This window comes from Rhipicephalus microplus, chromosome 3 (genome assembly GCF_043290135.1).
Source record: "Rhipicephalus microplus isolate Deutch F79 chromosome 3, USDA_Rmic, whole genome shotgun sequence".
NCBI lineage: Eukaryota > Metazoa > Arthropoda > Arachnida > Ixodida > Ixodidae > Rhipicephalus > Rhipicephalus microplus.
In genome coordinates, this window is record NC_134702.1 from 107,658,077 (window position 1) to 107,730,165 (window position 72,089).

At 46.0% G+C, this 72,089-nt stretch overlaps 2 protein-coding genes across 2 annotated transcripts; one reads left to right on the top strand and one right to left on the bottom strand.

Moving 5' to 3' along the window:
* The first annotated feature begins 23,820 nt into the window (after positions 1–23,820).
* LOC142803283 (uncharacterized) lies at positions 23,821–26,675 on the top strand. The gene is made up of 2 exons (XM_075888411.1): positions 23,821–24,264; positions 26,236–26,675. The coding sequence occupies exons 1-2, from the start codon at positions 23,857–23,859 to the stop codon at positions 26,629–26,631; spliced, it is 804 nt and encodes a 267-aa protein (XP_075744526.1). The 5' UTR covers positions 23,821–23,856; the 3' UTR covers positions 26,632–26,675.
* A 12,958-nt stretch (positions 26,676–39,633) lies between these two features.
* On the bottom strand, positions 39,634–50,928 carry LOC142803868 (uncharacterized). Its single transcript, XM_075890128.1, has 2 exons — positions 50,510–50,928; positions 39,634–41,404 (listed from the first exon to the last, which is right to left on the bottom strand). Exons 1-2 carry the CDS (start codon positions 50,807–50,809, stop codon positions 41,132–41,134), a joined length of 573 nt encoding a protein of 190 aa, XP_075746243.1. The 5' UTR covers positions 50,810–50,928; the 3' UTR covers positions 39,634–41,131.
* Positions 50,929–72,089: the final 21,161 nt, after the last annotated feature.

Below are 72,089 nucleotides of genomic sequence, written 5' to 3' on the forward strand. Positions count from 1 at the left end.
AATATAGTAAATAAAATGTCACTCTCCGAGACTTGCAAAGCTGTGACTTTCTTGAGGTTTCGTAGGACCCTGAGGTGGCGGTTTTTCAGAGCATTACGGGTACTGTTTCAAACTCGTGTTCCTTGAAGATAGCCGAAAACACTTCAGGCCCACAGCTTCAACAATATCCAATGTCATATCCACGAAATTTCGCACAGATAGTAGTACTAGAACTCAGGGGCGTAGCCATGGGGTGGCACTCCGGGCACGTGCTTTAGACCCCCCCCCTCGACATTTTAATTCGTCATGGTGTAGAGAGCGAAAATTGACTGTTTCAATGGGGGTGCCCCTCCCGAAATCTAGCTGGTGCCCCCCCCCCCCCCCCCCCCAAAAAAAAATTCTGACTACGCACCTGCCAGGAGTTACTGTTGACTAACAAGAAGTTTTACAGAAATTTTACAATACATCTTATTCATGATCTTCATTCTCGTACGTGCAGATGCCCGCCGTTGCTTTACCTAGACGACAAGACACCCTCCGGAACCACCGAGGCAGAAAAAGTGCAGCGGAAGGTCCCGCTTCATGCGACGAAAATTCAGCTACAACGGGATCCGTTGAGACTAACCTGCAATTTTCAGAACACCACAACTGATCTGTCAGGCGACCAGGATGGATCGTGATAACTAGCCAGTGGAGAACTTTCCGGTGTCAGGGGCAACGGCGACAGATATGCCACACTATAGCCAGTTTACGTATTAAAACTGAATGGAAATGATCTGTACAGTGCCTCTCGCTTTTTGGTTGGATGAGAAAAGTTTTTTTTATGTTGACGATGCCCTTGCTGGGATCCTATAAAACAAATATTCTTCTGTGGTGTATGCATGTCAAGCCTCTTTTCTTAACGTGATTCGTGGGGCTGCTGGCATGAAGAATAGAGAGCAGTGCCAAGGGCATACAGGCATCTATCTATCTATCTATCTATCTATCTATCTATCTATCTATCTATCTATCTATCTATCTATCTATCTATCTATCTATCTATCTATCTATCTATCTATCTATCTATCTATCTATCTATCTATCTATCTATCTATCTATCTATCTATCTATCTATCTATCTATCTATCTATCTATCTATCTATCTATCTATCTATCTATCTATCTATCTATCTATCTATCTATCTATCTATCTATCTATCTATCTATCTGTCTGTCTATCTATCTATCTATCTATCTATCTATCTATCTATCTATCTATCTATCTATCTATCTATCTATCTATCTATCTATCTATCTATCTATCTATCTATCTATCTATCTATCTATACATCTATCTATCTATCTATCTATACATCTATCTATCTATCTATCTATCTATCTATCTATCTATCTATCTATCTATCTATCTATCTATCTATCTATCTATCTATCTATCTATCTATCTATCTATCTATCTATCTATCTATCTATCTATCTCAGAAAAGAAGACCTGAATGTTTCACTCACACACTCGCATTTAGAGCAAGCGTGTAATAAACGCCCGCTAATGCGACGCTTGTTAATTTGGAAAACCAGTCTATTCCAATGTGATCGCTTGTCCAGACCTGTTTGAAATATCAGGTATGTTTTAAATAGCCCCGTAAAGTAGCCGTGGGTACTGTGGTGATTTTGGGAATCACCCCAATATTTTTATGAAATATGGGACATGATTAATGGCCTATACAACAGAAAAGCACACCTGCTGGTGTGTCCCCCGGACTGCTTTTCTTAACGTGGCCATACCCCGCATCACTCTTGAGAAAGATTATTAACATGTTCAGTGTTGTGGACCCAAAGATTACGTGCAAGGAGAGCTTAGGTTAGACAGCGGAATCAAAGACATTACACATGCCAGATAAATATTTCCATTAACCTTATAAGGATAACAAAATCCAGATAAAATGCAAAGAATAGATTGTGTAAAACAGAAAATAGACGAACGAATTTCTCTGAACCGGCATTCACCCTTCGGAAAAGCTTCACAGAATAAGGTTTAGCAAAGGCTTTGCTCTGACCCAATCTTACAAAAAAAGTGCTGATTTTCTTCCTAATTTTCAAAAAAAGATCGCTTTTTATTCGAGCGCTCGCTTTCAGTACATCCAATGAAAACATCCAGCCACCCTCATCGGCGACAAGGGACTCAAGAACCAGTGCCTCCATTTTTTAGTGCCCGGGAGAAAGAACATTGAAAAAAAAAACTGCAAATGTGTTTTAGCAACGCCAGAAGCTGATCTGAAGCGCTGATGCTCGCGAAGATGCTGGCCCTTGACACTGCTACCTAAATAAATTTCAGCACATGGCACCTCACTACAATTGACGTTAACCTGACGTGATGGCTGTGTGAAAGGAGTACATATGTAATGTCATATGTACTGTCATATGTAATGTCATATGTACTGTCATATGCCAGTACTGTCATATGCCATATGTAATGTACCTATGTACATATGTAACCACTATTGACGTTTCACGAAGATTAGCGTCTGTTTAAAAAGTAGTTCCGAGATTTGGCGTAGCTTAAATGTCATGTTTATCTTAACATTGACATTTATTCAATGCCTTCGTTGGGTAGACGCTATCGATGTCGGGTATCGCCTAACACTTCCGCATTAAAATTGCCCATGTGTGTTATCGTCGTTCCTGAGCAGATACTAAGTGTCAATCACCTGTGGCACATACCTGCTTACCAGCGGCACATACCCTCCCGTGAGTATGTGCCACTATCGGACGGGAAGTGTTTGGCGACATACGCCACAGGATTTTGACGTTATTCATGTGTTGACCAGCGCGTCATACTCGTCAAACCACCTTACCCTCCCATGCTAATTGTGGTTCACGCCAAGTTAAGGCGAAAACCACGAGAGCACCCAAACGTTAGATAGATCGATATATAGATAGATAGACAGACAGATAGATAGATAGATAGATAGATAGATAGATAGATAGATAGATAGATAGATAGATAGATAGATAGATAGATAGATAGATAGATAGATAGATAGATACGCTCAAAGTCGCTGAAGTTCGCTAAGAAATGCTTCGTATTGAAAAAGCAAGTGTCACAAAATGAGGAACTACGGTGGGTGATTTCACCCTTTGAGAGCTTAAACAATGAAATCATCATGAAATAAGCAAGAACAGCTTCATATGTGGCGCGATTTCTGCAATCATGGCCTATGTTTTGAACAGGCGCTGTTAAAGTCTGAGGTCTAATAGCGACTCTTCAACTTGACACAAGGTGACATACATGAAAAATGCGGCCTGTGGTCATTTGTTTGAGCTTGTCTGTGTATTCGTGGGCGGATTGTTGTATCCTTAATACCCGGCTGCTCATCTCTGTTTCTTTTTTCTTTCCTCTAGCCTCTTAATCCAGCAGCGAGCAAATTAGAGGTCGAATGGCTGTGTGGTGCCCACGGGTTCCCAGTCAGCTCTGGGGTGTAATGTTAGCGTTGCACACAGCAGTGATCGCGAGGCAGCGTTGCTACTGATACTCATTCGTTGACCGTTCAGATGCGGTGCACTCCCGTTTAGTAATAGCTATTGCGACGCCACTAAACGTGAAGGGTAATGTTCAGCCACCACTTATTATATTCTATAAAATACTCACGTAGTAAATGACGGCAAGATATTCGAGTGCAGTAGGAGACCAATTGTCCTGTCTGATTAGTTCAAACGCCCTCCTTCGAACAGTAGTGGCAGCTGCAATTTCACGGAACTGCATCCGTACGGTGCGTTAAGGCGATATGTCCTTAAATGCCTCATCACAAGCGAAAACTGATCGCCGGTGGCGTCCGGCGTCTTCTCGCGTCGGCGGCGTCAACACGAGTGATGCAAGAAATACTGATTACTTGAAGACGTCATCATATGACGTCACAGATCATAAATTTTGTTCTGTATTGGAACGTCACATAAAACTTGACGGCATCATATTACATTTTCGCGTAATTGAAACGGACCGGTCACGAGGGCAGGGCTTAACAAGCTAAGGGGCAGAAAACTAGCTTTGTCTCTCATCCTTGATGCTATAAGAAAACCACATTGGGCGCAGAAATATCCCGGAGGGAAGTAGGAAACATTCAGTGCATTAAATAAGAAAAAAAAAGAGGATAGTTATCACCTTTCAGTCGTCTCGCCTTAGTTCACGAAGGGAATGGTGAGGTTTTGGAGGGGGGGGGGGGTTAGAAAAAGGGTGTAACGATTTAGAGCACAGGGTACTCTACTATGGGAGAGCTTAAAGCCGTCCCGAGGGGCGAAGCTCCATATAGTGACACCCGTTCGTCCCTCGTATCCGTTGTAGTGTGTAACAAGTATAACATTTTGACCTCCAAGGTGGTGCCGATGAGAGATTTCTTCTGTGCGTTGTTGAACAATAAAAAATAGTGCTCAATGTACATGACAATGGCTGCTAACGGGGAATGAGAGAGAGGAGCATTGGGCTTTTAGTTAACGCGCACGCTGCAATCCTCATTAGCAGCCATTGGCATGTACAATGAGCACTATCTGACAAGAAAGGGTCCTACGTTATACTCGCTGGGCGTAGCCTCCTTAGTTTTAGAAAGGTTTAGCGAGCACTGGGCCGCAGTGCCATGAATACAATGAACCAATATATACCATGAACTCGAGGTGGTTAAAGGTGGGAAGTAGACCCAAAGCGCAAGCCATAAGAAAATGTGCGTGTGCCACCTATTGTCTAGTCCTTGGAATGTCCGTGGGATAGCGGTGCTTCTATATGCAGAATATATGATGAAAAGATGCGAGATGGTGGTACTTGGAGTGTTGAATAGATGGACAAACGGGCACACAGATTGATTGATTGATTTGTGGGGTTTAACGTCCCAAAACCACCATATGATTATGAGAGACGCCGTAGTGGAGGGCTCCGGAAATTTTGACCACCGGAGGTTCTTTAACGTGCACCCAAATCTGAGCACACGGGCCCCGACATTTCCGCCTCCATCGGAAATGCAGCCGCCGCAGCCGGGATTTGAACCCGCGACCTGCGGGTCAGCAGCCGAGTACCTTAGCCACTAGACCACCGCGGCGGGGCGGACACACAGAGAGATGCATGGATGGACGCATGAACGGACGCAGGGACGGATGCATGGACGAACGCAGGGACGGACGCACGAACAGACGCACGCACGGACGGGCGGATGGACGCATGCACGGTCACACAGACGGACGCATGAACGGACGGAAGCAAGAACGAATGCACGGACGATTGCTTCACCCCACTCTCCATCATTCACTCCATGGGCATTCTGCCAATTTTTTTTTCTTTGTAACTAATGAGAAAAGAAAAAAACAACAACCTGATTTCTTTCCGTTAGATATGCAGAGTGGTAAACAGCTATATTATATACTCAGCCATGCAATAGCCTGAAAGAGAAAAATAAAACGCGAATGCTATATAACTGGAACGCATATATCGAACCGGTTGCACGGCTTGACAGAGCGCGGTTAGAGTAACTGTATGATTTAAACTGCGCGCCCCTATGTTCGTGTCAGCGAGGAGCACGAACGCAAACTCACTTGAAAACGCGCATTCGCGAGCTTCCTAATACGAGTGACCGTTAAGCGCCAGCATCTCATTGGAATAACACGTTGCGTTAATCGAAGGTCGTAGGTTCGATTCCTGCTCACGGCAAGTTATTTTTTCACGCACTTTTCTTTCTTCCTGTTTACATTAAATTGATTCTAATAACTTCCCCGATACATTCCTTGGCATTATTGTCTGTTAGATCATATATGTATATATATATATATATATATATATATATATATATATATATATATATATATATATATATATATATATATATATATATATATATATATATATATATATATATATATATATATATATATATATATATATATATATATATATATATATACACTGAAAAAAAATCAACCAGCACCTTTCTGCAGGTGGTCTAAATTTCCGGAGCCCTCCACTACGGCGTCTCTCATAATCATATAGTGGTTTTGGGACGTTAAACCCCACATATCAATCAACCTTTCTGTCACCCTAAAAATGAAAATTTTGTTTTTTCTGGATAAGGGCTAAAAGTCTTGCACTGTTTTTTCTTTCTCTGGAGTCAGGATTTAAACGTTAGACGTTCATTAAGCAATATTTATTACAGTCATTGGCGGATAAAAAATATTCTGACACACTATCTACAGTTAAAAACAATACCACGCTATTTGGAGACGCATAACACTTATTTTTTATTGCTTGTTCTTTTCAATTGAAACATCCTAGGACTACTGTCTACAGACGGTGCATGCGCTAGCAAGTTCCTTGCACACAGATAGCTTCGATCAAATCCCGGCTGTGGCGGCTGCATTTCCGATGGAGGCGGAAATGTTGTAGGCCCGTGTACTCAGATTTGGGTGCACGTTAAAGAACCCCAGGTGGTCGAAATTTCCGGAGCCCTCCACTACGGCGTCTCTCATAATCATATAGTGGTTTTGGGACGTTAAACCCCACATATCAATCAACCTTTCTGTCACCCTAAAAATGAAAATTTTGTTTTTTCTGGATAAGGGCTAAAAGTCTTGCACTGTTTTTTCTTTCTCTGGAGTCAGGATTTAAACGTTAGACGTTCATTAAGCAATATTTATTACAGTCATTGGCGGATAAAAAATATTCTGACACACTATCTACAGTTAAAAACAATACCACGCTATTTGGAGACGCATAACACTTATTTTTTATTGCTTGTTCTTTTCAATTGAAACATCCTAGGACTACTGTCTACAGACGGTGCATGCGCTAGCAAGTTCCTTGCACACAGATAGCTTCGATCAAATCCCGGCTGTGGCGGCTGCATTTCCGATGGAGGCGGAAATGTTGTAGGCCCGTGTACTCAGATTTGGGTGCACGTTAAAGAACCCCAGGTGGTCGAAATTTCCGGAGCCCTCCACTACGGCGTCTCTCATAATCATACGGTGGTTTTGAGACGTCAACCCCACATATCAATCAATCAATTAGCGTCCCAACCAATCAATCAATCCCAATAAATCAGCGTCCCAACCAGACAAGCTGGTACCCGAGGATGGCCACTACGGTGCACGTGAATGCACACTACGTATGGAAATATTTACGGGGCACTTCAGTGAAGAAGACGGCTGAGCTATGGTCGAGTGAATATAGCAGTACCGACATTTTGCTTACTCAGGTATAGGTTTTGCATGGGTTTCATTGTAACAACGTGCTACACAATCAAACGATAGTAAAGTTCATTTTATTGTTCCTCCCGGAACAGCTCCTCCTTTCACAAAGCAAGTGGTTCTCTTAGAGAACTTCACCCTTTTTTACCTTTCACTGCCACCCACGCTCCAGGGCCAATGTGGCTGACGTACAATGGAAGCGTGGATAATCAGAAATTTTCAAAAGAAGGGGGCGTTTCTCCGCTCACAAAATATTTTGTTCACGGAACACACAGCCTTGGAATCGTAGACGAGGCACTTTGTCAAAAAATGGTAGCTGATAACCTGCAAGGCGCTAACAGGAAACCGGTTCCGTACTCAGGTGTTCGAAGGAATGTCTCTACCAAAGGAAGGCGGCAGATGGGGGCGCATGAATGGGAAGAATAGCTGCTTCTGCTTGTCCTCATGAGAGGTTAGAATTCGTGCGAAGACATGGCCACGTGCACATACACCGTGACAGTACTGGAATCGGCCAATGGGGAGACGCCTCAGTCGATCAGAGCTTATTGGAACACGGAGAAAGCAGTCGCGACTTGCTTCGATCAGTTGAGTCCGCTAGCACATCAAGTACACAGCAGCAGCTGTCTGCGGTGTCCGAGAAAGAGCATTAGCTCCTGTCATCGCCAGCACTCATTCGTTGCGCGTTTTTTTAACGAACTTGCCCGAACCGACGAGCGGCTAGACACGTTCATCACTGGACTACCGTCGTCACCTCTTTGCCACATCGTACAACATCTTGGAGAGGTAAGTGATAGTTTATACGTGGTACCTATCGCACCGTTCTTAAAATAACATATAATTGGAGATTTCCGCGGGTGCATTTTTTCGACAGGGTTCGAGAATGCAATAAAACCCTTCAGAAGGAATGCTGCATGCACAGATTGCCCCTTTCATGATTGTTATATGTCACGGTTGTTTCAGTTAAAATAGAAACCTTATCTTCACTCTCTTATGAGCTACACATGTAAGATTTGTGGTGTGTATTTTGGTGAGCTGACTGTCCAGTAAAATTTTCATGTTGTTGGTAAGAGTATTCTGTCGCTATTGGCTCGTATCTCACGCGTGTGTAAATTTATAACTTGCCAAGCGGCAGCTTTCCGGTTTAAAGGGGTACGGACACAAAATTTCGGGGCCGAGATAACCTGCGGGATGAATTCTCGTGAAGATTCGTATATCATATGCTAGATATCAACAAAGAATATAGCTTGGAAGGTATTCTAAATTAGTTTCTAAGTTTGCGTTAGCGACCGACTCCATAGCGCTATCACGGCCGCTGGATGAAAGAGCGCTCTTTCACCCAGCGGCCGTGATAGCGCTACGGAGGCGGTCGGAGTGCACGAATAAAATAAAATGACAAATAGAAAACGAGCCACAGAACGATGCTTGAAACTATTATCTGCTGTTAATACAGTGTAGGAATAAATGCTATATGAAAGCATCGCTCTCTGCTTTCAAGATGTCCCTATACCAGCTAAGTGTGTACTCCTCCGTGTACCATCAGGCTCTGCATTGTCCTCGAACTTATCTACAGTTTCTTGGTTATCTCGCATGTTTCAATCCTGCAGTTAAAGTTCGGACTTTATTCAATTATTGCGAGCTTCTCCTTTTCGGGACAGCATTGTCTCTCAATATTTAATAATCCCCTCGCCCTACGCTCCACACATGTTCGTTGGTGAAGTAACCGTATATGCCTTGTTAACGCAGCAAGAGCGAGGTATTTGGCTAATTCTAGTGCATGATCATGTCGAAAGGATATTGTCTTGTGTGTGCAAAGCCCTATAGCATCGCAATGGGAAAGGGGGGTGGAAGCGCCGAAGGAGTACATTTCGCGGCAAGACTTTTACGCGCTTCTGTTTCCTAACTCGCCCACGCATCTCCTTGAATCCTAAAGAGGTCGTGCACTGCTTTTCCCGTTATTTGTTGAATGTCCTCAGTACGTGAGCTTTGGCCTCACGAATCGATTACTCGAATCTGCCAAATTTGCCTAATCTCTCAAGAAGAAGTGAAAATACATAGATCTGTTGGACGCTTTGAACGCTTTCTCTCCTTTTCCTCAACTATGGGTGCACTAAAAAAAAAAAAAAAACTAAGGGAGGGATTACACGTGACAAGGAAGTTACGTCAGTACCCGTCACTACCTTGATCGCGCTTGTTGAAACTCGTCTTACGGACTCTTAAGGACGCATATGTGCTGGCGGACTATAAAGCCCAAAACCTCTTGCACGCGATTTCCAGAGACAAGCAGCAGAGGCAAACTTGCTCCGTCGCGTCGCGACGGCTGCAACCGCATGTCGGCGACAAAGTGTCATTGTTGCTAGATTGAAAAGTATTGCGTGCTTACTCATGATTGGCGAAAGGAAATTTTAAAAGCAGCTCGATGACAATATGGCAAATTTATTGCGGTTTTGTGTGGCATAAGGAAGCCCCAAAAGCATTTGACGATTTTCTTTTTTTTTCGCAATGATTGCTTTCACCGTGACAGGGTGCCCAGAAGCGTACGCTACGACGGCTATGACGCCCTTCGCACGACAATTTCGCTTTGTAGCAAGCGACCAAACTGCCACTTGCTACACTCAACCCACTCATCATCATACACTCCGTGGTTATGCCGTTATTTGTTTTCACCAAGTAGCTCTAAGTACGCTTGATAGCCCATTCAAATACGGTTTAGTTTTTCAGCTTTTTGTTTCCATGACTAGGTAAGTCGTCCTCAATTTATGTTGAGCACTTGTTGCAGATCCCAAGATTTCTGCCCCATAGCGTATAGTAAAGAAAGGATGAAGCTTTTATACTGCTTTCCATCTAGGGATAAAGGAAACTACGATTCACGGTTTTAGAGGGCATGCGAAATACGCTGAACTCGATAGTTACCATTCAGTTTACCTCGAACAAATGACTCGGATCTGCGATCACTAACTGCCACAACTATACTACATTTGTTTATCACTTCCAGTGCGCCGTTACCCATCGCAAAGTGCCACTATCGTCCCAGACTGTTGAATATGGACCCATTTTCAGACATACTAATTACAATGCTTTCCTTCTAGCTTTCTATCGCTGATTCGTGCGCACCTTGTGATAACTCCTCTTTGTTACTCATCTAGCAGTGACTTTAGTGGATTTCAGCTAGTCACAATACTATCAGAGCCCTGACTCTGGTACTATTTGTGTTTGCTATTAATACATGGCTTTTTTAGGGCTGGAGCTCCTTAAGGCGTAGATCTGTACATCGTCCGATGTATGTATACATGTAAGCGCTTCGTTTTTTAAAGGTAATGTAGCACCGACTCTGCATTTATGGGATTTTCAGTTTTTTTACATTTGCATGAGCACTACGCTCCCGATGCTAAAATTTCTGATGTTGCGATATGTCTCTCTTTATGGCAATGAGCTCCTCTGAAAAGTTATGGAAATACAATTTCAACTAAAGCGCCTCTCATTGATGGAGCTGTCAAAACCCCAGCACCCCCAAACTTCACCTACAAAGGGGTGGTACAGGAAAAACAAACTGAATTATTCGCAAGCGAGGTACAATTAACAGCTGAAAAAGAAAGGTGACACACCTTTGCAGTTACAATGGGGCCTTTTGAAATAATTAGGCTTCTCGGAATTTCATTGATCAGATAATGGAGCAGAACATAATCTCAGATGAAGGATTAGAAGTTTTCGAAGCATCGTTTTCTTCCAGGAGTTCTGCAAGCGAGTGCGCGAAAAGGCGAATACTCCTTCCCCCTAATAAAAATAGGTTTCACGCACGCTGCACTGTTCTTCGCCAAGGGCTTATGGCTGTGTGTGAGTGAAACTGGCTCTCCTCACTGATTGCTTCTACTGTGAGGCAAATGAGTAAACATTTGTGCGAATTGATTGGTCTAAGTACCTTTTTTTTTTTCACAGCGAAATCTGTTATAAGATCAGAACACGGGTCACGTGCATCACCGCAGTTGTCTGCCGCCGCCCGTAACCAGTATCGAACGAAAAAAAAAATCGGAAAATAAAAACAGCAACGGCACAAAGGGATTCTAACCTGGGTCTGCTGCGTGCCTGGCCAGTATTCTACCACTGAGCTAAGCTAGTGCTACAAACTCAGTAAATAAAAAAAAAACACCAGTGACATAACAGGATTCGAACCCGGCTCTGCTGCGTCCCAGCCCAGTATTCTATTACAGAGCCACACCCCCTTTTTTTTCTTTATGAATGACATTATGAGGAGTAAAGTAGACAGAACATGCTTCATCAGACGTCAGGCAAACACACACAAGCGTCAAGAACGGGAAGCCACTCCGGAACGGGGTCAAAAGTCTCGACAACACTGCGCATTTGAGCAGCTGCTTCTCGGAAGACAGATCTCGTCGACCATAGTGGCTCAGCGTGTCTATCGATCATGCGACTTTTCCATAATGAATAAAGTCCCAACAACATTAACAAGTCGTAAGGAGTACTATCACTCAGACTCTTTTTGAACGGAAGGAACCTAATACCATGGGCTGTAATTGGAAGTTCTTTTCTTAACGTTCTTTTTAGAATGTCCCAAAAATATAAAGCATCACAACAATGAATAAAACAATGCTCTATAGTCTCAGGTTGGTTGCAGAGTCTACAATTCACTGTCCAGGGTACGTATATTGATTTTTCATTCAGCCACGTTTTCACTGGCAGCGTGGAAGTGTGCAGTTTAAAGAAAAATGTTTTCGCTGAAGGAGATATACACATTCTACGTACACGAAATAATACATCGTGACCAGACAGAAGCGAATATGGCTTTCGATAAACAGGTTCGGGGAAAAGGTTATTCACAAGTGCAGCGGTTAAATTTGTTCTGTCAATAGTATACAAATACTCTAAGGTAAACCTGGCTTTCAAAAAACTGACAGTATCAACAATTTCTTTTAGTAATCCCCGCAACGTCAATTCCTTAGCAACGCTTGTTGTGACATGAATAAAAGGAAGGTGGTAACATAGACGGTTACGAAGAACCGCTAATAGAAATGGGTGGCACACATCCTTGAGGTAGAAAAATCGCAACACCAACTGTCGCACGAACAAATGCACAAGGCCGAGGCCACCCTTTTCGAGTGGAAGAAAAAGATTGTCTCTTCTCATGGGTTCCCAGGAAGAGCTCCAAATAAAGCAGGCAAATATCCTATGAAAGGCTTGAATGTGTACCCGAGAGCAATGCAACACCTGCAGAGCCACGCCAGTGCTTGGAACTCGTTTCTAAACTTACTTTAGGCAGGTTCTATGTCGGGGATGGAATCACGTTAATACAAGTAATAAATTGCTGCAGAACATCAAAGGAACAGCCAGGCGTCACACAATGCAAATCGCATAGCGAGTCGGTCTTCCAATGCTCCAACCCATTAGAAAACTTGTTCTTGATCACTTAATAACTGTGGCAGTTACCCGCTTATTTCGCGCATATTTCTTCATCGTCGTCAGCCACTGCATAAAAAAAATTGCACAAAACTTCCAAGAAGTGTGTAGCGGATACCACGCTTCTTCAAAGAATGACGAAGGATAGCATAGTGAATGCTGGCCTTCTACACAAAATTTATGATTATTTATGGCGCTGTGGGTACCCGCGGTGTGCTGGTAGTATCCCAATGAGTGTTTATACAGCCTTTTTACAGAGAAAGCTGTTATGAGATCACAATTCGGGTCACGCGCAGTTGCCCGCTACTGCCACCGCCGGTGACCGTGACCACATGGCGCGAAATTGGGCGCATAAACCTAGCACCAATAACACAGTGGGGCTCGAATCCGTGTGCCAGCACAGTATTCTACAATTGAGCTACACCGGTGCTTGCGACTAATTGTCAAACTTGCCTCAGGCAGGCTGGATGTCGGGAAAGCAATCGCGTTAATACGACTTTTAAAGCGTTTTAGAACAGCTAAAGAACAACCAGTCGCCGCACAATGCGAATAGTGTAACGAGTGGTCCGTCCAATGCTCCAAATCATCGCATAAGCTTGTTCTTGTTTCTGTATTAACTGTGCCGCATACCGACTTCAGCCATGACTCCTCATCGTCGTCAGGCACTGCATGGACAATCGGCACAAAATAACTTGCAGGCGTTTAGCAGATACCACGCTTCTCAGAAGAATGACGCAAAATAGCATAGCGAATGCTGGCCTGCTACCCAAAAAATTATTAATAATGACCTAGGGGGTATCGAGCAAGTGTGCTTGCAGTATTTACCCAATGAGTGTTTCAAAAAAGGTTCTGAAAGGCTGCTCTTCTAGGTTTCGCTGTGACTGTGATGTGCCTTCCGCGCTAGTCTGGCGTTTTTTTTTTTTTTTTGGAGCATTTGCGGAACGCGGTATGTTCGAATTAACCGTCGCAAGTGCTTGCACGTTCGTATTACAGGGCGTTTTCACCCATTGGAATATACATAGCTACGACGGGACCTCAGCGTGAGTTAGAATTAACCGCAAGCTTGAATTAAGCGTGTTCAAATTGTTGAGATTTGACTGTATCAACACATCAACGATATAAAAGGTTAAAAGAAAAAGGAAGTTCCCGTTTCACTATGCAGTTGTTCGTCCTATTGTGGGCATGGTAGAGGAGCTGAAACGTCATTATTTTTCATCTTTTATTTTGCCGGTGCACTTCGTTTCTATCATCGAGGATTGTATTCCCTTCTGTTGATGCTGACACGAACTAATTCTAGAATTTTTTTTAGAACATGCTGCAGTCGCTAAAGACCAGGCAGGTAGAAAACACAACAATAAACATTTATTCAAACATTGAAAAAAATGAAGGCAATAATAAAATTTTACAATAATTCACGATGAATGATGCATAAAAATAGAACAAAATACAACAAAAATACGCAGTGATACAGATGAAGCAATGTCTTGAAGCTCAAATAAAATCAATATACATGTGCAGTTATTATATTTGTACACACTGAAATGCCTCAAGCTATCGGTAAATATTCAGCAATGTCAGTTCGAACAACTCGATATACAAAAATAAAAACAAGAAAAAGCTTTACAAGACTGTAGAAGTATTACGAGACCGGCATAATATTACCGTAGTATGACGGCCTGTGGGTCTCGGCCTGTTGTCTGGTAGCTTCGTGTGCCAGCTGCAGCAGCTCTGGGCACCTGAAGGCTTCGTTTGCACTGAGCAGTGTCAGCGGGTCGCCCGTGTCCTGGTAGGCGTTCACCAGGATCGGCCCGACGTTGGTCTGTGAACGAGTGTCAGAATTGTGCGTTATATAGAGAAGCATGAAGAAAACGAAAGAGCCATTTGGACTAGAGCACTTCTGAAGGGACACTAAAGAGAAAAACGATTGTTTTAGCGTATTTGTAGAGTACAGCTTCAGAGTCAAATAAACACTACTCTTACCGCGAGACGACACTGGGACGCTTGGTAAGTAAGAAAACGCGTGACGACAATGCCACCTTGCGATTCCCGCACCAAACACCGCGACGTCATAAATTTTGACGGTGTCTACCGGGTCTTGCGCAGCTTCTGTTCAATAAAAAAGTACATTGTCATCTCATGGTATGCATATATCTAACATACGTAGTTTCAGAAAAATTCACCAAGTCCATGTCATGAAAATACAAAAAAAAAAATACGTTGGAAAATTACTTACTTCAGGCGCAGAAATCTAGGCACGACATTTAAAAATAAAACGTCAACTGTCATTTTCTCCGCTAATAATGAGCTTATGATGGTGAACAGAAAAGTTCTGAACAAAGTTTTTGTTTCACTTTAGTGTCTTGCGCGCAAGCCTGTACTAGTAGTATGTGCCACAGTGGATGGGAGATGGCGGTGCTTGGAGTGTTCCCTAGATGGACGTACGCACGGATGGACAGACAGACCAGAAGACGAACAAACGCATGAACGGACGGACGTACGGACAAACGGACGGACGCATGAATTGACGCACGGATCGTCGCGCGGACGGGCGGAAGCAAGAACGAACGGACGGACGCTTCGCCCCACTCATCATCATTCACTCCCTGGTTATGCTGTGATTTTTTTTTTCCTGGATTACGTCATGCTTTGTTGGAATTGCATTGCTTTTTTAGTCGACGACTATGGTGGCTGTAGAGCCGCTGTAGAGTTCTTGGAACGTTTTACATCTGGTTTGTATAAACCTTGGTTTTGTGATGCTTGCAGGACTGCACACATTTTGTTCCAAATTGAATGTTCCTGCAGTAGTCGGTGGAGGCCATTTACAGTGAAAGCTGTTATAGCATCACAACATGGTTCACGTGCTTCCGTAGTTGTCCGCCGCCGCCGGTGTCCGTAACCACTGTCACACTAAATAACAAAAAAATTTAAAGCCCAGTAAATAAAAAAAATAAACGCTAAGGACGCTGTGACATTCTACCACTGAGCCAAGGCGGCGCTTGGAACTTATTTACAAACTGTCCTTAAGCATGCTTGATGTCAGGAAGGAATTGCGTTAATATGAGCAGAGTAATATGAGTAATAAAGCATTTTAGAACACCAAATGAACAACCAGGTGTTACATAAAGCGAATTGGGCCACGAGTGGGTAGTCGAATGCTCCAACCCTTTACAAAAGCTTGTTTTTTTTTTCACTCATTTACATTGACGCATACCTATTGTGGGGTATTGTGGGGATTCCAAAATCTTTTGGCATAATTCTTTATTAAAGTCAGCCACAGCACAAAAAAATAGTAGAGTTCGTTTCGAGGGGGCTGCGGGTATACGACACTGCTCCGAAGGATGACGAAGGGTGGCGTAGTCAATGCCTGCACAATGATTTATGCAAGTGTGCATGCAGCCGTAACCCAGAGAGTGTTGAAAACTCATGAAGTTTCTCACAATCGTAAATCTGGCGCCAGTGAGCTGCTGAATGCAAGGGAATGACGGGATACGTAAGCTTCGAACTTGACTTGGCTTTGCATACCTCAAAGATGCGTCTGGCTTCACGTTAAAATGATTGATATCGTACTAAGAAATGATGTAATAAGCTATTTATTTTTGTCATTGCACAAAAACGTGTTCTATTTAACATTAAGACCTTGTGCGTGGATGTACAATTTTACGAAGCGTGAGAAGTAACCAACGGCCGCTAAACTTGGCCGGCAGACGACAAAGCGGGCGTTCCCTCCGCCACCTTTGAGTCGTCTGTTTGTTTCCTTCGCCGTTTGGTCGTGCCGCCAAAGTAAGTGGACTTTCATTCTAGAATATAACACGCGTCAATGAGATCCGCTTATAAACGTTTCGTTTTAGATAAGCTTTATTCAAGCCGTCGTATTCGCTTTTAAGCCGAAGCCTCGCTCAACACCAGCCAACACAAGCCTCGCAGACACATATACCATTCTTCCCAGCGCTCTAACACCGCCCCTTAAGAAATCCGCATAGACGGTGGCGCCACACTTCCCTCTAGGTATTTGTGAGAAACTCAATGTTGAAAACTAGCATATTCACGGAGTGAATGATGACGAGTTAGGCAAAACTTCAGAGGGTTTCATCGATAAACCGTGAATTCTCTGTCCGGTTGTCTGTCAGTTCGTCTGCAAGGGAGTGACATGCCCGTAGAGCCAATGGGGACGAAAATTGGATGCGGTGATTGCGCCGTCTGGATTCTGGTGACAGTTGTAAAATGATTGGAAAATTACCATTTTACTTATAACTGAAAAAAGTTTTTAATATATGTTACACTCAACATATTTCAACAATTAAGAACTAAGAATCTTGTTTGTATAACTTATAGCAGCGTATAAAATGAATACGTTTCGAAAGCGCAACGGCGTCTCGATATGGCGGCTAGCCTTCCACATAGCAGACGACACCGTCGTCGTCTGCTTCTGCGTCATGCCTGTCCCCCGCTCGTTGCAGAAGCCCCATCTCTCGATTTTTCTCGTTTATATATAGTACATTGCAGCACACTACTTTCTAGACGCTCACAAGTATCTCGCCTACTTACTTCAGTAAGTTAGTGATGCCGCAAAAGATGGAGCGAAATGACAACGCAGATATCACAAAAGCTTGCAGCAATATATTGTTTTATTGCGAGTCAATCAATGCTCACATACAATAGAGGCCACGTACGTAACGTTTAAGCATGTACAGGAGTGAACAAAATGCATGCATCAGCGTTCATGTGCAAATAAGGTACATACTACGCATAGCCCTAAAGCAGATGCCCGGAGCACAGAAGCTTTCCAGCGCTGTCTGATTTATCCATCGCACTCCACGAAACCTTCGCTGAAATAATATAGGTATACCGCTAACGTTCCTGCACTTCTGTAGCTCGAGATGTCGTAGCACCTCGTTGACAGGGCTCGGAAAAGTTTCTGCAATTAATTGATATCAATTGCAGAAACATATACCCGCGTGCCTTTGACAAGCAGTGCGGCGCGCCGGCAGTGTATGTTTTCGAGTGCACGCTTCCACCAAAAGTGGGCCACTTTACAATCTTCTACGCATTCACACTATTCATGCTTATAAATGCCTAAAATTAAATAAAAACAGTATTTTATTCGTACCATTCTCAAGTCTTACATATGAAATCACCGAAAAAAGGCTTCGATGGCATTTCGCTTGCCGCTGCCGACGGTGCGCTGTTGTCGTTTCGACAGGGCAACACTTGAAGGCCCGAACAGCAAACTTGCAACATGCCACTGGCTTGCCGTCTGGCTCTCTCCGTCTCATGTTAGCAGCAAAATCAACATTGTACACCAAACAAAGAGTTTTTTTTTGTCTGCTTCGACTGAGGGTGGAGTGCGCTCCTCCTGCACATCCTTCCCCCTCAAAATTTCACTTGGCTCTACCTTCTTCATTTTTTCTATTGGCATTGCCTGCTATATTTTGATGGTGCGGGCCGAAGATTTGTTTTTCTTACCTCACGATAAAGAATGTCTCTCCGTCTGTTCATCCGTCTGTCTGCCTGTCCGTCTGTTCATCCGTCTGCCCACGCCAGCTGAGTGAGTCATAGAACTTGGCGGTCACGTATCAAAAGAGACATGCATGAACACAGGCGTACGGCTTAAGGAGCTTCGGCCCTAAAAAGGCTCTGAAAGGTCACTCTTCCAGCTTTCGCTGTGACAGTGCTTTGCACTCCGCGCAGGCCTGGTGGTTTTTTTTTGTTATATTTTCTGAACATCTATATTTTTCAGTGCACACCGTTTGAACTAATTAATTCAAAGCTCGTGCATTCGGAAAAGTCTGGCATGTTCTTTGGTCCCGGCAAGCACATATATTGTTCATCAGCATGCATTAAACTCTGGATGATTCGGTCGTGTTGCCCACAACCCGGTAAATTCAGACGATGGATGAAGGCGCGAAGTAAATTTCGATGAAAAGAAGTGAAAGCTGGGTTCGCGAACAACCGAAACAGCGACAGCCTTCATAAATGCGTGGTCGCCATGACTGTGTCTTTAGCTACCACATTTTTGTTCACAGCAGGCGCACTGAGATGTTCGGCTTTCACTTCGGGCAGTGCGCGCACAACATCACATAACTTGTCCACGTATACGCGTGGAATCTACGATAGCTTCTGTGCGTGAAACCAGGCACACGCGGGCCTGACCACATTGTGAACGAAGTCGCGTATGCCGAATCTCGTGGCTGTATGCAAACTTACTAATGGATTTGCTCGTTAATCAGTAAGATGAAGATCAATTGATGTTACAGATCACCCTTAATTTTTTTCTCGATACTTTCAATATTTAGGAATTAAGTTATTTCGAACATTTTTTTCCCAATAAGGTGAACATCGAACTAACGTGCTTTTACTGCTGTTTAAATATGGTTTAATGTGCAGTAGCCTCCACAAAATCTTTGTAGGTTCTTCAGCAGATTGAATAGTAAAGTGACCTTAGTCTTCCAATGATATACTTTTACCTTGTTGGCAACAAACAGCTAGCTGATTGCTAGCTGAATATATGCTCGCAGCTAGCTGAATACATGAATATATTCGCATTATTCTAACATTGTTGAACACTCAGGTTCAAAAAGCATTGAAGATCATATTCTAATTGTTATACTGTGATAGATGTAATTTCGTACGTGTTAAAATTATGTATGTGGCCAACCGTGCTGTTAGGACAGCCTGTGAAACTACTCGTGGTAATTATGATGACGATGTTAATTTCTGAAGGTTTTTGTCGTGTTTGTGCCACCATTCACGTTGAATATTGCAATTCAAAAAACCTTCGTCTTAATGCTTATTTTCGTTTAACAAAAGGTAAATACGGCTTCTCTCGTGCTAGTGATCAGTAATGGCTGTTACTTTTTCTTTATATCTGTATATGCAGCTAAATGCAAATAAAGTTACTAGCTATCATTCTAGCCAAGCCAACTTCATGATTTTAGTGCATAAACAATCAAGATAACACAAATTTTGTTGTGTCGTGTGATTCGATGTGATGGGTACGTACCGTGTGGGCAACCGGACATTTGAGTATTGTGCAAAATAAATAATAAAAAGAATCTTTAACTACATGCAGCAAGTCTTCTCACAAATGGAGACACACACACATGAATAATATTGCTAAGAGCATTCGAAAATCACCTAGATTTGGCCCACTGTGCTATATATTAAGCAGCGGTATGCTTATCTAGGAGTAAAGCTTCTCAAAAGATTGATTCATGAAAAGCGATGTGTTGCTTGAACTATCGAGTCTCCTGGATCCTATTCACTACTTCATCATGCTTTAAAGGATTTTATAGTGACACTGGAACCTTCTAAATGCGCTATGATTTAACCTACGCTGTGTTCTTTGCAGTTTATTGAAAACAGGACGATGCAGTGTGAACAAAAAACAAACGTACTTGACAGCAGTCGTTATCAGTAGTTTGTGTGCCCGTCTGAAAATGATGTTTGATTGTAGTGAGAGTACTTTTTGCATTGATTAAGATCACCTTTTCTCGCTATTTGAATCCAAGCTACACAGTTTTTGGTTGCATTACATTTGATTGACGCTGAAGATGATCAGTAGTTGAGTAGGTAATTTCTTTCCCCTTTTTGATTCCAGATAGTGGGGTTGTTGTTTACAATAAGTATTAGAAATGAAAAGTTGCGATCACACTGGCTTGAATTATTCTATCCATTTTAAAGTGATTCAGCCTTATAATAATAGCATCGTAAATTAGCAACTTCTTGTTCCCCAACATTTCCACCCTGTCATATTAAGTCTCAAGTGAAGTGGCGAAAAACACAGGACTTTTTTAACCAATTGAACTAACAAAAACTACCCCCTATATCTTCATTTTTTTCTTTCACAAAAAACAGGATTGATATCGCAGTAGTGTCGATTAAAACAAGTCCAACACGAGTTCCAACTAACCAAAAGTGTTTGTCGGTACGCTGGCATGCTTGTTTTTCATGGTTTGCACAACGTTCATGTTATTCAGTATAGGAACCACGAGAACATTGGAAAGCTATAATGAAGTAGCTTCCCCTGTGTGTTTCCTAACTTTCTTATCCAAAAGAGTGATAGAAAAACTGTCGCTTACTTGAACCTTCTTTCCCTGTCACGCAGATTCCAATGAGGCGACTGAATCCGTATGTTTTCGCATGGTTGCACACTGTGCAAGGGATTGGGACCATACCTATCACCATATCTGAATATCTTGCGGTTCAAGAGGCTCAGGAGTCAGTGCAAGCCGGACCTTGTGTCGTGCTACAGCCCCTGCAAGTCGACGAATTCAGTTCTAGCGAAGAGCCACAACCTCTCGATGTCGCTGGATCCGAGATTCCAGAGCTGCAAGAGGCCCCGGAGGCAACCAAATGTGAGAATCCAGTGGCTACGTGGTTCCATGGTGCTATCTTTCCCGGGCCTCGTGTTGTGAAACAGCCTCTGGAAATTGCCGTTGAAAAGCCTCGTGCGTCGGAACAGCCCCTGGAAGTCGTCGCACCCGAAGCCTCTTCGATGCAGCATGCTCAGGAAGACGCGAAATCTGGGCCATCTGTGCTGCGACCAAAGGTGGAAGTGGCGCCGTCCAACTCTCCCGTTCATTCACAGTCCCGGCAATTCTACAGCTTCATGGCTACCACGGTGCCCAGACTGAAAGTCTACGCTTTCCCCATGCGTGTGCAAGATTTCAACCCCAATTGGATTCGCCTGGTAACAAGGGGTGGTGACGTAGACACAGCTGTCGCCTTTCTGTTTGGCCTCATCAAGCTCTTCTGCAGGGCCGATTATTACAAGGTAAACAAGTTTTTATTTTTGTGGTGGGTTGGGTATGTCGAACGATATTCGCTGATGTCTACAATCGGATGCGAATTCTAAAACAAATGGGGCTTGTCCAGATTTTAAGAGCGTGAAGAATAGTCCAACTGAACGAGTGGCAAAGCAGGATAAGCGGTCATTTAGATTATAACGACAGTCTCGAAAGCATGCTCACTGGAGCATAAGCGTTTGATTATGAATTGCAACTGCGGTCTTACATTGACTAGACTATAGCTCGTACTAAAGTGTGCTGTAAAAATATTTATTGTTGAAAAGTTTTTATGCATATTTATAATCACAAAATTTTAATTAGAAAAACCTCATGAAAACTTTTTTACGATCATACTGACGCGTGAAACTAATTGTATCTAACTCTGTATCTAAAGGGCCCTGCAACACTTTTTGAGAATAGTCAGAAAACGCAGCCTATATAACGGTATAGTCGATGCTCCCTAAAGCTTGTGAGCCAAATATTACAGCGTAGCACGCCGCCTGGAATTCCCAATAAATTCTCGATGCTAAGATCACCGCAGGAGGCCGTGACTTGTCCACGCGTGCGCGCGCGACCGCACTAAAAAGGCGCGTATTCGAAGAAAGACAAAAAGCAAAAACTTTTGTAGGTCACGAGGCATGCGCGACGCATTTCCTGTCCCGTGTCATCCCTTCTGGTTAGCTTCCAGCGCTTTTGTCGGGACGAGGGAAGAGAGAATGCATTTGCCATGTGCGACAAATCTTTGTAACTCCGCTCGCACTGGACAGATTCCGAAAATTTTCGCGGTGGTGAAGTCGAGAGCCAATAAGCTCCATCAGTGAGTCCCTTTCATTGTCTTTTGATAAAGTGCTACTGGACCCGTTTATTCGACTCTAAGAGTGCAAATTGAAATTGAGTGAAACTGACCAAAGAGTCCTACCAAGGGATATTGTACTTCGATGCAATGACCAGGCTGATTTCACTATGTGCTGGATAAGAAACTGCAAGAGAGAGCATTCGTGTTATGGAGAAGTGAAATGGCGTGTGTTGCGGATTACCTCTTTATGCGAGACAAGAGGTAGGAAACAAACCGTTGTAGCTAACAGATTGATTATCGTTTAAATCATGTTTTTGAGATGGAACGCCAGGTGGTATCATGATTTTGCAGAGTCACGGGGTGGGGTTGCAGCAAAAAGCTTTGCGATGATAGCTTTGCAACGCGTTGATTTGTTTTGTGATGTATACGTGAGTGGATTTAAAAAAAAAACATTGATATGGCAGGAACCTTGCATTCACATTTGTATTTCCATTTACATGTCAGGTTTTGCAAGGCAGTGAAGATGATTGCCTGTGGCTGGAAGAGGTGAAGATCGACAACCGCCGCCTGCAAAAGGTGATGTCCGGCTCGCAGCCCGTAGCCACGATGGACGATGTCTTCGTGCTTTCGGGGTAATGTTGTGCAACGTGAACTCCGAGGAAGGCACCAGCTACGACCACGGCTGGTTCCGGGACCGGGTGAATGGCCTCACCCTACTTTTCCCGCTGGTTTCGGTGCCTCCACCAGTACCACTGTACAGGCAAAGGCCCTTTCCACCTTAGGGAAGATGTGGCCTTGCACCATAGCACAGATTGTCTGCACTATCTTAGCAGGTCGTTTCAAGGTACGTAAGATTTTATGGAAGCGAGCTATATATTGAATATTCTGGCACTATTTGTCCCCTCGAAATGTGATTCGGAGTGAATTTGAGACTGTTACCAATATTGAAGTATATTCGAGATCACAAAGTTCAAAACTTCGATAGAAACAGTTACGAGCATTTTATACTTGGAAGTGTCAAATTCACGTATTGTGAAAGTCTTCCCTCCCTCTATGATAACTCAATTTCTCTAGTTTGAGGGTTACTTCTAAAGTCTTAAAATGCACTCAATGATTTTATATTGCAAATGATTGAGATATTTAGCAGTGTAATAAGCTCTTTGTTCTGTGTTTCATATCGAAATATCAATGTTAAAAGGATTTCTTTAAAAGTTTCCATTCCATACGAAAACGTTCGTAATTAGTTTTATTCGAGAAGTTCACATGTTTGTAATGCTACTGGTTCGAGTTCCTTTTCCTCATTTTCTAAATATCCACATAAAAGAACCACAATATTAATTTTTCTTTAATGGTGCTGAGTCGCCCTTTTGCACAAGACCCAGAGCACAATATGTTGTACAAGTCCCAGCTTTTTGCCTGGATGCCTGCATGCTTTGTTGTTCACTGTTCGCAAACGGAAGATAACATTTGACCGGGAATAGCTAGAAGGCTGCCAGGCGACTCGAATCGTCATCTCTTTTGTACTCCTGTACCTTCTATCACAAAACAGAGTAGGGTCAAAAAATTCGTTAGTGTCCTTGAGATATCGTTTATTTTTTCTCCTTTCACATCACGTAGAGCCCAATGAAGCGGATTCAAGGGTATGTCTGCGCACAGTGGCAAACAGCACAGATGAGGGGGGCGAAACCTCAACCCCTGGAAAGCGTCACACCCGATTCTTCCGCGCTAAAAGAGGTCGAGGAAATCCCGGTGCCCCGGAATCATCTCTCGTCAGCGCCCCGGGAATCCGCCATGCCCAATACTCTTGTGACGCAAGCACTGCGACAAGAACCCAGATCCAACCCTGCCAATGTCGTACCACGAGAAGACGTCACCTGCATAGCTGCGGTGCTGAAGACCACGGACGTCGGCAGATCCATGCCTCCCGCAATGACCACTCAAAAGGTTTTCGTGTTCCCGTCGCTAGGGCAGTTTAACGCAACCTGGATTCGTCTGGTGACAAGAAGTATCGACCCAGTCACCGCTGTTCCCTGTCTGCTTGGCTTCATAGATTTGATGTGCGGAGACAATTTCGAGAAGGTGGGTGACCTCTTCTGTCACTTGTGCGATCGCGAAATAGGGTAAACTGGTGATGTGCGGTCATAAATTAAGATAAGAAGATCTATTCGTTCCTAATTATGTAGTCCCAAAAGTTTTAGCACCTACATGTGGAAAAAGTTTTGACGCAGTCCTGTTTAATGTTCAATCTGGACAAACTGAGATTACCTCATTTTCAATTGCAAACAAAATTCAGTAAGAATTTCGTGAAGCCAGTTGCCTGACTTCTTTAAATGTGTTACGGTTTGACGTATAAAAAGGCCGAATAGTTGTATGCGGTCAATTGCAATGAACGAAGCTATCTAGCTTGCAGGCTGGCGATCATATCAGATTGACTTATCGTTATATTGCACAAAAGAGTAGACGAACGGTACTACACGCTTTTGTTGTTTTTATCTGCGGGATGTCAATGTGCCCAGCAATGCATGAAAGTCACCCGCACTTTGCATTGCCCAAACATTACTTTTCAGCGTACGAGTCCAATGATACCGAAGTGAATTCTACAAACTTTGCATAGCTTTCGAACAAGGAGCACGCATTGTAAGTTTTAAAAGATGCCCGAATAGGTGTTTTTGAATAAGGCCCTCAAATAATATTCTACAGTAAGAAAATGTTAGATATGCAGTTACGTCCCACTCATACTGTTCACAATCTGCTTTTTGTCATACATCACGTGTGCCACAATATTACGATTGTTGTAACACTTAGGTATAATGAGTTTCATGCCATGCGCAATTCTCCAATCATTCCGTGGTGGTTGTGGTGATGATGATGCTGCTATAGGCGGGTTTAGCCTGGCAGACCTGGCCGGCATTTGCTCCGCCTCAGCGGCTTTTCCATGTAGTTTGGCTCACCAAGCATCGCTTAACCCTGTCTCTCGGAGAAAACGTACGACTATGCAAGTCGCTTGCTTTCGCATCAACCGCGCAACTGCCGGAATCACAATGGCTTCACAGCATCCGTGGGGGAGCCTTCGATGCTTTCTTCGTACTGTCCAGCTATGTCTATCTTTTACGGCAATAACGCTTGCATGACATGTGATAGTGTTGAATATTCCCGAAACCGTTGCACTCAGTGCACAGCGGGGAAGAAGCGCACTTGACTTTAAATAACCATTCAGGAGTGTATGCCGATCCTCTTCTTACTCTGTATAGCAGTGTCGACTCGACTAAGGCCTCTTATGACACAAGGCTTATAGGACGAATTTCATAGAGAGCGGAAATGACATCGAATGGCTTGTTTTGGTAGTTGTTGGTTCACATAAGCTCTGATTGTTGGCTGTCTTGAAAGTGCGTATTGTTGATGTTAGTACAGAAATGTGCTTCTGAGGGGAAATATTGCTTGCATATACCCTTTCACAAAAAGAATTTTGGGGTGGGGGCGTACTGTGTTCTGGTTTCTTTAGGTGGCTAGTTCGGCTTCATTGGTTGTCTAGCTATTGTTACCAGGGGCATGTCCTGGTGTATTTATTTATTATATATACAGTCGTCTTCACTAAGACCAGCTTGAAATCCAGTATTGTTCGCATACATATATCTGTTTATCCCGCATCCCCACCACGCCGATCACAATGATAACTCTGCCTCAATGTCATATAGCTTCTTTACGTCATCATTACGATCTCCCCCATTACGAACTGAGTGAGATGGTCGAATCCTATTAGTACATGCGGGTACATTTTCGAGTACGCATGCCGTCAGTCTAACTAACTGCGAAATAGTTTCGCTTTCTTCTCTGCATTACTGTCCAATCGTGTTTTACATGTAGGCACTGTGGTCCTTCAATAAGGTGTTCTTGATTGTTTTTCGACAGGTACTCTCATCCTCTTCTTGTGTCTGGCAGCGTTTTTTTTTATTCCTTGAAGTGCTAAGTACTACTTACTAAGAACGGTCCGAATGCAGTGGGAATCCAACTGGATGATCAAAAATGGCTTTTTTTACCGGTTGTTGGCAGGTTTTGGACAGTGCCGACAAAGAAGGTCTGGTACTGGAACCGTTGAAACTGAGCAAGGGGGAGTTGCGCCAGCGGCTGAGGGACCTGATGACTGACTGGTATCCTCCCGCCACGATGGATGATTTCTACGTGCTGCTGGGCATTTTGCTCTGCAGCCTGTCCTGTCGGCGAGGCTCAGACGTGAACCGCGGTTGGTATCAGACCCGCGCCAAGGACCTCGTTGGGCTTTTCCCGAACGTTTCGGGGGAAGTTTCGGCGCGACTGTATGACGAGGCGAAGGCAGACGCCATCTGCGCCTTCGCCGAGTGGTGGCCGCACACCCGGGCCGCTATCGGAAGCGTTATACTCAAGGGCAGGTTCGAAGTACGTATACTCTTTCGTGGATGTCATCTTTAAAGTGAAGGCAGCTGCACTGCTGCAACAATGGTCCTTTTCCGGGCAGGTAGGTAGTGTGCGCATGCGCACTGGCATCGACGAGGCACCACGCACCATGAGTTTTGAAGGCCGAATAGCAACCACAGGTGCGGACCCAGCAACAGCTGGTGTCACGAACTTGCGAGTGTCTCCCCCTGAAAAAGGCGCGAATGCAGGCCTCCGAGATGGCCCACTGGCACGCTGTGGACAACTTCAGAGGCCAAGGAATCGCCAGTTTATATTTCGACGATCTCCTCTGGAGGTGCTGTTAGGCCCCGGAAAAGGTCGATTGTCGCTAGGATAATGGTGTTCTCAAGAATCCTCAGCTAAAATGTTGTATTATAGGATAGGTTAAGGCTGTGTACTATTGTATATTGTCTGTACCGAACCGAAAATCACTATTTATGAAACAATGCCGACGCTTACACAATCAAAATGCTTCATCTAGTCAAGTAAGTTCTCTCCTTTTAACCTAAAATATAGGAAGAAATTCTGGAAGAAAATTGCATATGTACAAACAACTTTACTCGCTTTCAAGTTCAATATAACCGAGTTTCTGTTCTCTTGTGAGACGAGACTGCTGATCTCAGATACTTTCTCTTTTTGTCTGTCAAGAAATCCGTAGTGTGCCTCAGTTAATTTTTTACACGAGAGATTGTTTCGCTTCTTTACACCTAGCAAAAAAGATATGAAGAACCAAATTTAAACAAGTAATGGGGTGCTTGAAATATAAAGGTTAGAACGGATGAAATTCTACTGCTGGGTTGATGGCATGTTTTATTCGCTATGGTTTGCTAATACATACCATTATTAAGCGCGAGAACTTGACGTCCGTATCCTTATTTTTCAATTTCTTAGATGGCAGAATAAATATATTCCGTTTCGATGTCATTATAAACCAAGAAAAGTACTGCTCACAATTTTCACATACGCCTGGGTCTACCCTACCTGTGACGCAGGGCCCAATGCATCGATTGCAGCAGTACGTGTCCACGTCCTGGAGCTTTGCAGGGATGAAACATGCGGAGTGCGTGCTGGAATCCCTCGTAATTCGCAACCCCTGGGTTCTCAGCGTATTCCCCTAGCTTAAATCCAAGGATCTCTTTTTGCAGGTATGTTCTCGAGTGACAAGTATAGCCGACAAAATGCCGCGTGCGATTTAGCATACTTTAATACTGACGAGAGACGTGGCGCTGCTTCTGGTAAGACGAGCGAGAGCCAGATTCTTTCGCTGCACATTCACAATCGTAATGAAGCCGCATTATCACATTCCAACGAACCATGTGGTCCACACAAGTGTTTTTTTTTCGGTTGGCGCAAACTTCTTAAGGAAGCGTGTTGTCTGAGGCTATTGATTGACGATGAAGCTCACTATAAGAACACTCTCCAGTTTAGGTCACTGATTTGATTGATATGTGGGGTTTAACGTCCCAAAACCACGTTATGATTATGAGAGACGCCGTAGTGGAGGGCTCCGGAAATTTCGATCACCTGGGGTGTTTTAACGAGCACCGAAATCTGAGCACACGGGCTTACAACATTTCCACCTCTATCGGAAATGCAGCCGCCGCAACCGGGATTCGATCCCACGACCTGCGGGTCAGCAGCTGAGTAGCCACTAGACCAGCATGGTGGGGCCAGTTTAAGTCGTTACTCTAGAGATGTGCTGACTTGACTGCATTGACAGAACTAAAGACTACTGGTTTTACGGGGGAAAGAAAAAAAAAAAGGCATGCTACTCTGCATTCCTGCAGAAACTAAATATGTTCACTGCTTTATTGTACTGCATTAGTTCTTTATAGTACCTTTTCAGCCAATAATGTACCATCGTATTTCATTTTTCCCCCTCTGACGTGCCTCTCCGGCTTGGAATAAGTAGGCCTGCAGTATATTGAAATAAATAATAATAAAATTATACTAGACACATTCTGAGGTTTGGGAGGCATTCACTTTAGTGAGAGTTCACAGGACCCGGAGACGGAAGTTTCTCAGAGCATAACGGGCACTGTTTGAAACTCGTTGTCCTTGCAGGATGCCAAAAATACTTTCGGTCCTCAGCATTAACAATATCCAATGTCGAATCCACGTAATTTCACGCAGATTACATTACCGCGGTTGACTAATATGTATTTTTTTACAAAATCCAGCTGTGTATTGGTGTGTTTGCTTTGTAAGGATCACGCTGATTATGATGGTTGCAAGTTCTTGTATCCAAACTTGCGGCGTATTTGGTTCGAAGGCTTATGTTTTTTAGAGTGCACATTTTTTTTGTCACCCCAGAATAGCTTGACTTAGTCGTGTGCTATTAGCAATCTTCTAATAATAACTTTATTAGCCTTGAATTAGGTATTCAAGTTGAAGGTTACAATTCACTCCTTTAAGTACATCTCATTCATAATCTTCATTCTCGTACGAGCAGGCGACCGCCTCTGCTTCACCCGGACGACAAGACGCCCTCCGGAACCACCGAGGCAAAGAAAGTGCAGCGGCAGATCCCGCTGCCTGCGAAGAAAGTTCAACAACAACGGGATCCATCAAGATTAACCTCTGGTTTCACGCACACCACTACTAAACTGTCGGGCGAACAGGATTGTGATAACTAGCCAGTGAACAACTCTCCGGTGTCAGGTGCGATCGTTACAGATATGCCGCATTATAGCCCGTTTACGCACTGAAACTGAATGGCAACGACCTGGACCTTGCTACCCTCAAGGAAATTTGTGTCCTGAGCCTGTACAGTGCCCCTTGCTTTTTAGTTGGATGAAAGAAGTTTTTACTGTGTTGACGATGGCCGTGCCGGGATGATAAATAATAAATACTTTCTTGTGGTATTGTATGCATTTCAAGCCTCTTTTCTTAACGTTATTGGTGGGGCTGCTGGCACAAACAGTGGAGAGCAGCACAAAGGGCAGACAGTTATCTATCTATCTATCTATCTATCTATCTATCTATCTATCTATCTATCTATCTATCTATCTATCTATCTATCTATCTATCTATCTATCTATCTATCTATCTATCTATCTATCTATCTATCTATCTATCTCCCTCTCTCTCTGCCTGCCTGCCCGCCCGCACTAGTTATGTAGTTTCTTTGCCCTTGCCGCCCATCTCTGCTTAGATCCCAGCGCTTGCGTCAGGACGAGAGAAGCAGGAATGGAATTGCAGCGTGCGAAAACCTTGTAACTCCACTCGCACTGGACGGATTCATAAAAATTTTGCGACGTTGAATTCGTGAGGCAATAAGCTCTTCTAGTGAGCTCTTTCTATGGTTACTCGAAAAAGTGTTTCAGGGCCCCTTTAACGCATTTTGTTCGACAGGTGTCACGACGAAAACGAGCCCATTCGGCGATTCGTAGGCGCATTTGGGAGGCCTCAAATCCTGTCATAAAAGGCCGGGATAGTGCAGCCATCGCCGCTAAAAACACATAGGAACTTTTAAGCAGCTTTAAAAATTAACAACTGTGTCCATCTAGCGGAAAACATATCGTGCCTTTCCAGAGGCGTCGATCAAGCAAACATGAAACGCTAGATAATGTGCTGACATCTGTGAGCCATTGTCAGACTCTTTATGGCCTCCGAGATGGCTAGCACGCGGCCTGTATCTTGGAGGACATGCGGCTCTTGCTTTAAATCAAAAACCTGTATGTACCATTCACGCGAACGCGCTGGCACAATACATTGTGTGCGTGAGTGTGTACGTAACAAAATATATCAATAAGTATGCACTTAGTGGTTGAAGGGCGCACTAGATTTCGCTATCGCGTTCAACTCCTAAAGGCGAAGCTTAAGGGTCCCCCCATTTTTTTTAAGCATTTCAAGTAAACGCGCGCAAAATCCCGTCGCGATCAACGATTCTGCACGTGGCAGCGCTAAAAGCCGCTGGCGCCCCACGAATTCCAAGAAACAATCGCCCCTCTTTTCCGGGCCCTTCAGGCCTCCGCGTGACGCACCGTGCCACATCTCTGACGCGCCGAGCCAAATATGCTGTGACTGGTCGAGCAAGGGCCTAAAACTTCCGGTCAGTCTGCAAGCAACCGCTCGCGTTGCTTGTTGCTTTTCGTCGTGTTGCCCGCATGCGTGTAACACGTGTGGGCCACGGCGTGTCCACTTACGGGTCCATCGCGTTGGCAATTTTCCGAAGGCGTGTGCGCAACGCAGGTCCCATACTGGCACGATTACGGCAGCCATGGTTCGCCAACAATAGCACGCAACTGACGGAGTCGACGACCGGAGTCGCGGCAACCGGAAGTAGACAGTGTTTCAAGCATCGCCTCAGCGATGACGTATGCCACGCGAGATTGCGGCGGTTTTTTTTTTGCAACTCGAACTGTTTCGCCCACTTGAGAAATTCGTTGACGTCCCCAAAACGTTTTACTATTCCCCGTAAGTTTGAAGTCTTGACAAGCCGGGGCCAGATTAAAAAAACTATGAAAAAATGTGATAACTATTCTAATATCACTGTTAAAAGATAACAAGAACTGCCTAAGAATGTCTTGAATATGAACATGTCTTCCTCCTGAGAAGTGGAACGAACGTTTCGGGTCAGATCCGTCGTCATCGACGTTTTCACGTGCCGATAGGTGTTTGCAATTTGTTTCGCGTCGGTCTTGCGTGCACAAAAACATGTGGAGCTCACTTCGGTGGCCAGGCGGTTTGTGCTTCTTGTTTTGTGAACTCTCTTCGCTGCGAGATAGCCTGCCAGTGCCGTAATGCCCCGTGTTGAGACTTGTCAACTTCCGCCGTTAGCAAACGACTGCATCCGCTGCATACAATTTGTACGGAGAAGCGCGTACGATTACATGCTGCTTATGTAAGCTAAATATGTTGGCGTGTTTTGTGGTAAAGTGGTGCAAAAACGTTATTGTGCCACTCATTTGCTTGCCTGTCACGACATGTTATTGCGTCGATGCTGCAAAACATTTGCGCGTGTTCGATTAGTTTGGCCTGGAAAGAAAGTGCGAATGCATTATGCGCTGTCTGGTTGAACTCTCGTCTTTATCAGTAAACTGTCCTGTGTGTGCCTTGATCACCGTGTAGGTGCATGTTTTCCTTGTTATCTTTTTGGACCTTTTCCCATTACGGGCGCGCGAATCGTTAGAATCGCGAGGACAGAACGAGACAGTTCTCTTGGTATACCCAGTGTATACGTCCACGGTCTACAAAACCAGTTGAAAAACACCGCAGTAACAATAACGGTGAAAAGGGGACGATAGAGAGGGTGACTACCAAGAAAAGTTACTAGCTTCGTAGCCGTCCAAGAAACCGAATCCCTGAAAAAGAAACCGAACGGTCTTGAAACGTCGGGTCAGTTTACAGTCTAAGTTTTATCTTTGGAATATAACTTCGTTGGAGAGTTTATGTTTTTAGGGTGAAAGTTCATCCAGCATTCTGTCGAAAATGTTCACCTACAAGCAGCATGTAATAATAGTACGTGCTTGTCCGTACAAACTGGAAGCAGCGGATGCAGTCGTTTGCTAACGCTAAACGTTGCGAATAAGAAGTCTCAACACAGGGCATTACGGCACTGGCAGGCTATTTCACAGCGATGAGAGTGCGCAAAACAAGAAGCACAAGCCACTTTGCCACCGAAGTGACCTCCGCATGTTTGTGTACTCGGAATACGGACGCGAAACGAATTGCAAACACCCCTCAGCACACGATATTCTCGATGACGACGGATCTGACCCGGAACGTGCTTTTTGCCGATATTCGTAGGTTCCACATAGGAAGGAATCTTCACATCCAAGGCTTTTTCAGACACTTTATGGCACCTCTTCAGCCATGACCACAGCTTTGTTTTTTTCATCTCGCCCAAACTCGTCTCGACGATGTTCACTGTCTCGACTCGAAACGGACATCGAATGGAAAAAAGGAAGAGCGCCGTGGCCGCCGTGACGTTTTGGCGACGTCAACGGAATGGTCACGTGGGCAAAACGGTTCGACCAGAAAAAAAAAAAAAAAAACCGTCCCCGCGAGATTGGGAGGGGCGCTCGGCTAGAGGGCAAAGCGGTGTGGGAGAAGATAAAGACCCTTAATATTCTTGGGAAAGTACCGTCTTTCTATTAATTGGAGCCGCCACGCCGAGCAACCTCCTCTCCCACCTCTCTGCTACACGGGCCGTCGCCCAGAAATACGCGCGAACCTCTTTCTTTTTTTTATGTTTTATTTTTTAGCCGTACCCCATTTAACAAGAATGCTCCCCTCACACTGATAACGTACATCGTGTGGTGACTTGGAATGCCAGACGCCCAGCGATAGTGAAAGGAGGGGCAGGACGGATAGATCTGCGACGATGATTAGACGGTGCGCGCGTTATCAGCGTGGCTAGGCATTCATGATAGGAAAGTGGCGCGCGCCGGGTTATAAGGCCGGCGCCCGCACGGTGGCCGTTTGGGAGAGGTCATAGATAAGGTTTGGACACTTAGGAGAGGAGGCGTTGGACAATTTGGAGAGGATATGAATAAGAATGTCGCTACTTTCTCTATTAAGGGACGCTACGAGAAGATACCAGCCCAGGGAAACACAGGAAAGAGGGAAAGATGTGGTCGTCACTGCTCTGATAATCGAACGCGTCTAACTCCGCTAGTAAAGAACCGTTTCGAAGAGTTCTCATTGCTCCGTGTTCTTCGTACACTCGTGAGCAATTTCCACATCACAACTGAATTCCGACCTCTGGGCGGTTTACGGGCCCTTTAACGCACCGCCTCCAGAATCCCATTCACAGACTTTTTCGCGCAGAACATCAAATAAATGGTTTAGTCACTTTGTCCAGACGGAAGAATATCGTCGTTCGACGACATTTGCAGTGCAACATGCACATGCGGGGCCAATTTTTCCTCTAATAAATGTTTACATTTTTTCCCCTTAATCTCAGTTCTCATTCCTCTTCGCCAATTGCTGGCTAGCCTGCAACACATGCTAGACTTGCTGAAAAATTTTTACATGTGCGTTTTATAATACACTGTGGACGCCGCACACCAGCCAGAAATTCTGATTAACATTAGTTTGTCGGTCGGTTTTGCAGATCGACGAAAGCCAATGATTTACGCATACAAACGTGGGTAAGCAGTGCCACGGACCGAGACCAGTGCCACCACGTGAAGCTCGATCGCAGGGATGGCAAGCTTAGCAAGCAGTGCGCGCCGAAGTACACTTAGTCCGCACGCCACGTCTGCCCTTCGCTTTACATTTCCATTGTTTCGAGAGAAAAGAAATAAATGCTGACATTGGTGCCGATGCTCGTTGTAATGCCTGTGTGCCCATCACTTTTTTTTTTGCCTCTAAGCTTGGATGCGCAAGATCCTCGCACGGTGGGCAGTTATGTGAATTATTCGCAAATTAGAGCATCTAACACGAGCGTGTTCTGGTACAATAAAATATTCGAAACATTTCTTGGGTCAACTTTCAGCAATAACTGCCTCGCTTTTCTCGCAAAAATACACTGAAGGGCATTCAAAGAAACCTGCACGAAACATTTCAAATACCATCGGTACGATGCGAATGCGCATAAAATTGCCTGACAGACCACAAGATGCTTTTGTCGACACAGCTCAAAATTTTGACGGGGGGAATATTCATGGCTGCTGTCGCCACGCATCTGCAGTGATGGCGAGATGTTTTGAGCGAGGCCTTTGCGATGGATTCCGGAACTTTAAACCACCCACTGATGACGCAATTCGCATGGTGTGACGCGTGGTCGTATTACTCTTCTACCCCACTCATCTGATTCCTTGCTCGACGTCATGCTGCATTCAGTTTTGACCTTTTCGCCAAGGAAATTTACACCAGCGTGGCCCAGGCCGTCAAGCGAGCGCTTCCTCCACTCGCCGCTACTGCATGGCGGCGCTGCGCGAGTAGGCTGCGAGAAGCTGGCGCTGAACGGCTGCGCGAATTGGGAAGTACCGAATTTGTGATTTCATGCGAATTAGTTTTCATTCGTGTCTCTCGCCGGCTTTCGCAGGTGCAGGGGGGGGGGGGGATGAAGAGTAACACGAACATAGCGGCACGCTGTTTTCTCCTGGCTCTGTCAGACTGTGGTACCAGTTCGATCTATGCGTTCGACTTTATTAAAACTTGCGTTTTATGGTATTTTATATTTCAAGCTATTGCAACTTCATCATCTGCATGCCTCAGTATATATATACTGCTGTGTACCACTCTGTATGCCCCGCCGCCGTGGTCTTGTGGCTAAGGTACTCGGTTGCTGACCCGCAGGTCGCGGGATCGCATTCCGGCGGCGGTGGCTGCATTTCCGATGGAGGAGGAAACGTTGTAGGCCCGTGTGCTCAGATTTCGGTGCACGTTAAAGAACCCCAGGTGGTCAAAATTTCCGGAGCCCTCCACTGCGGCGTCTCTCATAATCATATTGTGGTTTTGGGACGTTAAACCCTACATATCAATCAATCAACCACTCTGTATACCTGACGGAAATAAATCAGTCTTTTTTTTTTCATTTCTCATCAGTAACAACAAAAAAAAGAAATTACAGGTTGCCATATGAATTCGCCTGAGACGACTGAAAGGCAGGAACTATCTTCGTTTATGGTGCAGATGACTTAGGCGCAAAAAAGCATTTCATGAAATAGGAGGAGCAAAAGAGAAGGAAAATGCGCTGTTCTTTCTTCTCTTATGCTCCTCCTGTTTCATGAAATGTTTTTTGGGGTCTCAGTGATCTGCACCAAGTGTGCACCAACTTGCCCAAAAACAAGTCATTTTGGAATATCCTCGTTTTCTTCCGAATCAATGCACTGAAAGTTTCCTACTTCCCTTCGGGATATTTCTGCGCCCAACGTGGTTTTCTTATAGCCTCAAGGATGAGCGACAAAGCTAGTTTTCTGCCCCTTAGCTTGTTAAGCCCTGCCCTCGTGACGGGTCCATTTCAATTACGCGAAGAAGTAATATGATGCCGTCAAGTTTTATGTGACCTTCCAATACGGAACAAAATTTATGATCTGTGACGTCATATGATGACGTCTTCAAGTAATCAGTATTTCTTGCATCACTCGTGTTGACGCCGCCGACGCAAGAAGACGCCGGACGCTATCGGCGATAAGTTTTCGCTTGTGATGAGGCATTTAAGGATATATCACTCTAACGTACGGCTGCAGTTCCGTGAAATTGTAGCTGCCACTGGTGTTCGAAGGAGAGCGTTTGAACTAATCAGGCAGGACAATTGGTCTCCTACTGCACTCGAATATCTGGCCGTCATTTACTATACCTGAGTATTTTGTAGAATATAATAACTGGTGGCTGAAGACTACCCCTCACGTTTAGCGGCGTAGCAATAGCTGTCACTAAACGGGAGTGCACTGCATCTGAGCAGTCAACGAATGAGTATCAGTAGCAACGCTGCCTCGCGATCACTGCTGTGTGCAACGCTTACATCACGCCCCGAAGCTGAGTATTAGCCTATGGGCACCACATGAGTTATCGGCGAAACAAGCGACAATTATCATGTACTGTGTTGTAATGAGTACGTGCTTTTAAGGCTGAACAGCTGGGGTGCCTCACGCGATAAAAGCGTCTGGGTCGACAGCCATACTCTGCTCGCTATCAAATTAAGAGGTCCGAGGGAAGGAGAAAGAAACAGAGCAGAGCAGCCGTATAATGAGGCTACAACAATACGTCCAAGAATACACATTAAAGCTGAAGCAACTGACCGCACGACGTATTTTTCACGCCTATCACTTTGGCTCAAGTTGAGAGTCGGCATTAGACTTACGGGCCACGATCGCAGAAATCGTGACGCATACAGTGCATACGGAGCTGTTTTCGTTTGTTTCACGACGATTTCATCGTTTAAGCTCTTAAATGGCGAAAGCACCTGGCATTGTTTCTCAATTTCTCACACTTGCTTTATCTCAGTGACAACACATGTAGTAATCAAAAGCAGTGCGAAGAAAACGGATGATCCCCTATATGCCCGGAAGCAGTCTAGTGGCATTTTGCGCATAATCTGCTACACCTGGAACATTAGGCAGCATCAGTAAACTTTAGGCACTGAAGTCTTTAGTATTAGCTTATGGCAAATGCTTCTCTTAAGCATAGAATGTCATTTAGTGAAAAAAGCAACCCTCAGTCAAGCGAACGTCACGGTGACAAAACGATCTTCCGCAGATTACTGGCATGAGCTATCTGGTATAGGCCTAGGAGACGACGCGGGAGCGCCTCAATCAAGTAGTCGCGATCGACACATGCCCTTGAAATGAGCTACATGTCCAGAGCAAGTGCTTGACCATTCTCGTTTAGAAGTTTCTATTAAACCTTAAACAACCCGAATACAGCCTAAAATCGAGCAGCTTTGAATGAAGCCACGCATTCGTATGTGCGGGAGACGATGCGGTGACATGTGTATACTCCTAATGCGGCGCCCGGCGGTGAAACGCCGCACTAGCACCGACGGCCGCTTCCCTTTTAAACTCGCTCCTTCACGCGGGCACTGAAAAATAGAGGTGCTGCTCTGTGGTACATTAGTAACATCACTCGTCTGCCATGCAGGGGGCCTTCGTTCGAATGCCACTCCATTGTGAATGCATTTCTCATCGTGCACAACAGCGGTTACGAATTCCGACATCGGACAACTATATACGCCACCAAAATTGGTTGTTGTGATGTCGTAGGAGCTTTCGCTGCCCAACAACGCGCGGCTACGCTGCAAAGGTGTATTTGCCAGGCAGGCAAGATGGCGAATACACTATCGACTATTCGATACCACGTACAACGACCATAGGTTGTCGACAGGTATCACAGCAAAGCGCATTCAGCACAAAAGGTGCGTTCTGCAACAGAAAGCCACGCGTTCAGTATAGAAGCACGTCTCGTGCACCTTCTCGATATGCCAAAAATATTCACTTATTTATGCAATGCTGCCCCGCCGCGGTGGTCTAGTGGCTAAGGTACTCGGCTGCTGACCCGCAGATCGCGGGATCGAATCCCGGCTGCGGCGGCTGCATTTCCGATGGAGGCGGAAATGTTGTAGGCCCGTGTGCTCAGATTTGGGTGCACGTTAAAGAGCTCCAGGTAGTCGAAATTTTCGGAGCCCTCCACTACGGCGTCTCTCATAATCATATGGTGGTTTTGGGACGTTAAACCCCACATATAAATCAATCAAATCCTTGACCCGACATTTCCAAACGAGCACAAAGCTATATAGAATCGCAAAAAAAAAACATTTTTTGCTTGCCACATAGAAGCTTCGCCAACAGCGCGGCAGCCTTTTCGACCGAAAGAAAGAGCGTCGCGGTGCGAAGAAAAGAGCGGGCCACGCCCACCTTTGGAAACACGCGCTTTTCGCGTGATTGGGACGGCTAAAAAGAAAACAGCCACGCGCTGCAGTCTCTGAGGCCATGCTTTACAACGTATAGCCACTGGCAAATGGCAACATCAAGCCGCTGAATTGTTTTGTGAAGCACAGAAAACATCCACTTCTTTTTCGTTCATAGTGTCGCATTCTCAGTGCGGCGTAATAAACACTCTAGTCCTGCGAATCACGTATCTACATAAAGGCACACTGCCTAACACTTAGGTATTGATGTCGTGCCTTAAATATGCGTAATATTTGCTTTTTGGTTGACGATGCTCGTGAGTATAAACGCAGTCACCAGACCAAAGTGCTTGGGTGTCGATCGAGAGGTTAAACTTTCGCCAGGTGGCTGGATAGTTGGACGGGAGGACCAACAGACATACACACCGCAATATTGTGCGTTGGAGTATCTCAAGAAGGAGTATCATCTTCAAAACTGAATGGAACAAGGGGCTGTGAGAGTGATGTCTCGTTCCACGCGAGTGTGATGAACATGCAGTTGAGCGCATGTTTGGGTGTGTGCTGTTATGTGCCATGTTTCTTTCTCTTCCCAGTATTTCTTCTCCCTCTTTCGATATTTATTTTCCCGTCCCCACAGGTATACGGTAGCGAAGTGGCTTTTCTGGACTCGTTAGCCTCCCTGCCTTTCCTTCTCTACCAATTATTCTCTCTTGTCACGAAAGTGTTTTCTGCAGATCCGTGGGTCAGCACTGGAGTCCCTGTTCGTTAAGGCTTTAACAGCCAGGTCACGAGCATTTTGGACCCGACGAAAACTTACAGCGGGATCTCTCACCTACAGCTGGTACCACGGCACCGAACAGTACACCTACAACATGAATCTACTCGTGTGCAACTTTTAAGTTGGCGCTGCTTATATGCGGTGATATCTTCAGCTGGCCAAGTAAAGCTCGATACGTTAAGAATGTGCCAAATCGTGTTAGAGTCGGTCGTAGTGACACCGATCGTAATTGTGAACACTGTGATGTGCCAGAAACACTTGAGCACATGTTTTGTGACTGCCCAGCATACGCACGTGAACGACAAACACTGATTTCTTCTATTGAACGCTATTGCAGTAGGTCTTTAACTGATGAGACCGTGTTGGGCCCATGGCCAGACACCAACAGTGCAACTGTGATCATAAGAGCGGTTACAACCTTTTTTGGAAGCAACTGGACTATATGCGTGGCTATAAAATTTTTCTCAGCTAGACAGATTTCTATATACTCACCTCTCTATCTAACCATCGTCATCCATTAGTCTTTCTTCTCCCCTTCCCCCTCCCCCAGTGTAGAGTAGCAGGCTAGAGCAAGCTTTTGCTGAGGCTGACCTCTCTGTGTTTCTGTAAGTAAACCTGCCTTTCTCCCTCTCTCTCGTTAAAGTAGATGCTCAAGTGTAGAGTAGCAGGCTAGAGCAAGCTATCGCTCTGGCCGACCTCTCTGCTTTCTGTAAATGAACCTCTTGCTCCCTCTCTCTCTCTCCCTCTCTCTCTCTCGTTAGAGCAGATGCTCTGCGTAGTACCTGTAGACCGCTTGACGTTACCTTGTGATGCGCCACGATTTCACAAAAAGCCGCTCACGGTGGTTGATTTCGAAGTCGACGATGTGGCAGTTGACAAACGCGATGCGGTCGGTGGTCGTTCACGTCGCTGCGCTCAGCGACAGGCAACCACAACGAAGAACATTTGGACAAAAATGTTTACCTTGATCTATGTAGCCACCATAACTGATCTGTCAGCATTGGATTGGCGCCAACATTGCACTGCACGCAGAGTTCGACACACTGTAACAACACCACAACCCCGAAGGCATGTGCTTGAGAAAAACAGGATGACACAGAAATCGTCCTTTAGCTTGTGGCACCCCTCTCTTTGTTCATTTTGTCATGGAAATATGGTACGGGGTGAAGTTGAATGCCACGGCTGTACGAGAAGGAGCGAACATTGAGAAATGGAGAGGCGGGTGTCGATAGCCGTTAAAAGGAGCTTAGGGTGCAATTCCTTAGTGTGAAGAGTGTCCTTTGCGAAATATCGATACATGATGACCCTTCTTCCCTCTAAAAGAGAGCTGGTATAATCTCCCCACCTCCGCCTGAGACGCACAGTCCACAGGCTGTTAAATAAGCATTTAGGTCGTAAAAATAAAACTGTATAGAATGAAACTTCATTACATAACGTAAGGTCACATGGAAAACGTGTTGATAACCACGTGGATGCGCAACGTCACGCAAAAGCAAATACAGGTAACAAATAAGTGCCCAACTTCCACACAAAAGTACACGTATGCATCAGTTCAACAGTGGATTACTATTTGATACAAAAGGAATTAAAACACGAATTACAAATGTATACTATTGTAGGAGCACATCATGTAAGCATACAAAGCACATAAAACGAACTCTTTTAATATGGAGCCCTGTAACAGCGTTTAAGCATCACAAGAGACACTTTGGTCAGTTTGAATAAAGTAGGAGATGATTCCATGAATTGCCAACAGCAAGATACTGTCTGTTTCCGCACACAAACTTGAACAATAGTCTAAGAAAGTTAGCAAATTCACAACCTCTTGTCTGGAAGGGCGCTGGCCTAAGAACTGAACATTTGAGAGGATTACAGTTAGTTAGGCGAGAAGGGTTATACACATTTTTTTAGTATTGCAGTTTATTAGCAGGTGTAGGGAGTAATCTGGCATCGAGAACAAAGAGCTTTAGTGTAGAGGCCGCAGAAATTTAAGTTTGTTAGTCTGCGCGGGGAAGGGGATTACGGATTGAAAGAGAGATAATAAGGACTTAAAATGGTGAAATCGTATAAAAATATATTGAGATAAGCTGACCCTGAGAGATAGGCTGCGTAAAAGAATAAACAAACAGAAATAAAAACTAAGGGAAGCGAATTGCTGAGGAGACGAAAAAGGAGGAGGGGGCTTCGCGTCGGACGGGTAGAAGATGTATGGGGGGGGGGCGGGTTCACTGAGCCCTTGTTTGTCGAAAGTAGGGACCACCTAAACGGATTGAATGTAATTGGAATAGTCAGAGGTTTTTTTAAAGTAAGACTTGAGTGACTGGGTTCTGTTGTACACAGGGAAGAAAGCCTGAAGCTTGTTGTGCTGCCCACCATGATGCCATTTGTGGGACCTCCCAACCATTTTTTTTTCGTTTACGAGAGCACCTTGATGGCCACTAGCTGTGTACCCTAAATACGACACCCAGAAGGAGCGAGACACCGATCCCCACTATACCGCTGAGTGCGGCGAAGACGGAGGGTTTAGCGTGCTCGTACACAGTCTGCGCATCGGGCATTTCGCTGGGCACGCTTATTTCCAGATGATCCAGCAGCTTCTCCGCCCACTTCTGGCAGTTGTTGTTCTTGAAGTGATACTTGCCCATGTAGCGAATCTTCTTCACGACCTTTTCGACGTGCTCCTTCAGAAGTATGTACTGTCCCAGGTGCCTCTGCGAATAAAGAGCGACAAGGAACATCTCGCCTCTACATCACCTATACTCTCAGACAAGGAGTATAACTTCCTACATCAATTGTATTGATGTACCCTTCTGTTATTATCAGTACGACGTGCCACTACATCGGCGTCTTTTATAACCCCGTCACTTTTCTTAAAAGGTCCCTCCCCAACCTCTCAGAGTACAAAACAACGAGCACATAAGTATCTCCTGGCTTTTCTCGCCTTCTTCGCGCACTTCGTGGCGCAAACAGCGATTTCCGTAACATCTCGAATGACCCATATACGCGAAGTATTAGACGTGACTTGTCTTCTGCCCTTCTTTGGTATACGCAGCCGCCCATCCATCCTGCCTCGTTTTGTTTGACTATCACGCGTGATCGACATGTGTGTGTGTGTGTGTGTGGGGGGGGGGGGTGATTTTGCACGTTTACGATTGCGCACGTGGCGATAACAGCTTGTATAGCAGAGCAAGAAAGAAAGTGGATGTAAGGATAACTTGCCGTGGGCAGTAACTAAACCTGCGACCTTCCAATGACACTTTCGATACTCTACCAACTGAGCTATCATGATGGTGATCGCCCCCATCCACTTTATTGGGCTTATTGGGTATGTATGTGGTTTAAACATGGGAGTGTCAGTCAGCGACACCAGCAGCCATGGCGGCGAGTGTGGGACACGCTTTATAATTCGGTTTGGCGTCACGTAGCGCGTGAACTTAGTGCGTGCTGGCAGCTGATCAATAATACCTCGTATACTGCCTAAAGGCATCAAGTCTACCAGAAAGAGACTCTCGTTAATGGATGAAGAAAGGAAGGGTATGTATACATAAGGGTTCGTTCTTTCTTGTTAGACACAATATTAACGATGTCAAACAGATAATGCAAGGAAAGTATAAGGGAAGTTATTTGACATAATTGTAATGTAGCATATCAAAGTGTGTCCACTGAAAACGGAGGGAGTATTTTCGCGGCTACCAACGCCTTTGGGAGTATTAGGGAGGTGCCACTTGTTATTGAGCATATCCTAACAGCCGAGTCACACGCAAGCACCTACACGTGAAGAGAAAAAATAATTAAAGAAACCGATAGTTGGTGTCATCGTGCGATGACGACTCCTCCGTCTATTTTTATTTCAACAACACAACAACAACAACGAAAATGACGCCATCTTCCTGCTAAAAGGAACCATGTGTAAATGTGAAGCAGCGACCGCTAACGATTACACTGGTGGCTGCGTTGACGCTGTGTGCTCATCAGGGCGTTGCGCAGGAGAGAATCTGCGGAGGCGCAACGCACGCAGTGTTAGGCAAGTGTTTCCTACTGGAACATACTAATTGCTGCTAATGGCCAATGAGAGACAGAAGACTCCGATTGGGTACAGAGACCAGCAGTCCACTTTTAGTTAGCGCGCCCTCTGCGAATTTTCATTGTTCGACAACAGCACACCAGAAATCTCCCACCGGCACTATATACCTTGCAGGTCAAGATCCAGTGCCTATATGTATGGGGCAGTAATGCCAACCATAGGGATTCATCTTTAGATCTTGGAATTTTCTTTTTCTTTGGGGATTAGGCGTCTCTTTTTTTAAATCTAGGGATTTATGTAGGGATCTGCAAATGTTGCATTACTCGACCCGATGAAATACATTACTTAGTGATCCCGCTCTTTCAATTCGTACGTCTGCAAAGCCGCCCCGCCGCGGTGGTCTAGTGGATAAGGTACTCGGCTGCTGACCCGCAGGTCGCGGGATCGAATCCCGGCTGCGGCGGCTGCATTTACGATGGGGGCGGAAATGTTGTAGGCCCGTGAGCTCAGATATGGTGCACGTTAAAGAACCCCAGGTGGTCGAAATTCCCGGAGCCCTCCACTATGGCGTCTCTCGTGATCATATATATGGTGGTTTTGGGACGTTAAACACCACATATCAATCAATCAATCGTCTGCAAAGCGATAACTACAACTATTTAAAGCATTTCCTATTTAAAAGCCTTGATTTTATGCTGGGTCGAGTGAAAGGACTCATCAGTTCTGTAACGCGAGATTATTATGTGCCGATTAGTGGGGGAAATGAAACTTCGTCGTCGTAAGATTTTAGCATGCACGTGCATAGAATGAGGGCTCTGATTTATTGCTGCTCTGTGAAACAAAGGAATTTTTAGGGGCGAAGCTCCTTACAGTGGCTCTCGTTCGTCTCTCGTAGCCGTTGCAGTGCGTAACAAGTATAACATTTTGACCTCCAAGGTGGTGCCGTTGAGAGATTTTTTCCGTGCGAAGTTGAACAATAAAAAATAGTGCTCAATGTACATGCCGATGGCTACTAATGGGGAATGAGAGACAGGAGCATCTCGCTTTTAGTTAACGCGCACGCTGCGATCCCCATTAGCAGCCATTGGCATGTACATTGAGCACTATGTGACAAGAAAGGGTTGCTACGTTGTACTCGCTGGGTGTAACCTCCTTGGTTTTAGAAAGGTTTAGCGGGCGTTGAGCCGCAGTGCCATGAATACAATGAACTAGTATATACCATGAACTCGAGGTGGTTAAAGGTGGGAAGTAGATACGAAGCGCAAGCCGTAAGAAACTAAAAGCCGAATTCTCCTGCCTCCCATTTCCCATTAGCAGCCATTGGCATGTACACTGAGCCCTATCTGACAAGAAAGGGTTGCTACGTTATACTCGCTGGGCGTAACCTCCTTGGTTTTATAAATGTTTGGCGAGCGTTGGGCCGCAGTGCCATGAATACAATGAACTAGTATATACCATGAACTCGAGGTGGTTAAAGGTAGACCCGAAGCGCAAGCCGTAAGAAAGTGTGCATGTGCCACCTCTCGTTTAGTCCTCGGAATCTCCGCTGGATGGCGGTGCTTCTATATGGGGAATATATGATGAAAAGATGCGAGATGGTGGTACTTGGAGTGTTGAATAGATGGACGAACGGACACACAGACAGATGGATGGATGGACGCATGAACGGACGCAGGGGCGGATGCATGGACGAACGCAGAGACGGACGCACAAACAGATGCACGCACGGACGGGCGGATGGACGGATGGACGCTCACGCAGATGGACGCATGGACGGACGGAAGAAAGAACGAATGGACGGACGAATGCTTCGCCCCACTCTACATCATTCACTCCGTGGATATGCTGCCAAGTTTTTATTGGTTCGATACTGATAGTTACGTACCAAGTTTACGCTTACTACATGTCTTCGCCGAGAAATGTCTTTATGTGAAATAACCCGAAGGCTTAGAGAAGAACAGACCGAAAGCAGGACTAAATAATAGGTAAAGTGGTACGGGTTCAATATTGCGGAAAGAGCATGAATGGAGACGAGAAGACTGTTCGGGTGTTTTGAGTCTCTCCGTCGTGACATTTCCATGAGAGCGAAAAGTGACGGAATTGTTTGGCCAAACGGGGAGTCGATTGGAAGTACAGAGGAAAGACGTAGCTACGAGCCACTTCAAGAGTGCCCACACACATCTACTCAAAATGCGATAGTGATTGCAAATGTGTGAAATTGAAAAGAGACCGCCACCTCACAAGCTGCAAGTGAAAGAAATGCGCCGTTCCAGTTGACCAGAAAAATCTCGTCTTTGTCTTCAATAGACAAATCTGTCTCTATGGCTACTGGTGCCATCTGCAAGCACTTCATGTTCAACTCCGCAGAACATTCAGAAAAAAAAAGACCTTAAGGGGTGGTTGATATATAGTGCTTTTATTTCAGCAAGATTCAGAAGAACTCGGCCACAAAACGCGCTATCCTAATGCTTCGTTAGAAGTCAACTAGCCTGAATAACAACATAAAAAAGACAATCTACGGATTTTTATTCTGATATGGGCAACTTTCAGAATTCAATCTAGGAACAAACGGTGTCATAGGTCGGAATCACAGATACAGGGTGGCCAGTGAACGGTTGTGCAGCGCGAGGAGGCGGTTTTAAGAAGCTCTTAAAGGCGTAGGCTTGTCTGCCGTTGCAGTTGTCTGTCATAGCCACCATATAGTACGCGGAGTGCTCACTAAGATGGCGCTACGGTGCTCTTTCCACTCCGATGAGTAGGAGACGCGTGCTTTAGTGAGATAGGAGACGGACGGACAGACAGACAGACATACGTACGGACAGATGAACGGATGGAGGGCCTGTTTTGATAGTGTACTGGGCGCAGTGGACGGAAGATTCACGGCTCTACCGATAAACCTCCGCAGCTTCGCCCACTCATCATCATTCACTCCGTCGATGTGCTGAGATTTTTTTCCATCAAGAAACTCGCTAGCAGACGCTCCCTGCATCGATGCTGTGAAGCGAGTGAGCGGAGGGCGTTGAGGGAGAGTAAACGCAAGCAGGTGGTGGAGAGAAGTGGAGAGAGAAACGCGCAGCTGTTGGAAATAGGGAAGGAGGAAAGTTTCGCAAGTGTAGCGTGAGTGCGGACACCATCGATGCCGCGGGACATAGGCCCAAGCAAGATATGCTTCGCATCTAAAACGTATACATTCAGATGCATGCTGCATATTCAATTTGTTTCCACTTCCTTCGAAATGGAGATACTGATGTCGGAGCAGAGTGCAGAAACTCCCTATTCCTCCTATGTATTCGCTTTCGGCAGCGGCAACGCCACTGTTACCACTGGCGGTTGCTGGGCATGCTACTAGAAATAAATCCCGAACAGAACATTGTTTTATGACGTCACTGGTGACGTCGCAAACGAAAGGAAAAGGATGAAAATTCGAGAGGAGGAGGGTTGCCGCGGAAGCCCTCCTTTCCCACTTCGAATGCAAGCGGAATGCGCTCGTGTTAGGTCCGCTGGCCGCTTGGGCGATGTGGCCATCCGTAACATTTTGTTGTTAATCTTTTCCGAAGAGGCTAAAGTTAAGCCGACCGATTCCTCAGTAAGACGAAGCTCGATCAGCACAAATAAAACTAACATTTTAATGCACGTTTTGTAAAAAAAACAACCAGACATACACTTAGTGTGAAAGTGATAATTATATATGCGGGGTTTAACGTCCCAAAACCACCATATGAGTATGAGTGACGCCGTAGTGGCGAGATCCGGAAGTTTCGACCACTTGGGGATCTTTAACGTGCACCCAAATCTGAGTACATGGTTCTACAGCATTTTCGCCAACATCGAAAATGCAGCCGCCTCAGTCGAGATTCTATCCCACGAATTCTGGGCCAGCAGCCGAGTACCTTAGCCATTATAGACCACCGCGGCGGGGCTAGTGAAAAAGTGAATATATAAAATCAGCTTCAACTTGCAACTGACATACGGACATAATGAGCAAACGTTGAACCCAGAATATCTGAACCATTGCGAAAATGCTCAACAATTGCTAGTATATGACACGTCGTATATGACTTAATCACGTTTGTTACGATGGGGCCCATAGTTTTCATACAGAACTTGGGTACCAAACGAGACTGGAGTTCAGAGGCACGGAGAGGCTTGAAGCGATCAGAAGTTTTTCATGAAAAAACGTCGCTGGAAAAAGTGTTTTGGCAGGTTGACTTGTCTTCGTGAGAGAAAAAGCAATACCCTGAAAAAGAAATGTTCACTTGTCAAAACGTTGGCTCCATCGACATTCTCTGTAATAATATTTAGAAGCCTTTAGTTTATCACCCCAGCTACAAAATATTCGTGAGCAGGAAGCAGCCTATAACAAAATGGCATCATTTGAACTTCACACCGACAGAAAAAAAAAAGAACTATGCAGCAGAGCCAACCCGAATTCAAGCCTTTCAATAAACGCATTCTCCCGACAGGAGCCTGGCTACCGCCTTCACCAATTAGTCAAGCGACACTGCACTTCTGTCAGTCCAGTCAGGCTTCATTGAACTGGGTTTGCTCATGTGTACTCATGGAAAATGAATACCTGCTCAAATAATGGGTCAAAATTATCGTGCTCACCCATTGCTTTTAGGAAAGGCTGAAAAACTTCGTGAAACTAGAAATTCTCGTTCTGGCACACCACAGAGCCGTAGAAAACATGTGTTGCCCGATGAAGCCATCATCGAAGAATGCATAGTTCACTTGTTCACTCACTGCGGCTTCCGTTCTCTGCCCGCCACAACTTGCCCTCCATATCTTTCCCGTAGTTGCCACGCCAACCAAGCGAGATAACTGAGCGCGATCCAACTTCTAATACCACTGAGCTAAGGGTGAGAAGAAGCGGAGGCAAGCGCTACGAACGCAACTCAATCACTTCCTGAAATTCACAAAATAAAGAATAAGAAAAGACATATATAAAAAATATAAGTTCTTTATACAAGGGTATTGGATTATTTTTGCTATTTGTAAAAACTTGTGCAAGTCAATAAATTCCACCGTTCACCTCAACGCCACCTTGTGAACCCCAAATTAGGATGCCCGGCAGCCGCTACGAGCGTGCATGTTTCTTGAAACCGAAACTATAACGATGAGTTTCCGGGGCCTGATTTCTGGCACACATTTTCGAAGTGCACCCGCGCACTTCCAGTGTTACTCAAGGTACGTCCACGTGTCGTTGTGTGGCTTTCTATACCATCCTTCATCGCCATCCGGTTTTGTATTGCACTGGAAAGCATATCGTTCGAAATGCCCAAGCAAGCAGCATTTTCCCTCGACAGGAAGTAGACATTGTCAATCAATTGTCGATATTGGTATTCAATATATGTAGACTTCTTTTTTTTCAGGCCGCCGTAGTGGCGCAGCTGTTACGGTGCTTGGCTACTGACCCCAAGGTCGCGGGTTCGATTCCAGTCGCATTTCGACGGAGACAAAATGCTAGGGGATCGCCGCGTTCTGTGCGACATCGGTGCACGTCAAATAACACCGGGTGATCGAAATTTCTGGAGCTCTTTACTATACGGCGAGCCTCATAATCATATCGTGGTTTTGGCACGTAAAAGCCTGGATATTATTACCATTAATATTTTCCCCAAGCTGAGAAGTTATGCCTGCCACACTTATCACTGGAACAGCATACAGTTTCTGCATGATAATTTAGTTTTTTCTTGTTTAACAATAAACTTATGTTATTAGCATTCGCTTAAAGGAAGTGATCTTTCGGGGAAAGTATGATGTCTACAGAAATTCCAATACAGCTTAGTCGACGTGGCTGCCGATGTGGTACAGTGGCACGGTGCTCAGCTGCTACGTGGAAACTGTGCGTTCGATTCTGCTCCCGGCGGGACCATTTCGACTGAGGCGAAAAATGGTAGAGGCCCCCGCACTTGGACGTCGGTGCACGTTGAAAAGACTTCCCCTATCCGGCGTGTCTCAAAATTACATCCAGATTTGGCCACCCAAAACTCCGAAAAACAGTCTGATCATTGTAATTGTTCCGAAGACGGAAACTTGCCCCAGTCATGTGCACAACTTCGAGGGATTTTTCGGCATGAATAACGCAAATATCGTCAGCAATAAACAAAGCCAAGAGCCGCTGCATTACTATACGCTGGATTATTTGCGTAAACGATAAAGATCAATACTTCTCCCGCCAAGCACTCTTTCCACGCATGCATATGAAGTAACAACGTCAAAAGGTACATTTCTGCCTCAGCCCTTTATCTACATCAATATTCACGTAACTTATTCTTCCCCATTTAACGCAGACTCTAATTTTGCGGTATATCCGCCTAAAAGAAATCACAGCAAATCCATGGAGTGAATGATGATTGGTGGGGCGAAGCGTTCGTTAGTCCGTGTGTACTTCCGTCCATCTATGCGTCCATCCGTGCATCCGTTCGTGTGTCCGTCCATACGTGCGACCGTCGGTGCGTCCATCCATGCGTCCGTCCGAACGTCCGTTCTTCCGTGTCTCCGTTCGTTCGTCTGTCTGTCTGTCCATCTGTGCGTCTGTTCGTGTGGCCGTCCTTCTGTCTGTCTGCCCATCCGTCCGTCCGTGCGTCCACCTGTATGTCTGTCTGTCTATCTAGTGAACACTCTAAGTACAGCTGTCTCACATCTTTTCATCATGTATTCATCAAATACAAGTGCAGCCGTCTAGCGGACATTCTAATAACCGCTCTTGCGGGTATGTGCCACCGGTGGTTACGCACTACAACGAGCTTATACAGGCCAAGCTGGTGGATTGGTCTGCTAGTGTTGCGGCCCTATGGGCCCCAACGTAACCCCCGTCAAACTTGGCTTCATTTCCCCTTCTCTTTATGAATAAAGTTTATTCCTCCTCCACAACAACGAGCGACGCTCAAGCCACACGATAAAGAGCTTCGCCTCTAAAAGCTGAGTACAATAATTGCTTATGGCAAGCTTCTCTCAAATATAGCATAAAAATTGGTGGTTAACGTCGGCGCATGCGCGAGTAGTATATGAGAATTACATGTGTAAAATGCTAATAAAGTTTGTACGTATTGTACAATAATAAGGTGAGCACAAAAACAAATAGGCTATCCTCTATAGCTGACCATTGATTTGAGATAGATTCTGGAGTTGGCTAAAACAACTATCATGTTCCGGCCATGTGCGTTTTCCATGAAATAATATGTATAGCAAATAAAAAGGGTACTGACCTAACGTCGGTGGTTTAAATGAACAAATGTTATGAATCTTTATTCTTTACGTCCTGATTCATTATCATGACTATTGGGAAGCACATCGAATGGCTGTGCGTTTGACACGCAGCAGCGCCATGCTAGGCGCGTCGTGACTCAACGGAAATGGTGCAATGTGCAGAGGTGGGACACGCAATGGTGGAATTTCCACAGTGCTCGGTTGGTTAAAAAGCATATTTACGGTTATATGACCTTACAAAAGCATGTGCAGTCAGTCTATAGCTATTGCATTAAAGCACACATGCGTGCGATTAGATTATTAGACTAGATGATGTCAGTTTTTTTCTCGTGTGTGGGGTTTCCTGCTTGATTACGAATTACTCACATTAATTCTTCTACTTGTAGTTGCATTCATGCGAAACATTGAGGTTTTAAATTTTAATTAGGCTGGAAGCTTGTCAGCATTGCCGTTTTTTTTTTCGCCAAACAGAACGAGCCTAACTAAGATCGGCCCAACACTGCTGCCCTTTATGGTGCGACCAATGAGGCGCCAAAATAAATTGTTCTAGAATTTAGTCGCCACATTTGGTTGTACTTGCCTCAACCAAGTAGGTGTTGTTGTCGACGTACGTCTTCTCCTCCCAGAACCCACGCCCTTTCAGTTCCCCGGTGCCGTCTTTGGTGGCGTCGCAGACGTACACTTCTCTCTCACCGAAGTCGAAGATGACTACCCAGTGCTTATGCCACAGGTTGCCGCACTGTGACGTCGATGACGAAGCGAGGCCCATCAGCAGGCTCCCACTTGGGATCGGATGGCTGCAGAGGTAGACATGACACGCTTCCAGAGCCCGTGCACTACGAATCGTCGTATTCTGATCGTCGAGTGACGGCCGCAACATGCTTCCCTTTTTTCTTTTTGAGACACCGGTCAGACGTAGCTGAACCTGTGTGATCTCTGCGAGTGTCGAGAATCGCCGGAGATTCGAGCGAACGACACGAACAACGGCCACCCGAGCAAAGAGCGACTCGTCGAGCGCGTTATCAAATATTGTCGCAGTTCCGCGTCACACTCGCTGCCTCCGACTCCCGCCACTGTTGCGCTACAGCGTTGGCATCGGTAGCGATACAAGTTGAGTAGAAATGTTTCGGGTGCACCGGCGTGGGTGATGTCTACATTTTCATTACACCTCTTACACATATCGTGCTATATGTGAGGGGTCCACGCCAAGACATTGATGCTTTGAGTCACCAACAAATGGCGCATTGGGCATTTTAGGTCTATAGTCATTGTATACCATGATAAACTACGTACAGGTGCTTATAGTTGCATGTAGGTAGGTCCGTCATCGGGCCCACCGACGCATCCACGTTAAGAAGGAAAGGCACTGCTCTCAAATGCAGGAACCCACATATGGTGCTGTTATTATTTCAAGTGTGCATTACCTTTGTATTTTCGTGTGTTTGCTGAGCATTTATTCACGCTGATATGCTGTGGACTTCGCTACTTTTTTTTTTGTATACCATAAGTCTTTGTTCTTATCATGCATTGGTTGCGTGTATGAGCATGCATCCTCTTCGTTTTAAGGATGGGGGGAATGATGTGGTGTCGTGGTTTCGGTTACGGTTCCAGTTTCTCTTCGCTGGCCCCACAGAGGGCGTTGTATAAATGTATATATAGTGATTCTTGTACACATATAACTGGGTCTCGTGTGTGCCACTCTTTCATTCTTCTTGGCTGGCCCTTCGGACCCTGGACCTCGTGTTCGCCGCGCGTCGCGTCCGACGCACGATGCAACATGACACGGTGCAGCAGCCCCGTGTATATATTTCTCGCCCGTTTATTGCGCGTCGCTGCCACGATAACTATTCGCTCGAACAAAGTGTGAATTCAGATGACACTAGCACTGCACCATGTAACAAGGCAATCACCATGAAGTAATATTTTGAGGACGAATAGACACCTCTTCTGGAATTGTGCGCCACCGCCGGGTAACCAAGAAGCAATGCCAACTAACATCTGCAGCAAAATCATACGCCAAGAGCCAGGCAACGAAATAGACGTGGTCCAGCACGTGCTTGGCATCCTGGAACGCCAGCGGCCGGAAGCGGCGCCCCCACCGGTTTGACGCGAGTAGGTAACTGCTCTGGGTCTTCTGAACACGCTAGTGTTTCGCTTTGAATCACTATTTTTTTCCTTAGTAAACTACAAAAGCCACAAAACACGCAAATCGAAAAAAAAAGCAGGGCACTAGAAACGGAGACAGATTACGGCGTTTTATGGCTTTTGTAGTTTACGAAGTATGTGCGAACTTGCCTAACAAACAACTCTTCTGTTCCCCTTCTCCCTTTATGCCATCGTCAATAAAGGTGTTTACCACACTCGGGACAAAGGTCCTTCAGGTCACGGCTTTTCCGTTGGCGGCGCTGGCGTGCACCGTGCCCGTAATGTTGATGACGATGACGCCGATGTGATGAAAACGATTATGCTAATGACGATAAAGAACAAACGTGTTCCAGGTGACGCATTTTCTTTCCGCCCTCACGGCATAGCACATGTGAGGTACCCACTACACGCCAGGACGATGACGCCGATGAAGAAGATGACGATAATGATCATGGACAACGACTGGCTTGGGCAGTATATGCCGTCTCGATATGTTTTACGATACATTTTGTATGACTGGACACAATCTACAACCACCAGAGGAACGTGCCTATATACGTCGTCTTTGCCAAATTTCGACTAAATTTTCTACCTCAAAGCCGTAATAATGAAAGCGAACCGAAATTCACAACTCAACACAACATACCAGCTACGACGAGTAAGCATCCTGTACTCCCCTTGGCGCTCACTTGCACGCGCGAGGGATCACTCTTCATTTTCACTTTCACTTCATTTCCTTAAAGATCCCACAGGGGGGGGGGGGGTGTTACATAAGGGGTGGGTTGTACAACAAAGATACAAAAGCCACAGGTTAACATTGCAGATGCATTGACACACTTTGAATAAAACGTGATGGACAGGTAATTGAAACAACATCGTGGGGAAGGTCATTCCATTCTTTGGCGGCGCGGCAGAGAAATGATGCAGAAAATGTTGAAGTGCCAGATCGGGGCCGGAAGACTTGAAGTGGATGGCCAGTGTGGGGAGAAATGTGTGCGGCAGGAGCGATGTAAGGTGGTTGGTGGAGTGAGCTGTGATATAACTTGTGGTACAGTGACAACGTAGCAATTCTGCGGCGAAGGGAAAGACTTAATAGACCGGATTCATTTTTAAGGGATGAAACATTGACATCGTAAAAATAAGAAGAATGAATGAAGCGAGCGGCACGATTTTGAACTGCTTCGATAGCGTTGATCAGATAAACTTGGTGAGGGCTCCAGATGGGTGATGCGTATTCTAGTTTGGACCGGATTATTGACTGATAGGCCACAAGACGAACGTGATACGGTGAGTGACGTAGGTGACGTTTTAGAAATCCTAATGATCGGTTGGCTGATGAAATCATGTTAGTGATATGCGTTCGCCAGGAAAGATCAGGGGTTAATGTTACACCAAGATACTTATAGGATACGGCAGTTTCGACTGGCATGTTAGCAATTTCATAGGAAAATTGGAGTCACTCACACCCGTGAGTCACTCTCACGGGTGACTTACGGTACACCGAACGATTCCGCTGTTTCACCCACTCGTCATCATTCACTTCATGGATAAGCTATGTTCTTTTTTTTTCGTCGCAGCTTTGCATATATTTGGGGCAAAGTTTAGAAAAAAAACCTTCTTCCTTTTGATATTCTGCCAAATATAAATAAAAAAGAAATATCAAATGAGAAAAGTCTGATAGGCAAGATTCTAGACATGCCACGGCGTTCGCATTTTGGTGGACGCAAAATGGTTGAGGCCCGGGATGTCAGTGCGTTTTGAAGGGCCCCAGATAGTCAAAGTGACCGTAGCTCTTAATGATCGTGTCGTGGTTTTGGGACGTAAAACGCCCCGTACTCCTGCGCTTACAGACAAAAGTTGAACAAAATCGTTCAGTCCCCGTTGCTTTTGGCACAGCGCTCTAAAACAAAAACCACTTACTCGGAAAAACAACGAGTGCTGCTGAAACACGTGCAATCACTTTTTATCGTTTCATAAATAAGGTCATGGTAACGGGAATAATACGAAGATGTAGGTAGATGCGGTGTAAACTAAGCACTATATTAGGCCTCAAAACGCTGCACTGCGCAGCAGCTGGAGCGCATCGTGATGATGTACTCCGACTTTAAGAGCATTATCCACATATCACACGCACACATTATTATATTTTTGCGCCGTTCCATTTACTAGAAAGCTGTTGCATACTGAGCGAGAAGTCATCGTGGGTGACATCGCCTACTATAGAATAATTTACGGTGGTGGTGGTGGTAAAAAAACATTTATTTTTCAGAAAAAGTCTACTAGAGAGTGCCGACGGGGCCCATCGGCGTGCTAGAGTGGCCAGACCCTATTCCGGGACGCCAGTGGAGCTGGAAGCTGCCCGTGCGCGCTCCACCAAGGAGCGTTGCGCAGCCAAGGTAGAGCAGCCGAGCAGGTGCTCCTCCCAAGCCTCTCTAGTTGGGATAGGAAAAGGGTATGAGAAAGGGACGGGATTAACTGGGCACGATGCTACGACGTGATATGTGTCGGCGAGGACATGACAGGTCGAGCAGGTGCCATTGATTTCCGGCAAAAAGTGCCTGGCGACCGCCGGACTGATAAAGGTGTTCGTCTGCAGGCGGCGTAGCAGTCGTTCGTCCGCTTTCTCCAAACCGCGTGCGGGGTCCGGGTAGAAACGGCGCGAAGCCCGGTAATAAGCCAAAATTTCGCGAAAGCGCGTCAGGTTGGTATTGCCAGATTCCGTCTCGGGACATGGAGGGGCAACGGCCCGGACAGGAGAAGCGCGGGCAGCGGCATTTGCTGCCTCGTTGCCGGGCAGGCCCGAGTGGCCTGGGGTCCAAACTATACGAATCGGATGAGGGTTAAAGCGCCAAGAGGCTGCCTGTAATAGGCTAGCCGCCAGCGGGGCGGAGTACAACATCCCAAAACGCTTCAAGCAGCGCTCTTACCCCCGCATTTAGAAACGCTACTTGACTGGAACTTGACTTGAAACCGCCTTCAATGCAGCGCGTTTGCAAAGCGTCTGTGCGTTTGTGCTGCACTGGCACCGCCTAAAGACAAAGCGTTCGAAACGGGTTTGTGCTGCATTGAAGTTGGTGGCAAGTCAAGATCAAGTCGAGCAGCGTTTCTGAATACGGGGACTAGTTCATAGGCACCGTTCAGTCCAGTTTTCCAGTCTGACTACAGCGCCAGAATACACAGCCTAGCGGATAAAAAAAAGAAACATTGAGACAGCCTCGGTGAAACTGGAACGCGACGCGAGCGTCTCACGCCCTGCATCTGTCGGCGGAATGTGCCCGGAATAGATTGGGGACGCGAGGACGTGTCTCTGCTCTGCGTGTCCCTAACGGCGAATGTTCGAAACTTTGAGACGGGGCAGTGGGAGCAGCGCAGCTTCCTCTGGTCAGTGTGCGGTGCCCATTGCAGTAGCGGTGGCCGCGCGAAATAGAATCGGAACCTGGCTCTCTTAATGGCGGTGGGGTATTCGACCACAGAGCCTTCCCAGTCCTCGAAACCGCAGTTTGTTGTAAATATATGCACCCGGCAATGCAGTTTACGAAATCTGATGGTAGCGCCAGAACACATAGCCTAGCGAGTAGGCGCCGCAAAACCGAGTCTTCCAATGCGTAGCCTAGCGAGTAGACGCAGCAAAACCGAACTTGCGCGTGCACATAATTTTCTTTCTTAGTTGTGTGCAAGGGGATCACTGCTGATTATGTAAGCGCCCAGGAAACGTTCCTTGAAAACGTGCCGAAAAGGGCACTGACACTTCAGCGTGTCACTGTGTTCAGCGAGCGTTCCATTTTCTTAGTATCCCTGGTGGTCGGTACCAACAATGCTGAGGCGGCCCAAAGAGCTTCGTTGCGCCCCCTGGTCCACTGTCGGGTGCCTATACACTAGAGGGAACTCTGGCGCTAGTGCTTATGGGAGCTGCAATGCACGGCGCTTCAGCGAGCATGGGAATGATGGGTAGTACAGACATTTGTCTAATCTTCGTACCTTTGGCTTCACTTAGCTTCTCGTGGCTTGGAGCTGCTTTGTCAAGAAATGACAATCGGTGAAGGTTTTAGCAGTTACGCTTCAACTCTTCAATTTTTTAGGCTCATCGATTCAAATTGGGCAACGCAGTTCACAGCAGTCCATTCTTTTATTCAAAAGAAAACCAAAACACAGCAATACACAAAGCCACAATTGCTTTAGAAGCCCGCAAGCAGCAAGGCTAGGCATATTTTTGTACTAGCCATCATTCCCATGAGGGCTGGATGATCGCAGCGCCAAAGTCCGATCTAGTTATTTCAGCAAACTCTATGTTTGAAACCACTTCGCAAAAAGAATATGCACAGTTGTCATGTCTGGAGAAGAGCCACGTCAACGGAGGTGATATTGCGCGGTAGAAGCGCAGAATCGCACCAGGTGTCATGCCATGTCATTTGCATAATGACTGTGTGATAGAACTGTGCCAACCCTTCCCAACGGCTCTGCTATTTGAATCACCATCATCACCAGCCACAGCTTAAGTTCAAAACACGGCGTGTCATACATAGGCTCATGCTTGAGCTCGCAAGCGCCGATGATGGTGACTTTTGCCTTCGACTCGCCTTAGGCGAATGCATATAGCATATATGCCCCGGGAGTTTTTTTTTTCATTATTCACAGAAAGCACTTTTTATTCCATTATACATTTATTGAAGGCATTCGCACGCCGTATTTTGAGATCGATAGTCCGCGATCATAAAAATAAACATGTGAGAGAGGCGCTAAAGAGTGACTGCAGGAATCATTTACAAAATTGGCAAGTTCAGGGCAGTTAATTTATTGATTCGTTTATCAGTTTCTAAAAAGAACTAACTATTGTAAGCCAAAATCTTCATGTTCGGTGTTACATGAGTAATTGGCTTTAATACCAGTCAAAAGGTTAGCCGATAGTGGCTGTTCAATTCATGTGAATCCTAGTGCAAGGCGACTGCACGTCGACATTTCGAGTCTCGTGCTCGGTTGCAACAAAAGAGCAGCGCAAATGAGTGGTTTATTGTTTGCGCTGGCCGAAGGTAAACCAAACTATATTGTTCAAAGGTAAACCTGTTTGCGCTGGTTGAAGGTAAACCGCACGTCCGGCTAGACAAGCGGTGAGCCATTGAGCTGCACGGCAGTTCATAAGCTGCACGATAGCATTTCCGGAAAAGCCCCTTCTTGAGATTGACGACAATGCTGGCTGTTTAAACAATGCTTCCCGACGGAGACATGTGCGCGTCAATTTCTTACTTGTGGCCCAAAGCACAATGGCCGTCGTGTGGTTCGGCTTATATGCATGCTTGTCTGTCCACAGTAGCACGCCAGTTCCAGAATGAAGACTTACGGTGAACGCAGAATAAAGAACCAGCAAACGCTTCGGGGCACGCGTATATACATCCTTAGGTTCACGGAGAAATTTAGGCTTATGTTTGCAACTGATACACTTAAGAAATTTCCACCGAGATAGAAAATCAAATTGCCCACTTTCGCTGCTTACTTTGTGTAAATACAGCGCGCCTTCAACACGACCTGCCGTATATGGTATGCAAAATGCTGCGTGAATTATCATGCATCGTAATCTCTTCGGGGAAAATGCAAGGCTATAGCTGTACTTTTTAGGGTATCAGTAGACGGTATGATGAACATTGTAACGAAAAAACCAATTGCCTCTGTTTCATGGTGATTTCCTGTCAAACAATACAATGCAGTACAATACATTAGCGTCGAAAATTAAGGATGAATTGTCAATAACGAAGGTCGAACGCACACTCGGCGCTGTGGTTATTTTGGTACGGCCAATACAGGTTCTCTGTGGCTCCACTGGTAAAAAAAAATGCACAAATGCTATATCGTCTCGTAAAAAGACGAAGACGGTGCGTTTGACGCATATTACAGCTTTATGCATTCAGTAAGATGCGCATTCCTGTAAGTGAAGCAACGTGGAGTGATCGGCCGGCAAAAGAACTTTCAGGACCTTTACGTTGACCTGTGGACAACGCGATAGTGTTATCATGCCTCGTTGGAATCACCTTGCCATTCGCTTGCCATCCTTCACTTCTTAGTTGACAGCTGTGAGAGAAGAAGCGTCTGCGTGAATGTTCCAGTGGCCGCTATGTGGTCCAGTAACCTATATACTAGGAATGTCCTCTGCTCGTCTGTAATGTAGTAATAATATATGGGGTTTTACGTCCCAAAACCACGATATGATTATGAGAGAAGCACATCTGTAGTAGCAACTGGATACTTCGTTGGTGTTGTTGCGGGTAATGGCGAATTACCGCTGAGGTTTTTTAGGGGCGAAGCTCCTTAGGGCGTGGGCTGTGCGTCCCCTGTAGCCTGTATGTAGCCACCTCTAGTTTAGTTCTTGCAGTGTTCACTAGATGGCGGCACCGTCCCCTGTATGTAGCCACCTCTAGTTTAGTTCTTGCAGTGTTCACTAGATGGCGGTACCGTCTTCTGTATGTAGCCACCTCTCGTTTAGTTCTTGTAGTGTTTACTAGATGGTGGTACTTGTAGCTGATGATGAAAAGATGCAAGATGTTATAAACTAGAAAGCGGTACTTGTAGTTGATGAAAGACGCGAGATCTTATAAAATAGGAATGATGTCACATATGGCGCGTGTCATTGGTTGAAGGCAATCGTTCGATTTAGTGCGGCGACGTACGCTAGGGGGAGCGTTGTAATAATATTCGTTCGCTGTTGGCGCGCGCTCGGAGTCGCCGGATGTCGTCTAAGAACAAATAAAAGTTGATTTGTGTATATAAACACACAGCGTTTCTCACGTCTTTACATGATGATCGACTGGGCGAATTACACGGAAGATTCACAGTTTACCGATGAATCCCTCCGGAGCTTCGCCCATTCATCATCATTCACCCCGTGAATATGCCGTAATTTTTAATTGTTTAGGTATGCAACCACCCGCAACGAACAGAATTCAAATGGAATCCATCCTAGTGTGATTCTACGCACTGCCAGGCAGTATTAAATCTGCAACCCTGACTGCTCACGTGACAAAACTACTGTCTTCTTCCAGAGCATTTTCTACTGTGACGAGGTTCTGCGGTATGATATTTCATGACATGCAACGCATAATACCTGGGTTTCATTCTGGCTAGAGCAATTACTTGTATTCACCGCATTAATCGATACTCTTTGCACAAGCACAACACCAATTGTTCACGCAGGCATCAACAGCGTATTTTTTCTGTGACCCAGGCAATTGAACCTGCAATGTATTGGCTTTCCAACAGGAAGTAATTCGCTCGGTAATTTGTAAAATAATATTTTTACCGTGGCACACTTGAAGGGAAAAACCAACGTGGAGGATTTCACATACACATGCACACACACACGCACACAAACACACACGTGTGACCAGACTTTGTCAAAGTGACAAAGTTTGGTCATATATATATATATATATATATATATATATATATATATATATATATATATATATATATATATATATACATATATATATATATATATTGTAGCGCAGAAAGATGGTTCTGTGCGGTTCTGTGTGGACTACAGACGGCTCAATAAGATCACTCGCAAGGATGTTTACCCACTGCCGCGCATCGACGACGCAATTGACAGCCTTCACGGAACCCAATTTTTTTCTTCTTTCGATCTGCGCTCGAGGTACTGGCAAGTACCCATGGCTGATAACGCTCGACCGAAGACTGCCTTCATCACACCCGACGGCTTGTACGAATTCAACGTCATGCCGTTTGGTCTGTGTAATGCACCTGCGACATTTGAGCGCATGATGGACACCGTTCTGCGCAACTTGAAATGGCACACGTGCTTGTGTTACCTCGATGACGTTGTTGTCTTCGCTCCAGATTTCTCCACCCATCTCCAACGTCTAAAAGAAGTTTTCGCACGTGTGAGCAATGCTGGCTTGACACTAAATCTGAATAAGTGCCGCTTTGCAGCACGCCAACTCACCATCCTAGGGTACGTGGTGTCCAAGGATGGCATTCTTCCTGACCCAGCCAAGCTTCGGGCCGTGGCCGAATTCCCAAAACCTGCGTCCGTCAAAGAACTGCGTAGTTTCGTGGGCCTGTGCTCATACTTCCGACGCTTCATGCGAAACTTCGCCACGATTATATCACCGCTGACGAAGCTCCTTGGAAGTAACGGGCCCCTCAATTCGTGGTCGTCAGAGTGCGACAACGCGTTCTTGAAGCTCCGCCATTTGTTGACGTCTCCTCCCATGCTCCGCCACTACGACCCTACGGCCCCAACAGAGGTGCACACGGACGCCAGTGGTGTAGGCCTCGGCGCTGTCCTGGCGCAGCGCAAACCCGGATTCCCTGATTATGTTGTGGCATATGCAAGCCGTACGCTCACGAGAGCTGAGACAAACTACACCGTCACGGAAAAAGAGTGCCTGGCGATCGTCTGGGCTCTTACAAAGTTTCGACCTTATTTGTATGGTCGCCCATTCGATGTCGTCACCGACCATCATGCACTATGCTAGCTGTCATCATTGAAGGATCCCTCAGGCCGCCTCGCCCGTTGGTCTCTTCGCTTACAAGACTACGACATCCGCGTGCTCTACCGCAACGGACGCCAGCATGCTGACGCCGACGCCCTCTCGCGCTCCTCTCTGCCTGAAGCTGACGTGCTCTGCTCAGTATCCTCGGTTGCTGCTTCTGCCATTGATGTTGACATCATCGCTACCGAACAGCGAAATGATAATTGGATCGCCCAACTGATCGACTTGCTCTCTGATCCGTCCGCAACGCCATCCACGCGTGCCTTGCGTCGTCGAGCTCACCATTTCGCCATGCGTGACGGCCTCCTACACCGGCGCAATTACGACGCCGATGGCCGGCAGTGGCTACTCGTGATACCCCGCAGTCTGCGGTCGGAGATATGTGAATCCTTCCATTCTGATCCACAGTGCGCGCACTCTGGGGTATTCAAAACCTACCATCGCATTAGACAACGCTACTTCTGGCGCGGGATGTACCGCTACGTCCAGCAGTTCGTTCGCTCCTGTCTCGCTTGCCAACGCCGCAAACCGTCCGCACACATGTCACCAGCCGGTCTGCAACCATTACCTTGCCTTGACCGTCCGTTTGGGCGCATAGGTATCGATTTGTATGGACCACTCTCTCTGACGTCCACTGGCAACCGCTGGGCCATCGTCGCCGTAGATCATTTAACGCGATACGCCGAAACCGCCGCTCTCCCTGCGGCTACTGCGCGTGATTTTGCGTCCTTCCTACTACATCGATTCATACTGCGCCACGGTCCACCCCAGGAGCTTCTCAGCAATCGCGGCCGTGTCTTCTTGTCAGAAGTCGTCGACGCCATTCTCACTGGGTGCCATTCTGTCCATCGCAAAACTACTGCTTACCACCCGCAGACGAATGGCCTGACCGAACGCTTTAACCGCACCCTCGGCGACATGCTGTCGATGTACGTCGCCGCCAACCACACGAATTGGGATACCATACTGCCCTTCGTCACCTACGCCTACAACACCGCCCCTCAGAGCACGACTGTTTTTTCACCTTTCTTTTTGCTGTACGGAAGGCACCCGTCACACACCATCGACACGATACTCCCGTACACGCCGGATCCATCTGAGTGTACACCTATTTCCGAGACCACCAGGCTTGCTGAAGAGTGTCGCGAGCTTGCGAAGACATTTACGACGCATGAGCAAGAGCGGCAGAAGAGTATTCGTGATGGCTCCGCCACTTCTGAGCCCACGTTCCTTCCTGGTTCCCTTGAATGGCTCTCAATCCCGACCTCTGTAGCTGGCCTTTCTTCCAAACTACTCCAGAAATATGAAGGTACCTACCGTGTGATCGAGCGCACATCTCCGGTCAACTATTTTATCGAGCCAATTGAACAATCTTCGGACATGCGCCGCCGCGGGCGCGACATAGTCAACGTGGAGCGCCTGAAGGCTTACTATATATGACCCGCTCGTAGTGACAAGCTGTTAGGTCGCCAGGCGGCTCCCTCTTCGACCCCGGGGTAATTGTAGAGAAGCCGCCGAACACTGAAATGGGTCGAACTCTCAAGTGCTTTCTAGTGGGTCTGCCCAAAAAGAACGCCGCTCGCGCGGAGAGTCCGTGCTTGGCTGTTACTGTCGCCATTGTGTAGACTCGCTGTGTGCCGGCTAATAAACGCCATAACAATATATATATATATATATATATATATATATATATATATATATATATATATATATATATATATATATATATATATATATATATATATATATATATATATATATATATATATAATGTTACGGGTAACTTGTTTAATGATCTATTTACAGCGCACAGAACTTGACGAGCAAGATGGCGCCAGACCAGCATCAAACGGAAAACCCACTTCGTCCTCCTCTTTCATGCAGCCATTTTTAGCGGCTGTTATGTATCATAACCCTCGGTGGTAGAAGCACCATCCCGGTGCTAAATTTACGCAGATGATGTCGAAGGGGGGTAATAGGGCTTTAGCCGAGCCACGTGAACAGTGTCGCTCGGAGCTGATGATGACTTTGTTGGATCGGTTGGAACAATCTCGTACGTGACGTCTGTCACTTTGCGAACGATACGGAATGGTCCAATGTAGGGCGACAACAGTTTTTCAGACAGTCCCACACGCCGAGTAGGTGACCAGAGGAGCACGAGAGAACCCGAAGAAAAGTGCACGTCCCTATGGTGAGAATTGTAGAGCTGTTGTTGGCGCGCCTGTGAAGCCTGTAGACGGTTACGGGCGACTTGGCGCGCGTGGTCGGCGCGGGCAATGGCTTTCCCAGCATATTCAGTGGCCACAAGTAGTAAAGTGTCTAAGGGTAGAGTTGGGTCCCGGCCATATAGTAGATAGAAGGGCGAATAGCCGGCAGTGTTGTGACGAGATGAGTTGTAGGCGAACGTCACATACGGCAAATGAATGTCCCAATCATGGTGGTCTGGCGCAACGTATTTGGCAAGCATATCGGTTAGGGTCCTGTTAAGGCGCTCCGTGAGGCCATTTGACTGGGGATGGTACGAAGTAGTAAATTTGTGCTTGGTATGGCAAGACGTCAGGATTTCATGAACGACAGCTGATAAGAACGTGCGGCCACGGTCGGTGAGAAGTTGACGGGGAGCACCGTGCACTAATATCATGTCGTACAGCAGAAAGTCCGCAACGTCGGTAGCGCAGCTGGTCGGGAGTGCTCGTGTGATTGCGTACCGCGTCGCGTAGTCCGTGGCAACAGCAATCCATTTGTTTCCGGCTGTGGAGAGTGGAAAAGGGCCCAACAGGTCGAGACCAACTCGAAAGAAAGGCTCGTTGGGAACGTCGATCGGCTGAAGGTAGCCGGCTAGGAGGGCAGATGGCGTTTTGCGACGCTGACAGGGCTCACAAGCGACGACATAGCGTCGAACAGAGCGGGCAAGTCCAGGCCAAAAAAACCGACGTCGTACCCGATCGTATGTGCGAGAAACGCCCAAATGGCCCGTCATGGGAGCGTCATGAAGTTGATGCAGGACAGTGGAACGCAGGTGCGCTGGGATGACAGGAAGTAAGTCTGATCCGAAGGAATCAAGGTTGCGGCGATATAGGATCCCGTCTTTCACCAAAAACATTCGTAGGGACGGGTCGCGAGGCGTTGACTCCAGTTTGTCAATGATGGCTCGTAAAGAAGCATCCCGACGTTGCTTTTCGTAAATGTTTAACAGCTGCGACACGAAAAAAACGTCCGTGATAGCGTCAGTATCGGTTGCTTCGTCAACAGGGTAGCGGGATAAACAATCCGCATCCTGATGTAATCGCCCTGTTTTGTACATTACAGAGAACGTGTACTCTTGCAGGCGTAGAGCCCAACGAGCGAGACGTCCTGTGGGGTCCTTCAGGGAGGCTAGCCAGCACAGCGCGTGATGATCCATGACAACACGGAATGAGCGCCCGTACAGGTATGGGCGAAACTTGGCGACTGCCCATACAAGGGCGAGGCACTCGCGCTCCGTGATGGAATAGTTGCGCTCGGCTGGAGATAGCAGTCGACTTGCGTAGGCTATAACACGGTCGTGTCCGCGTTGTTGCTGCAATAGCACAGCTCCTATGCCATGTCCACTGGCGTCCGTGTGAACCTCGGTTGGAGCTAATGGATCAAAGTGAGCTAAGATTGGTGGCGTTGTAAGCAATGTCGTAAGTTGCGAAAACGATGACGCTTGGTCATGGCCCCATGTAAACGAGGCGTCTTTCTTCAAGAGGTCTGTGAGTGGGCGTGCAATGGTCGCAAAGTCCTTAACAAAGCGTCTGAAATATGAGCACAACCCCACAAAACTGCGGACATCCTTTGTGGTCTTCGGAACGGGAAAGTTCGTGACTGCGCGAATTTTCTCTTGGTCTGGACGCACGCCTTGAGCATCGACAAGGTGACCGAGCACGGAAATTTGACGACGAGCGAAGCGGCACTTGGAGGCGTTAAGCTGGAGTCCGGCTCGACGAAAAACGTCCAGAATAGCTGACAAACTATCAAGATGCGAGTCGAATGTGGGCGAAAAGACGATAACATCGTCAAGGTAACACAAGCAGGTGGCCCATTTCAGCCCTTGGAGCAATGAGTCCATCATTCTTTTAAATGTGGCTGGTGCATTGCAGAGTCCAAAGGGCATCACCTTAAACTGATAAAGACCATCAGGAGTGATGAATGCGGTCTTCTCGCGGTCCATCTCGTCGACGACTATCTGCCAGTACCCTGATCGAAGGTCAATAGTTGAAAAATAAGTGGCACCGTACAGGCAGTCGAGGGCGTCGTCGATGCGAGGTAAAGGATAAACGTCCTTTTTGGTAATTTTGTTAAGGTGACGGTAATCGACACAAAAGCGCCATGTTCCATCTTTCTTTTTAACAAGGACGACTGGAGAAGCCCAGGGGCTGCATGAAGGCTCGATAATGTTTTTCGCAAGCATTTTGTCGACTTCATGTTGTATTATTGCACGCTCCGACGCCGACACACGGTAGGGACGTCGGCGAATGGGGGTGGCATGGCCAGTATTTATGCGATGGGTGACAATGGTCGTTTGGCCCAAAGAGTTGCTGGCAAAGTCGAAAATGCTACGATAGCCCTCAAGAACGTGGCAAAGCGCTGCAGCTTGCTCAGACGTAAGGTCCGATGACACCATTCGCTCGATGTCGGCGCCCCAAGAACGTGATGGAGCGGAACCACTGACTGAGCTGCAGCAACCGTCAACTCTGAAGGGCTCGACATGGTCATCTTGGAGAGCAGTAATTTTTGCCAGGGAGATACCCTGTGGCAGAACTTGGGTGGTGAGTGAAAAGTTGACCAGTGGAAGGAAGGTGCGGTTTCTCTTAATCGTCAGAATCATATGCGGCACAGCAACCCCATGCGTAAGCATCACTGCGGGAATCGGGGCCACCATGTAATCACCATCAGGTACTGGCGGCGTGGAGGATAAGTCGACATGTGTGACAGAGTTAGGAGGGAGGCGCATAAAATCAATGCAGCAGAGGCTGGTTTGCGGAGGGCTGGTCGGGTCGGAAAAGAGGGGTAAATCGAGATGGAGAGAGCCAGCTGACAGTCTATGAGGGCAGAGTGCGTGGCTAGAAAATCCATACCGAGAATGAGTTCATGAGGGCAATGTTCAATAACGGCGAAAAGAACGACAGTGCTTCTCTCCCCAATAGACACTCGCGCAGAGCACATGCCAAGAATTGCAGCAGTTCCTCCATCGGCGACTCGTGCAGCTTGGTTGAGGGCGGGCGTGACAACTTTTCTAAGTCGGCGGCGAAGGTTAGCACTCATAATGGACACATGCGCGCCAGTATCTATCAATGCACTGACACGAACATTGTCGACAGTAACGTCCAAAAGGTACCGGTTCGTTGTTAATGTTAATCGAGGATTTCTTACGAAGGTCGTCAACGCAGCTCCACCTCCAGAAGCTGCACGGCCTAGTTTTCCTGTCGGAGATGCTGCGAATAGGTCGGGGAGGCAGCGCGGCGTTGTGGGGGCGACCGGGACTGACGACGAGCAGGGGACGGTGACCGGTCGTAGCGAGGTCTGCTCAGAGGTGCTGTAGGAGCGGAAAACGTGGTCGGCGTAGATGGAGAAAGCGGTGCGGACGCCTGGCGAGCAGAAGTGATGTGATACTGAGCTGCATAATGGGACGGTGGAGCCCAGCGGCTGCGGCAGTGACGAGCGATATGGCCAACGCGTCAACAGTTAAAACATATTGGCCTGTCATCAAGAGTACGCCATTTGGACGGATTGCGTTGTATGCGAGGTGCAGAAGGGGTACGATAAGAAGGCTCAGCAGAGTATACGGCAGGAACAGGATGTAGGCCGACATTCGATAGCTCTTTACGAACGACCGCTTGTATTAAAGAGATCGTGGTCGGGGAAGGCGCAGGCGTCGGTAATGTCGTGGCTACCGGTTGTGCTGCCTCGACCTCTCGACGAATGATGCGTGTAAGGTTGTCACATTGAGGGGCCTGGTGGAAGGCGTCCTCACACGAAGAAGTGGCCGCTGTGTTCGGAAGGCGCACGATGCGCACACACACACACACACACACACACACACACACATATATATATATATATATATATATATATATATATATATATATATATATATATATATATATATATATATATATATATATATATATATATATATATGTGTGTGTGTGTGTGTGTGTGTGTGTGTTACGTGAAGGTACACGCGACACTAGGCGTTTGAAGATATATTTACACAAAACCAACGCGCAAGACAAGTGCCCTACATCAAAATGATGTCGTCTTTTTTTATTTTGTCTAATAAAAACGTTTATTAGACAACGTTTTTCCACAAAGAAGCATGTTCAGCAACCATCTAGATTCGCAGCATCACAGTGGAGCAAATACAGGCAACAAGTGCGTGCGAGACTTTGCAGACACGAGATGTACGTAACATCAGTGGATCGGCTTATTAGGCTAAAATACGAGACATAGGAAACTAAACTTCTACCATAAACGTTTTCACGACTGGTCGGGTCAGCATGCAAAGAAAATAATAAAAAAAACACTTAGGATACAGTTCTTCGTCATACTGATCAAACATCACAAGAAAAAACATTGTTACACAAATGTTGTTCCACGAACAAGTGCCCACATGTAAAAGCAGGTTTATCCCGGGCGCATTTTTAACAGTGATTTGAGAATGTCAAGACAGTCTTAGACTCCAGTCTACAAATGCGTGGACACGAAAATTGAGCAGTACAGAGGGTTCTGGTCAGTTATTTAATTATACACCATCGTCGAAGAATGGTTATTATTTAGCATCTTATTTGTGAGGTCACACTAATTTCCATCATAAGCATTTGTATGTCATGAATAACTGATTTTATGATTCTTCCGGACCGGTGAACGCTACAGAATAGAACCTCCTGTTCACTTCCATTTTTTCACCGCTCCATGTGTTACCACCTTTTAGTTCGCTGGCGAATATCATATTTTGAACTATAGCGGCTAACGAACAAGCAGTTCTTTTTTTTATAATCATTCACTTTTGTAACGCATTTTCAGCTTGAAGGTATTGATAAATAAACACAATAATGACGAGTGGCCCAGTGGCACATCGCCGAAAGAGGACTCGCCGCCACGCCTTGGTTGGCGCTAGCTGCATACCCCAAAAGTGCCTTTCACAATCACGACAGCACCGGCCAGCACTATTCCGACGATGGTAGTGATGATGGCTGGCTTGGCGCGGCCGACCACGATCTCCGCGTCGAGCTGGTCCGGTGGCGCCTGTATTCGGAGTCGACGCAGCAGCTCCATGACCCACTTCTGGCAGTTGTTCTCTGTCGCGTGGTACTTTCCCATGTAGCGCATCTCCTTCACGACGTCGTCGACGCGCGCCTTCGGTAGCGTGTGCTCTCCCAGGTGTCTCTGCGAATGAAGAGCGACAGGGAATGTGTCAGTCAGTAAGAGAACACTGGGACACCAACGGTGCAGGTGAAAGTAGCAGTAGAATGGACAGTTGGGCTAGTTGGAATGCTTACATGTTTGAGGCAGCGCTAACGACGAATACGAAAAGAAAACTTCTGTGTTTTTTTCGTCTTTAGTGCTGCTTCAATCGTTAAAGCAGTAACGCTGGTAGCCAATCTTCATGGGAAATAGTTCATTAGGCAGTTTTACGATAGCGCGCGTTGCACCACGCTACACACTACGATATTGCACGGCCAAACTACGCAGAACGTAAATACAGCACTCAGCATAATGCGTGCTTTTTAAATGTTCGAAATTTGGCTGAAGAGGCTGACAGAACCTTTTAGCAAGTTACCGAAGTACGCTAGCAAATACGGTAAGGCTGTACGGTAGCGAAGCCACAACTAGCCGCCCTGCCGACTCGTCTCGTTGCCCAGTGCAACTAGCTCATCCTCATCCGCCGTAAACGGCACCGCTAAACAGGGTGACCTTGATTCGCTAATAAATAGCGCATAACTTATAGTAGCATTTCGGTGTTGATTACGTATGCTCATGACATGTCTGTACATGTAAAGTTTTCCGTTCTACGGCGTACATTGGTTTGCGCCTTATTGGAACTCTCTAGAATTGCAAGTACGTGCGCATATCGCGGCAGTCACGATAACGCAAGTATAGAGATTTTTTTTTTGCTGGGTATGCAAGCACTCGAGGCCCCGAAAGCTTGAGTTCACATGGCATTGCGTATATATCCAAGGACGAATGCCTTATACCAAAAACGTAGCCGCAAACTATTTTGGTGTGGGGGAAGGGGGGGGGGGTAACCATGCTTTATGTGTGTCCATGCACATCCTCAGCCATACGCCACTGTAGGACAAAGGCATGCCCCATGCTTCACCCACCAACCCAGTCTTGTACTTTCTGTTGCCACGTTACAACGGCCAACTTTTCAATCTCATCGGCCCACCTAACTTTCTGTCTCCCCTTCATGCATTTGCCTTCTCTGGGAATGCAGCCGGTTACCCTTAATGACCAGTGCATGCTTGTCCTTTCTACGTGCCCGGCCCATGCACATTTCTTCCTCTTGATTTCAACTATAATATTCTTAACCCCGGTTTGTTCCCTGATCCAATCTGCTCTCTTCTTCTTGTCTCTTAATGTTAGACCTAACACTTTCCTTTCTATCACTCACTGCGTCGTCCTCAGTTTAAGCTGAACCCTCTTTGTAAGCCTCCAGGTTTCTACTCCGTAGGTAAGTACCGGCAAGATGCAGCTCTTATCTACGAAATTTGTTTTATTTTATTTTCGACATAATTCCTCAAAAATCACATGTCGTTGAGGGCGAAATTGCGGACTTCGGAGTGTTTAAAGTAAATTTGAGCCGTTTTTACAGGCAATTATTCCTCGCCACGTACTTCACAAGTCTCTCAAGTTGCGCTTGTGGCTTTTACAACTCGGTTAAACGGCAACAGCAGAACGTGTCGGAAACGCTGCTTTTTGTTATTTTGTTCCGTGGACTTAGTCCAGCATTATTACTACTATTCCTATACTCTCGAGGTCACCAAAAACAGAGTGCCAAATGAACGAAAATTTCAATCTTGGTCTCAACAATATACATTGAATCGGACACACCATTCAGTTTGGCGAACTCAAACTTAATTGCAAGTTTCTTGATCACGAAAGTCCACGTAACATATAGAATTCTCCGTTAGTACCACAACCACATGGCGCCACGTCGCCGCCACACACACACACACACACACACACACACACACACACACACACACACACACACACATATATATATATATATATATATATATATATATATATATATATATATATATATATATATATATATATATATATATATATATATATATATATATATATATATATATATATATATATATATATATATATATATATATATATATATATATATATGTATATCATGCAAAAAATCATGCGCGACTGCTATCGTGCAGTCCTGCATTTCCCCGTATATATAAATCTTCAAACAGGCATGTTAGTTCTGTTTAGTTGGTCGCAAGACTCCCTAATGATAGTAGAAAAGATAATATAATGACCCCTAGAGGAAGTATACGTGACTCTTTAAACAGAGTCATATACGTGTGCAAGTCAGCAATCTGGAAAAAAAGAAGAGTGAAAGGAAATTTTTTTTTTTAAATTTTAGAGTGCTGCGGATATTTTTACATTCACAAAAGCGTATTTCATAGCTTCGCTCTCTAAAGTCCAGAAGAGTACATGCGTTTATGGTACTTCAAGGAGTTCCATTGTATGGACTGATAGATTCAGAAGAGGGAGCGAGGGGGGGGGGGTGTTGGATGTCCTGACCTCCCCACCATACTGATTTTTTTAATGTATGACCCCGATAAAGTAAAATAAAATCTATGAGGTCTTTTTAACGGCTAACACTCGCAAGAACCACCTCCCACATCCTGCAAGCTGATCCCCTTCAGGAAACTTCTGTGCACGCTTATGCTTCGAAGTACGCATTGTAGAACTACTCGAGCTTGTCTTAATCTGTAAAGCGTTTTCCTCTGAGTTTTAATAAAGTATTTGCCTGCTAAACAGGCTCTAAATGTGACCGTGGCCCTCTGCAGGTCACTTAATTAGGGGACAGGCCACGCTTGCTCGATATTGACACGTGCGGTTCTTTTGGTTTACGAAGAAAGCCGCTATCACTTTCTGTTAAGCGCAACGCAGGCCACGTTTATCTTGTATGCCACTCTGGAACGCGTTATGACGCGTGTATAAAAGACTGACACGTGCGGTTCTTTTGGTTTACGAAGGAAGCCGCTATCACTTTCTGTTAAGCGCAACGCAGGCCACGTTTATCTTGTATGCCACTCTGGAACGCGTTATGACGCGTGTATAAAAGACTGACACGTGCGGTTCTTTTGGTTTACGAAGGAAGCCGCTATCACTTTCTGTTAAGCGCAACGCAGGCCACGTTTATCTTGTATGCCACTCTGGAACGCGTTATGACGCGTGTATAAAAGACTGACACGTGCGGTTCTTTTGGTTTACGAAGGAAGCCGCTATCACTTTCTGTTAAGCGCAACGCAGGCCACGTTTATCTTGTATGCCACTCTGGAACGCGTTATGACGCGTGTATAAAAGACTGACACGTGCGGTTCTTTTGGTTTACGAAGGAAGCCGCTATCACTTTCTGTTAAGCGCAACGCAGGCCGAGTTTATCTTGTATGCCACTCTGGAAAGCGTTACGACGCGTGTATAAAAAGCCGGCGCAGTGCGCCACTGTGGGTCTTTTTTTTTCCGTCGGCCGACGACTGTTCACGCCGCTGTTGCTGTGAGTTGTGTTTGGCCCTGTTTTGCTGGGCACAAGTTCGCCCAATAAACAGTTCGCCTGACACCGCCCTGACTCCTGCGTGCTTCCTCTCAAGTGCTGCGTGTATCACAACCTCGTGACATCTGGTGGAGGTGCTTCTCGGTCCATGTACCGTACGCCCCCGTCCAGCCGTGAGCCAAGCCCAAGCCACCAAGAGGACGACGCCGACCCGGTCGTTCGAGCGAGCCGAAGACAACAAGGACTACCACCCGAATACCTGCCGCTCCCCGAGAAGGACAAGAAAACAAAGGCTGCTACGAAGCCGGCATCTACGAAGCCGGCTGCTACGAAGCAAGGTCTTTGGCAACCGTGGTCGTCAACCAGCCCAAAGAGCCGCCTACCTTCCGCGGATCGACCTACGAAGACCCGGAAAGCTGGCTTGACATTTACGACCGCGTCGCAGCTCTCAATAAGTGGGACCCGGACGACAAGTTGCGTCATGTGTATTTTTACCTGGAAGACGCCGCAGGGACTTGGTTCGAGAACCGCGAGTCAACGCTTCGAACCTGGGGCGACTTCCGCGTTGCTTTCCTGCGCACCTTTGCGAGCGTCGTGCGGAAGGAAAGAGCCGCATCACTGCTTGAAACTCGGGTGCAGCTCCCCAACGAAAACGTAACGATCTTCACGGAGGAGATGACGCGACTTTTCCGCCACGCCGACACCGACATGTCTGAGGACAAGAAGGTTCG

Excerpts from the sequence above, each read along its gene's own strand:
- LOC142803283 (XM_075888411.1), top strand. The coding sequence starts at position 23,857 with ATGAGGGGGGCGAAACCTCAACCCCTGGAAAGCGTCACACCCGATTCT. Across the intron at positions 24,265-26,235 it reads GCGGAGACAATTTCGAGAAG|GTTTTGGACAGTGCCGACAA; the intron begins GTGGGTGACCTC and ends GGTTGTTGGCAG.
- LOC142803868 (XM_075890128.1), bottom strand. The coding sequence starts at position 50,809 with ATGTTGCGGCCGTCACTCGACGATCAGAATACGACGATTCGTAGTGCA. Across the intron at positions 41,405-50,509 it reads ACAACACCTACTTGGTTGAG|AGGCACCTGGGACAGTACAT; the intron begins GCAAGTACAACC and ends CTTTATTCGCAG.